Raw genomic sequence first — 70,000 nt, forward strand, 5'->3', positions numbered from 1 at the left:
CATTGTTCAATGATGGTGCTCTCTGGTGCATCACGGGATAGCTGCCTGGATTTTCCCAGCATGCACTGGAACACCCCCACTCCACTATTGTCATCACATGTCCAGGGCTCACCCCGACCCCAGCAACTTGGAGGGAGCTGTTGGCTCTGGAAAGGCCAAGATTTGCCTTGGATGCTGGCTCCAATTGCCCCCACCCTGCTCCCCTTCACCGACAGCTGATGGCAGGATTGCTAGGAAAGGCCTGCAGATCCCCTGGGCTGAGGGACACGCAGAGGCTGAAACTGGCTCCGATCCCTCCCTCCTCGGCTCTGCGGCGCCACCTGGCACTGAGGACGCCGTGCCCGGGCCCCAAGGGCGTCCTCGTGTTGATGTTGTGCTCCCTACCCACGGGGGGGGGGAGAGGGAGGGAGATGAGCAATGGCCCTGGGGAGCCGCCTGGCGTCGCTTCCAAGAACAGAGGCCCATGCGGCAGAGGGGCGGGAGCCAGCGCCATTTCTCATCCTGTTTCTGCTCTGCTGCTCCAGCGAAAGCTGTATTAAATGTCCTCATTACCAGCATATTGAGTGCTGCCACGCATTCAAGGGCTCCTTCATCAGGGCGCCCGCGACACTGGAAAGGGGAGCTGGCAGGACAGAGGGCCGGAGCTGACAAATAAGATCGGCACGGGGGTGGCAGACCATGAACATCAGCCAGGGAGTGACAGAAGATCTACAGGACAAGGCACAGGACCCAGTCGGGCTGGGAGGAAAATCACCGATTAGATAGATAGATAGATAGATAGATAGATAGATAGATAGATAGAAAAGGCTCATAGGAGGGGCTCTGCTCTGGGTAGAAGCTGAGGGCACCATCCCCTTGTAACAGGCACCATGGGCTGGACGGGCATCCGGCCGATCAAATGTCCTGCCTGGGGACTCTGCAGCCAGCACCAAGACCTACACTGGGGTGGTTTAAAAGTACAAGACCTGGGGGACTCCCAAGTCGACATCTAGCATGAACGCCTTGGGTGCCTATGATCCACGCTACAGGGCCCCCACATTGGGGCAAATCCCCCCAGCCATGGGGTGGGGAGCAGGACCCCCACAGGCTCCTTCTTCCACACCTACCAGGTAGCATATCTATGCCCCCATGCATTGCCCCTGAGCCCAGCATGGCCCAGAGAAAGGAGGGGGCACCCCCCTGTGTAGCCATTGTGGGGAAGGGCAGCTGCTGAGCCAATGGGTGCAGTGTGTTGGGGGGGGTGGGGGATGTCCCCTGCTTTTTCATTGGCTGTATGCAAATCAACACACCCAGGGAGCAGCCACCCCTGGGAAATAATACTCAGTGGGAGCCCTCCCACCGCAGCCCTGCCTCGCTAAGCCAACGGAAAACCCACCCCCACAGCAGCAGGTCAGGAACCACCACAGCGCTGGCCTCTTGTCAGTTGAGCTAAAGGAGCCACTCCGCTCACTGGCAGCAGCAGCTATGGGAGGCTCTTATCCTCATGACAAACTCCCCCTCTGTGGTAGTGTTTGACACCGGGGACAGACAGCCTGGCCCTGTAGGTGGGGAGAGAGGAGATCGTGGCTGGAGCAGAGCTCTGTGCAGGAGCCAGGACTCCTGGGTCCTATTCTGGATGTGGGAAGGGACGGGTGTTTAGTGGTGAGAGTAGGAGGGGATAGAAGTTAGGACCCCCTGGGTTCTATCCCCAACTGGGTTAAGGGAGGGGGGTCTAGTTGTTATAGCAGTGGGGCCTTGGCCCTCCCTTGCTCTAAACACTAGACAGACTCCTCTCCCAGAGCCAGGGCTGGAACCCAGGAGTCCTAGCTCCCAGCCCTAGGCAGAGCTCTGGGATGGGCTCTGCTGTAGCCCATCCATGCCCAGGAGGCGGTGCGGCGGGGGAGCTTTCTGGACAGCTGTGGGGGTGGGGAGATGCCCACGTGGGGCCCTGGGAGTTTCGAACACTTTTAGGCGAAATCTGTCTCGGCTCTTGGCTGTGCAACCACGCCCCTGCTGGGGGAGGGGTGATTAGCATATGCTAATCCTCAATTGCCATATGCTAATGACATTGGGGCTGTATGGGGAAGGTGTTGGGGAGCAGTTACCAAAGGAGGACGGACCTGGCAGTGTGTTGGGGGAAACCCCCACCCGATGCCCCGTGTGCTGAGTTGGATGGGCACCGCCCTCCAGCCCTGACTCCCGGAGCAGCTGGGAGGACTGATGGCAGGAGAGGGATAAATGTCCTTGGGTAGGAATTTCCTGCCCAGGCCCCAGGGCACTGGGAGAGGCCCATAGATCCTTCTGGGGGAAGCAGGCAGCCGGCTGCACCCACCTTCACAATCCCCAGGGGAGACAACACCTCACCCCCATCCCCAGGGCAATCCTTCTCCCTGGGGCCATCCCCACCCACGGGATCCTCCTGCCCGGGGCACTGAGAGCAGGGCACCGATTCTGAACCCTCTGAGGCTGGGGGTGTTGGCTCCAGGCCCTCTCTGGACACACCCGGCCCTGGCAGGCTCTCTTCCCCCCGATGCTGGCTCCGCGGCTGCCCCAACAGTCCCTGCTTTCCCCTTCTCCCCCTCCATGAGCTCCCAGCTGCCTCTAAGTCCTGGCCAAAGAGGACAGGGGAAGGGCAGAGCAGCTCCCCACCCCTGAGCCCCACCCAAAGAGGAGAGGGGGGCTCTGACCCCACCCCTGAGCCTTCCCTCCCTCTAAGGGGCAGAAGGGGGGGTCTGTCCCCAGCCTCCTTCCCTATCAACGAGGGGCCAGGCTGGCACCAATTCCCAATAAACTTGCTCCCCATGTGTTCCCAGCAGCACCGGCCCCTGTTCACTGCCTCTTACTGGGACCCGCCTGGGACTGGCACTCCTGGGGGTGAGCATCCTGTGTACAGCTGGGGCTGCCACATGGTGCCCTGCGGGCGGCGCTGCCAGGTCAGTTGGAATGGGAGACGGGTACCCGCAGGACAAAGTGGGAGGGCCAGTCACTCCTGATCAGAGATGGGAATAGAACCCAGGAGTTCAGGGTCCCAGCCGCCCCCCCATTCTAACCACTAGGCCCCATTCTCCTCCCAGGAATAGGAATAGAACCCAGGAATCCAGGCTTCCAGACCCCCATTCCCCTCCCACAGCCAGGAATGGAACCCAGGAGTCCTGGCTCCCAGTGTCCCCCACCCCCACTCTAACCACTAGGCCCCATTCCCCTAGGAGTCCTGGCTCCCAGCCCTAGCCGTTAGCAGCTACTGTACAGGTGTCTTTCCCATCTGGCTGGCAGCAGGACCAACCTCGCCCCCGCAGCCCAGTCCTGGCTCGGTGCCAGCGGGCGCTCCAGAGGGGGAGGATGGCAGGCTTGGCAGGAGTACACGACCCCTCTGGCTGACCCCTTGCAGGGCTGGAGCCAGGCTGTGATGCCTCCTCCTCTCTGGGCTCTGGCTCCCACAGCGTGAAAAGCAATCCAGATAATGAGCAGCTGAGAACCGGAGCAGGCGGGCCTGGGGAAAGGGGTTATACCCCTAGGACAGCCTCCTCTTGCAGTGGGCACTGAGACCCAGCCGACCCTCGACCCCCATACTGGGCCCACACGCCCCCCAGCTCCTAGTGCAGGGGGACCCGAGCTGTGCAGGGGGGGATCCACTGGCCACACACCGTCCCCATCCCCCCCACACACAGGGCTCCTGGACCCTCTGTCCAACCAAGGGGCTGCCCTGTGCCCTGCTGTGGGTCAGGGGTGGACCCTCCTCCCCCATGTGCTTGGGCCTTTTGCAGGGCGATGTTTGGGGGGGGGGGAGGGACTCCCTGCTCTCCCCCTGCGGAGATACACCCCATCCATGTCAGTGGGAAAGAGGGGAACCAGGGGGCCAGAGGCTAAGGGAGGAGCTGATCCCCAAAAGGCCCCTCCCAGCACATGGCACAGCCCCGCCAGGGGCAGCAGGGAGCAATCTGGGGCTATCAGGAGCAGGGCCCACAGCCTGGATGGAAGAGATGGGCATGATCCTGGTAACAGCAGAGGGTCCCCGAGGCTGAGCCAGGAGGGAGGAGGCCTCGTGTTGGAAGATCAGAACAGGACACTGGGGTTCCCATCTGCCCTGGGGCCTCCTTGATCTGGTTTAGGTTGGGATGTGGGAGAAATCAGGTTGGGCCCTAACACCCCCCCCTCTTAACTTCCCTGTTGTCTAGCAAAGTGCCCTGGAGCACCAGGGAAAGCCCTCTGAATAAGGTGCATGTGTGCGTGCGCATGTGTGTGCATGCATGTGCTCCACTGCCCTCTACTGGACATAATAAGAACTACCCATGTGTGTGTCATAGACCCTGTACTGCTCCCAGCCATCAGGAATTCTCCTGTCGCTCAGTTGTCAGGTCTATAGAAGCAGGTGGATCAAGGGTCTGTCCCCACTGCAGCAGTGAAGTGCTGTGGGTGCAGGGCAGTTCTGTCCAGGGAGTCCCCCACTAGTCATGGGTCCTTGTTTTCCTTCAGCAGGAGCCTGCGCTGGGAGGGGCATGGTCCCCCAACAGGGTTAAGGGGGGACTCCTCAGCAAGCTCTCCCCATTTCAGCTCCATGGGCGCAGTGGACACATGGCCTCTCCCTAGACCTCAAAGAATACGCTGAGTCCTGGCCAGGCTGGCACACAGCATTAAGTCTGGCTGGCTCCCTGGGAATGTCCCCTTCCCAGAACTAGTTCTGCCTGTGCCATTTCTATCAGTCATTTCCTGAACCCACAATGGCTGAAGTCAAAGCTTCATGGGGGGAGAGGGGAGGAGATTTCTGGCATCTGCTGCCTTTGGGCATTTCCAGGTGTGAAAGGGGCCTCCAGGGGTACTCCTAGATATGCTTCTATTTAGGGTGAAATGTAGCCAACAACTATGCCCCACATTCATCCACCCCCTGTAATCCCACAGGGTTATCAAACCAATCACTCAACCACCCTATTTGCCACTAAGATGCAGTCATCATCTCCAGGGGGAGGTGGGGTGGCTGGTTTCACAGGAATGACTTCCCCTGACACTGAGATGCAGCCACCTCTGGGGAGGAACACAGCAGCTGTTCAGGAAAGCATGGGACCCACTTTGGAGAAGCGCTCTGTCCTGCAGAGGGAATTTAGGGAAGCAGATGGGAATCACCCATGCTGGAATTTGCCCAGGAAACTGGGATTAGCACCCTGACTCTTAGGAAATATACCAGGGGCTCCTTAATTACCCTACGGGGTCAGGGTCACATCTGTGAGGCAGCGCAGTGACTTCAGCATCCTACGTGGAGGGAATAGTGCCACCTACTGACCCACTGATAGCAGCTCAGGTTTGTCCTTTCTGCCAGTGGTCCCACTCCGCTGGAGCAAAGTTAGCCAGGCTGGCTGGCTGCACAGCAGCCCCTATATGCCCGGCTATTTGGGGTTATTATTCATCTGCTTTGGGCCATCTCTGAACCAAGAAAATGGGTGTGGGGATCCCAGGGCTGGGGGAGCTGGTGGCTGTGGGTTGGGACTGAGACGCACGAGCAGAGATGGGGGAGGGAACGTGCCCAACCCCTGGCTGCCTGAAGAGCCCCAGGCATCAAACAGCCACACCCCTTTTATTGGTTTGATGGAATGAGTGGGGTTCCCCCCTTCCCCCAAACTCTTTATGGGGAATGTGATGAGTGCCTGGGACAGGGCATCCCAGCCTCCCCCAGCACAGACCCCCCCCCCCCCATCTCTATACCTAGCACAGATGCCCCACGCCCACCCCGGCACAGTTACAACAGCGGCTCTGAGGACTTTCCAACTGAGTGCCCCCGCCCGCCATCAGTCAATCAGCCATGCAGAACCCTGCCCATGCAGCCATTTATCCCAGAAGGGGATCTGCATTCTCGAACCTGGGTTCATGCAACCCAAGACTCCTCTGAGCAGCTGGACTCTGCTGTTTATAACAGAGGTTTCCAGCACAAGCAATGGGCCTCAGACCCATCAAACAACTCCCCCACCCCTCCTGCCACCAAAATGCCCCCCAAACACTGCCGCATGGGCAGCCAGACACGTGCAACTATCTACACAACTGTGCAACCTCCCCCCTTTGTGCAACCCAATGCACAGGCGTGCATGCACACATGCAGCTAGCCATGCAACTAGACAAACTATGCATAGGCGCAGAAGGATTCAATTTTTATCAGTAAATGTCAGTAAGCGTCGATTCCACTGCACGCAAACTGACGAAAAAATATGTCTATCAATAATAATCGAAATTCACAGCTAGGCAAAGACAGATGGTGCTTGAGAAGGTATCTGAGTTCGCTTTAAAGATAATTAGTTGGTACGTTTTGACGTGTGAGGGTGACAATTTGTGTTTTAGTGGTTATAGTGCTTGAACTTTTTGAATCTGTGTTTACTATCATTGACTAATTATTGTCTGACTCCTCCCCCTTATTTTCTGACCCCCCCATAAGTTCCCACAACTGTGAAAATGTAAATCAATAAAAATTAGGGGAGAAAATGCTTAAAAATAAACATCAATATCCTTTGTCGAAATTATAAAAATGTAAAAATTGAATTCTGTCCAGTCAAACTAAACCCTGCGCCCCTTGTGCAACCGAATGCACATCCCACTACACATGCAACTATATACACATACAGGGTACACACATCCACACGTGTGCGCAACCAGACACAAACACACCACCACAAACTCACCCACTGCATGTGTAGCTATATACACACACACATACACACGTTCCACATATACATACACGCAACCCTGCACGTGCACTTCCATAAACACTCCCGTGTGCGCACACCCCATCTGCAATCACACACCCGCACGCCCTGGCCCTTTCCCCAGGAGGTGCGGGGCTCGTCAGTCATGAGGTGTCTCTCCTTTGCAACACCGCTCAGCTGGGCCTGGCTCCTACCTGTCCCCTACCCCCAAGCTCGGGGGGGGATTGATCCCCGGGGGAAGCACTACCCTCTCCCCACACACATTTAGGCAGAAGGATGTCAAGGAGTAAGACATGGTGGGGGGGCTGTGGCCCCAGTAGCCCTCTTCTCCTTCACCCCCAAACTCCCCTGGCCTGTTATCCTCCCACCCCTCACCGCCTGGCTGGGGCCAGAACGCTCTGCTCTGTTAGCCGCTGGGTGTAATCCCCAGGCCTGGCTCTCTGCCCCCTCCACTAGGGGCAGGCCCAGGCCTCCTGGATCAGGGGGCAGAAAGGGGCCCACGTTCGAGGATCGGGACCCATCTCTGCCAAAAGCCACCTTGGGAGCTGCCCAGGTCACCTGCGCTCTGCCGGCTGGACCCTGCCTGCCCCATCACCCACCCCACCCTGCCCCAGGGACGTCGGGGCACGTAGCCCTCGCCCTTCTCCCCCGCTTCAGAACCAGGCAGCCGCCTCCTGTGGGAGGGAATGGGGCAACACTTGCCCCCCATCCCTGGGGTCAGCAGATGGGGCTGGAGCAGTTTGTGGGCCCATGGGGGTGGGGGCAGGTGGGCCCCTACTCCCCAGGCCCAGGCGCTCCGGCTGCAGGAGGGCCGTGGCTTGGCGTGGGCTGGGGAAGGTTGTGTAGTGCAGCAGCACGGCCTAGTGGGGACGAGGCCCAAGTGCAGGAGGTTCCTCCCCCCCGCACTCCCTGATCAGCCTCGGCTCTCCAGGCCAAGGGGCTGGAGGATTCGGAGACGCTGGGCCAGGCATACTCCTTCGCTCTCCACGGCCAGAAAGGCATCACCCCCGCAGACACCGCCGCATCCCGGACGGGAGCGTGGCCTGCCCCGGCGGAGCGCCGCAAAGGGGGGAGGCCTCAGAAGAGGAGCTGGGCCCATCTCAGTGGTGTCACCCCCTGGGCCCGGCCGGTCTTAGCATTGCACCCCCTGGGCCGGGATGGGAAATCGGCCTGTCTGTGGAGCGCAAAGCGCCAGTGAGCCGAGTCCCAGAGCCCCCCAGCCCCGGGAGTGTGGGGGGGTGACATGACCTAGCCCCCTGTCACTGATGGGGAAAGGCAGGCACCGAGAGATCACACAGGAAGTCCAGCGGCTCTGATTGTTAGAGTCCACCCCGCTCCCAGAGCTGGGGACAGAACCCAGGAGTCCTGGCTCCCAGCTCTCCCCCTGCTCTGACCCACTCCCCTCCCAGAGCTGGGAATGAAATCCCGGAGTCCTGATTCCCAGCCCCGCTGCACTAACCACTCGATCCCACTGCCTCCCAGAGCTGGAAATGGAACCCAGGAGTCCTGGCTCACAGCCCCCACTGTGCTAACCACTGGCCCATGGCTCCTCTCCCCTGCAGTTTGACGGTTACAAAGGAGCACCGTCGAGCTGTCAGTCCCCCCCTTGTAACTAGTGTCTGCAGGCCTCGCTAGTCAAAGCATAGCTGGGAAGTAAAATAAATAAGGCATCAGTGAGCAAAGGCAGAGTAACGGATGTGGCAGGAGATGGATGGAGCCGGGGATAAATCAGCCAGGATGTCTTGGTGGCATCAGCCACCAATTGAGCAGATGCTCACGGGGTGTGCGAGCCCCATGGCGACTGTCCCCCCTGGTCCCAGGGGTTGGGCTCCATCCAGCAGAGGCAGGATCTGGGCACAAGCAGAGTCCAGGCATGGGCAGACTGGGCTTCCTCTGGGAGCGTAGCCCGTCTGCCCAGCTCATCAGGGCTTCTGAGCAGTCACCCGAGTAGCTGGTGGCTGGGGCTGCTCGGCTACCACTCAGCCCGCACCCCCCCGGGGCTAACCCTGGGTGCCAGGGCCGTGCCTGTGTCATGACGTGGCATCACAAGGGCACAACAGCTCTCTCTGATATCACGACTCAGGATCCCCGCATCGTAACCATCCTCCCTCCTATCCCGGCTCGGGAACACCCCCCCCCCCCCCGCGCCAAAACCACGACTCATCGCTTTAGATCATGACACCCTCTTCGTATCATGACTCAGCATCCTGGGCTCATGGTGCCCCTGCCCCAGAACCTCAACCCGTCCCCCTAGATCATGACACCCCTTCATAGCACAGCTCAGCACCCTGAATCAGGATGCCCCCCCATCATGAGGCAGCGCCCTAAAGAGCGCAACACAGCCTTCCAGCACCACCATGTTCCTTCTTGACTCCACACCACAGCGGCGGTGGCCATGTGCCCCACATCCCTGCATAACATCCCCCCCCCCATGCCAGGCCAGGGCCTCTGCCCATGAGGAGCCCGAGACCCATTAGGGGATCAGGACAAGGGGGAGGCGGCTACAGATAGGGCTGGGTGCCTGCTCATGGGGCTGGTGCAAGCCATCTCCCAGGGGTAGGGGGGACCCTCATGGCCTCCTTGGAGTCCCCATTGATGGAGCCAGCCCTGTTTGAAAGAGCATTAGCGCCCCCTTTGTCAGGTAGGGAAGTTCCCTCACCATCTTCCCGGCCCCTATGAAGTTAAGCGTCTCTTGTGCCTTTGGCCCTCATCCTGCCCCCCAGTGGGGAGAGGGTCACAGAAGGGGAGTGGGGTGGGATGGAAGGGAGACCCAGCGGGTGCTTCCCTGCCCTGGAGAGGGGCCTGCAGGGGAGAGCTGCCCCACATGGAAACTGTGATCCCACCCCACCGGAGCAGCCCAGCTCCCCTTTGGTCCATTTGCCCCGGTGGTTGCGAGATCTCCCCATAGGGGCTTTCCCAAGGAGGGATTCCAGGCCTGCAGGCAGCGCTAATCCCCCGCTGGGGCCGCAGGGTGAGTGATGAAGTGCCCGGGAGATGAAGCGCAGCTGGGGGTTGCTGAGTGACGCCAACATGACAAGCCGCCGGCCCCCGGAGATGCAGCCCCGTCCGGCAGGGCTGCGCGCCAGGGCCCCCCCGCCCATTGCGGTCAGGGGCTGAGCTTTCTCCTGACATGTGGTTTCCTGACTGAACGGGACAGGGGAATAACCACCGAGCTCAACCCAAGGGCATTGTCCCCAGGCTGGGGCAAGTCCCTTACCCATGGCCTGGTCTGCCCCCCCTCCCCCCCCCCTCAAATTGAGCTCCAAAGCCCTCGTCCCATCTGCTCTACATCTGATGCCCAACCCCCTGTATAATGGATGCAGAGCCAGTCTGGGTGTCCAGGGCCATTCTTGAGGGGATCCCCCCTTCCCAAAGTCTCTCCCCTTTCCCATTCCACAGTCCCCATCAATATCACCTTCTCCTTGCTAATCCCCTCTGGTTTTCCTCTCCTTCTGACCCCAACCCCACCCCACATCCTCTCTGTCTGCAGTCAGCAGTGCAGGGTCTATGACATCCAGTTGAGCAAGTCCATTTCCAACCAGTATGGGGCAACAGTACACACAGGCCTAGAAATCTGAGGCCACATCCATCTTGGGTTGGTTTCAACAGTTACACTAGGGAGAGATTTGGCCCATTTACAAACTAGCCACAGACAAACCTCTCATACCTTATCCGCAGTGACGCTTTGGCTGCTTCATGCCATGCTTCTTCGATAATATTTCAGTTTCTGATCCTGGCCCCAGTCATGCAGCTGGGCATTGTTATAGCATGCTGTTCAAAGGTGCTTGTGTTCTTTCCCAGCAATGGCAGCATTTCAGTTTTACTGATAAGCTCTTAAGGATGCAGCAAAACAAAGCGCTCTGCTCAGTAGGAAAGGAGGGATTTTCAAGTTCTTAGCACCTGCACTTGGGGCTGTATTTTCCAAATAGCTCAGCCTGCCAGGTGCACATTGAAAATCTGGTGTTGATTTTGGGTGCTGGGTGCTTGAAAAATCTGTCCCTGAGGTGTTTTGGCACTGAGTGTTTCCAGCATTGGGACATAATTTTTGTCAGGACGTCAGGAATATTTTTTTCCACTGATTCCTGTGTTAATAAAAACCTGTTAAAAAAAGAAAAGATCAAGGTGAGACAATACCTTTAAAAACACATTTTGGAACTGAACAATCCACGGGTAATTGGGGGAAAAGTGTTGCAAAATTTGATCTAATGATGAAGTATGAGCTGTATTCTTTCAGCACACACGAGTCTAGTTACTCAGATGAACGAGAGCCGGTCAGAAAATACCATTGCTTTTTGGTGGGGTTTTTTTGTTGCCATTTTTGCATTTTTGTCCTAATTTCTTACTAAAAAAATCTGTTTCTAAGCCAAAAAAAACAAAAAACAGAACTGAAAAATACTTGGGTTTTGATTAAAAATGGTCAGGTTTTGGACAAAATGTTTGTTTTTCAAAATATGAATTTTTTTTTAACCTCAACATTTTTGGTTTCTGTTGTTTCACCAGCAAAGTGTATGGGAAATGAATTTTTTCCACACAAATGGTCGTTTTTGGTGGAAAGCCATTTGTCATCAAAATAATGGTTTTTGACAGAATAATTGTAAGCCACTGTAGTAAGCAACTCGCTAGATCATGCCTCTTTTTATCTGTTATTTATCCAACCTCCAGCACCTCCAGGTGGATGATCTGAGCACCTTAGAATCATTGATGGACAGATTCTCCCAACCCTTCTGTGATGTAGGGCACAATTATTATCCTCCTATTACACAGGGGAAACTGAGGCACAAAGCAACTTAGGTTATGTCTACACTGCAAAGAGAAACCTGCACCACCAAGTCTCAGAGCCTAGATTAACTGACTTGAGCTAAAAACATCAGTGGAGACATTTGGGCTCCAAGACCCTTGCTTGGTTTCCACAGCTCACGTGTCTACACTGCTATTTTTGGCCCTGCAGCCCAAGCCCCATGTCAGTTGACCTGGGCTTTGAGATTTGTCCCCATGGGTTTTTCTCAGCAGTGCCCTCAATAACGTACCCCAGTTACAAAAGAGGACTGTGGTAGAACAGGGAATAGACCTGGGGTTTCCTGGCTAGCACACTGGACCATCCAACGACACAGATGTGTGTGAGCATATACATGCTTAGGGATAATAATTAATAATTGATCATCATTGTCCATCAGTCATTAATAAGTGATCATTAATCACTGATAATGAAAAACGTGTCGTTCATTTGGGGTATTCCCTGAGGATTTGGGGGGCGGGAGGGTTGGTGTTTTTTAGAAACGGCTCCATTTGCAAAGTTCAGATCCCAACCGTTGCCAACTATTATGAGCCTCACGATCTCCCTCTTTGCACCCCAGCTCCTGGACTCCTGTGACTACGCGAATCTCTTTGCTGTCATTTTTTCATGAAGTTTCCAGCACCTCTGGTGGTGGAGGAAAACTTGGAGTGCTCAGAATTGAGCAGGCCAGTGGAAAGACGCCAGCGCTGCAGCTTTGTTTAAAAATCTCATGATTTTTAAGACAAGGTGGCCTCGTTTCTGAACACTTGGCATTGGCGATGGATTCGGCGCCGCGCTCTGGAGGGCTGGAATTCAGGGATCTGTCCTGGCCCATTTCAGTCGAGGGCGAATTTGCCTCTGAACCTTGCAAAAATCGAGGGGGGCAGGGCGGGAGAGCGGAATCTTTTTGGAATCGTCTTTTCCGTCCCAGTCGTGTCACTCATTGTGTTGAGGTTTTATTTAACGGCCTTAAAGGAAACAAACCCCGCTGCAGACTCCCCTCTTGGCAAGCTCCTCCACACGCCTGCTGGGCCTTTCGCTTTGCCAGCTCATTAACTCGCAGGCTCGCCCTGCCATCCCACCGAACAGCCACAGCTTGCAACGATCAGCCCAACCCGGCCCCGACATCTTCCCTCCTCGCCCTGCCTCCCAGACGACTGGAGTGTTAAACAGATGGTCGCTTCGTCTCGCCGGCCCTCCCCGGCCTCCACGCCTGCGCCTGTATCTGACTCGTTTCAGGATGGAAGTCTTATAAGGCAGTCCCTGACGGTTGATCCCTTCCCGTCTTTTACTGCCTTTACTCCTGTGGTGCAAAAAACCCATAAACTGAGCAAGGATGTTGTAAAACACCAAAGCTCAGCTGGGGCAGGGGGGAGGGCAGATTCTCCCAGGCAGGTGTCAGGGTTGTTAATTAGGACCCAGGAGCTGCCAGATCCAGCATAAATTTCTGCAGCAGGTGGGGCTGTATCCCCCTCTCGCAGATCTCCCCAGCCAAAGAATGGGCACTCCCTGTGGCCCAAAAGAAGCCACTGCTAATGTGCTGGGGGGCAGGAGGGGGCAGATGCTTTTAAATCAACCTCTTAGGTTTGGGGGCTGCCGGGCTGGAATTTTCAAAGGAAACTTCCAGCCTCCCTCTGCGGCGATCAGCACAGGGAGAGTTGCCTCTGGCTACACGCTAGCTTCCCTCTCCAGGAAGAAGGGCTGAAATCCCCCAGGCTCCATCCTGCGTTTATGCATTGAGATTAGAAATCTGTGCCCTGTCTAGCCCCGGGAGACTGGGGGGTCTACTGACTGGGGAGCCACAGGGTCATTTGAAAAGCCGGGCTCTGGCCCTGCCCTGTTATGTGTTTTTGGGGAAAATCTCCGCACTTTTGTCTGTACAGACCCTGAGTTCTTTGGGGCAGAGACTGTCTCTCACTCTGCATGTGCGCAGCACCTAGCAAAATGAGGCCGTGATCTTGAGGCCTCTTGGCCGCATTTCCATTGGAAGAAGGAGCTGAGGTGCCCAGCCCATCTTGCTGCTTCCCAAAGTGAATGGAGGGTGGAGGGGAATGATGGCCCCAAACACAGAGCAAGAGACAGTCTCTGCCCCAAACAGCTCGCAGTCTAAATAGTCAAAAGGTGGGAGGGGAAACTGAGGCATAGAGAGGGGAAATTATTTGCCCAAGGTCACCCAGAAGGCCAGAGGCAGAACCAGGGATAGAACCCAGGTGTCCTGAATCCTTAAAGTATTTTATCCCAATTTATGATGCTCTCACCTTCCAGATATATGTCTGATCCTTATAATCCTCCTAAACTCTTAGCCCCTATGATATCATGTGGCCATGTGGTCCCCAGGTTATGTGTTGTGTTTTCCATGTGCTGCTGTTCAGTTTCGTTGACGGTCCCCTTGCTCCTGCAGCATGAAAGAGGATGAACAAAGTTCCCAATCCCTTTTCTCTAAACCAGTCAATTCACATCCCTCTTATCACATCCTCTCTTGTTCACTACAGGAAGATCAATCTGTTCAGCTGACCAAAAGAAGCTCATGAAGTGACTTGATCGTGGTACGTGAGCACCTTCCTGGGGAGAAAACTCCTGGTAATAACGAGCTCTTTAGCCTAGCAGACAAGGGCAGAACAAGAACCAATAGCAATCTTGGGCAGATCTTCAAAAAACGATTAGGGGGCTGGAGCACAAGACTTATGAGGAGAGGCTGAGGGAACTGGACTTGTTTAGTCTGCGGAAGAGAAGCATGAGGAGGGATTTGATGGCAGCCTTCAACTACCTGAAGGGGGGGGTCCAGGGAGGATGGAGCTAGGCTGTTCGCAGTGGTGGCAGAACTAGCAGCAGTGGTCTCAAGTTGCAGTGGGGAAGGTCTAGGTTGGATATTAGGAAAAAACTTTTTCCCTAGGCGGGTGGTGAAGCACAGGAATGGGTTCCTTAGGGAGGTGGTGGAATCTCCATCCTTAGAGGTTTTTAAGCCCAGCTTGACAAAGCCCTGGCTGGGATGGTTTAGTTGGGGTTGGTCCTGCTTTGAGCCGGGGGTGGGACTAGATGACCTCCCTAGGTCCCTGCCAACCCTCATCTTCTGTGATTCTATGGTGTGAACGATCACCTCTACACTGATCTCAGGGAACCCTGAACTATTCCATCTCCATGGGCTCCTTCTGTTTGCCAGCCTCTGACCCCACCCCCTTTTGCTAGATTCTTTATAAGGGGGTGACCAGAACTGGCTGCAGCACCCCGATGAGGGGACGCCCTCGATTTGCAGAATCTCATTGTGATGTTTTCATGAGTAGTTTCCTTTCGCTTCCGATCATTTTTGGTTTTGGGACTGCTGCCTCCCGCTGAGCTGTCCTCAGTGGTGCCCGGGCTGTACGACCTGAGTAGCTCTCATTCAATTAGAGCCCAACAAGGGGCCCAAAGAGTTCAAATGATTCCATCCCTTTGCATTGCTCAGCACTGAATTCCCTCTGCTCCTTCCCCCGCCGCGGGCAGGTCCCGCTGAAGTTGCCCAGGCGTCTCTGGACTTGACTAAGCCAAATCGTCTTGTGTCACCTGCACTTTTTGCCACCTCGCCGCTCAGCTGTCTTTCCAGATCGTTAATCAATATATCGACCAACAATCCTACTACAAAACTTTGGGGCATCCACTGTTAACCTTTGACCACAATGAAAATTAACTGTGTATTCCCGCTTTTTGTTTGCTTAGCCGTTCTCTGATCCGTGACAGTATTTTACCGCTTACCCCATGAGTGAAACACTCAGTGATACATAAAAGTCCATAGGCAAATCCCCTGCCGCCCCCGATAGTCGTCTGAGCCTCCATCAATAGAAATAACTCCCGTTTGCACCTTACGAAAGCTCTGTACCACTGGGAGTTGTACCAGGCAGATAGCTGTGTGCGAACCATCCGACTCAACCTAGCTGCACCGGTCACCGCTGACTTGTCTGGTTGCCTTTCTACATTCCACTGATCCAGGGTCATTCGGTCGGAAAGGCTCCCACTTGGCCAACCAGCCCTGGCAAACGCCACTTGTCTGACAGAAGCCAAATGTCTCTTCCATAGAGTCATACAGTTTAAGGCCAGAAGGGACCATTAGATGATCTAGTCTGACCTCCTGGGTGGCACAGGCCATTGCATTCCACCCTGTTACCCCTGTCCTGAACCCATTAACTCCTGTTTGGCTAAAGCAGCTTCCGGAAAGGCCTCCAGTCTGGATCTGAAGCCATCAAAGAACGGCAAATCCACCACTGCCCTGGGGAGTTTGTTCCAGTAGTTAATCACCCTCCCTATTAAAAATCTGTGCCTTATCTGTCCTTAAGTCTCATGAGGCTGATCAAGGGTTTTAGTCCTAATAACAAAGGTTGTAGATATGCACATAGGGCTGCCCCAGTTTCACCAGGGAAATGAACCAAGTTACACAGGTGTAAGCCAGAGTAACACGATGCGGAATCTGGCCTGTGTGTTTTACCCCTTCGGCAAAGAACATTCTTCCACTGGTCAAACAAGCAGCAGAAGCAGGTATTACGAGACATTCCTGGCCAGCAGTTTATGAGAACAGGTGTCTTTGCTTTCCACTCCCCCTTTCATTCATCAGACCCAGCGAGAACAAGGCATGTGTGCCGGCAGCCTCATCCCCCAAAGCGATTCTCTCTCCTGGCAGGTTTCAGCACGGCCAGCTTGAACCGTTCATGTCAGTGATGATCCATTATAAATGGTGCCACTCTTTCTGGCCCAGCTCACCGTGCACTGAGCACTCCCCGAATCACCACAACGGAGCATTTTCAGCCGTGGGGTGTTGTTGGCAAGCGGCGCTTTGTTTCTTTGCGTTGTGACATCGTGTTGTTCCCGGTCCTGGATTGGATGAGTGAAACAAGGAGAATAATGAAAACCGAGTCACAAGGAGTGTGCTTTCCGGTCGGAGTTATGAGATGAGGAGCAACTGCATAAAATGTTTGGGGTTACTCACCCGCACGCATGCACATGCACAAACAGAGAATCGTAGGGCTGGAAGGGACCTTGAAAGGTCATCTAGTCCAGTCCTCTGCACTCAAGGCAGGACCAAGCATTATCTAGACTGTCTGTAAAGGAGTCCGTGCTTCCCCCTTGCTGCTCTGGGCTTCTTCTCCCACAAACCACACACACATGCAGCTTTGTGCTCCCTCTAAAGCTCTTTATTTACAGGCTTGTCCTCCAACCACCAACTATTTACAGGTATAATCTCTGGCCTGGGGCCACTCAGTCTCAGCCACCAGATCAGGGCAGCTCACCTCCACCTTCCGGCTACTGCTCCTACCACCTCCCTTCAGTGAGCCTCTGGTCAGCCCCCTGAGCTCCTTCCTGCTAGCTTCCCTAGGGCCTGTCTAACGAGCCACACAGCTTCTCCACATTAGCCCAGTCCCTGCAGGCTCACTCAGCTGGCTCCATTCCCCATTTAATTAGGGCTCCAGTGGCAGGAGGCTGGCTTAACCCTCAGTGCTCCTCCAGCACCTTGTCACACCATCCCTGACATGTGTCTGTCCAACCTGCTTTTAAAGATCTCCAATGACGAAGATTCCACAACCTCCCTCGGCAATTTATTCAGTGCTTACCTACCCTGACAGTTAGGAAGTTTTTCCTAATGTCCAACCTAAACAGCCCTTGCTACAATTTAAGCCCATTTCCTCCTGTCCTGTCCTCAGAAGTTAAGGAGAAAATGTTTCCCTCCTCCTTGTAACAACCTTTTATGTACTTAAAAATTGTTATTGTGTCCCCCCTTCAATCTTCTCTTCTCCAGACAAAACAAACCCAGTTTTTTCAATCTTTCCTCCTAGGCCATGGTTTCTAGACCTTTACTCATTTTTGGTGATCTTCTCTGGATTTTCTCCAGTTTGTCCACATCTTTCCTGAAATGTGGTGCCCAGAACTGGACACAATGCTCCAGCTGGTGTCTGATCAGCACAGAATACAGCGGAAGAATGACTTCTCGTGTCTTGCTTACAACACGCCTCCTAATACAACCCAGAATGATGTCAGCTTTTTTTGCAACAGTCTTACACTGTTGACTCATATTTAGCTTGTGATCCATTATGACCCCAGGTCCCTTTTGTGCTCCTTCCTAGGCAGTCACTTCCCTTTTTGTAGGTGTGCAATTGATTGTTCCTTCCGAAGTCGAGTACTTTGCATTTCTCCTTATTGAATTTCATCCTATTTACTGCAGACCGTTTCTCCAGATCATTCTGAATATGAATCCTATCCTCCAAAGCACTTGCACGCCCCTCCCAGCTTGGTATGGTCCCCAGACGTTATACGTGTTCTCTCTCTGACAGTAACTAACTCATCGATGAACATCTTGAGCAGAACCGGACCCAGAACTGCTTCCTGCGGGAACATGCGTGAACACACACCCATGCACGTTCCCCTGTGCACATACAGCCACAAACCCCTGCACGCACAGGGATATGCAAACACACGTGTGCACACAGGGGCACATAATGCACAAACATGGGCACATGTGCACACACCCATACATACATGCACGTACACAAGCCTGCCCCACACACACACGCTAACATCACAGCAAGTATCAAGCAAGGTGGGACTCCCCCCACCCTCCAAACTTGCAAATTCCACCTTTCTCCCTTCTCCACCAGTTTGTTTCCTAGGCTGCTCATGCAAGGGGTTTGCTGCCCCCTGCTGGACGCTGGGACAGAGAGCTGCCGAGGCGGCTCTGATGCGTGGGACCCTGACAGTGAGGTGCAAAGCGAAGGCCGGTGCCACGGGAATTCATCCTGACAAAGGGACCTGTGGACGCAGGGCCGTATTATCCAATAGGCACAGTGCCTAGGGCCTACGAAACTTTCAGGGCCTCCAAAAAAAAAATTTATATATAATTTTTTTTTTTTATTTAAAAAACTATTTATTAATAGCTTAAAATCAAATTAGTTGTTTCGGTCGGGGGGCCTACGAAGGCAAGTGTGCCTAGGGCCTACGAAGATCTTAAAATGGCCCTGTGTGAATGGAGCTCCTGTGCAAGCCAGATCCAGGAGGCTGTGGCAACCTAAGGGCTGGGGCACCCAGCCCTGCCATGGGGGGAAGGGGTGGGTAGGATGGGGCAGAGGGGCAGTTTCCCATCCCCCTAACACCTTTGGGAGCACGGTGGGGTGGAGCAGTGGGGATCCTGCCTGCTGGCCTCTAGCTTGAGGGTGGGGCCATATAACTGCCCTCTCCCGACCCCAACCACACACGTTTCAAGGGGTGAGCCCCATTTTCAGCCCATCACCAATGCAGGCCACACCCCAAGGCATCAGTGCCCCTACCAGCCCTGCCCAACTACAGACCCTAACAGCAGGGCTTCTGGGTGCACGTCACAGGCTTTCCCTGAGTCACCCTACTTCCCCGGCCGAGCCCTTCTCTTCTCGTTAGCTCAGGGATTTATTCCCCTCCCCTCCATGCCTCCCTGCCAGCCTATAAACAGGCATTTAGTGTCTCCATTATTGTTTATGGGCCTGTAAAATTTCACTGGTTCCTATTAGAGTGACCCTGGCCCCGGCTGAGGCAGGGAGCCAGGGGAGGGAGAGGGTTGGATGGAGGAGGGAGGAGATGGGCAGAGGCTGGCTCTCAATGACCCAGGGCCAGGGCCGCACAGACTTCAGGGGGCAGATCCTGGCCAGCACAGGCCCCAGGGCAGGGCAGAGAGAGGAGGGCCAAGCTGGAGGTGAGGTGGTAGGGGTGTCAGAGCTGGGCTCCTGCAGAGCCCAGGCCAGCACGGGCCAAAGATGGCTAGAGGGGAGGAAAGCTCCCTGCCCCTCTCCCCTCCAGCAGCAGAGAGGAGGACCCTGTCCCTGGCCTCAGAGGGCTAGCTCCTGGAGCAGGACATGGGCTCTCATTGCATCATGCCCTTTGCACTTAGACCTAGCTCACCTCTGTGTCTGATGCACCGCCCTGCCAGCCGCCCCACCTGGCCCTCAGAGCAGCTGGGGCAGGATTGTGCCTCATTGGAGCTCGTTCAGCTCCAGACAGAGCTATCAAGCTTCTGGTGCCCCCATGAGACAGTCCCCAAGTCTCCCTGGAACTGGAAAAGGAACCTGCCTGGCTACGTCACATCTGTAAAATGACTCCAGATGTTTGGGAGGCTCTAAGGGAGATCTCCAGATGTTAAGGCATCCTTGAGCAAGATCTCCAGATTTTGGGGATGGTCTGAGCATGGTCTCCAGATGTTTGTAAGAGTCTATAGGAGGTCTCCAGATGTTCGGGAGGCTCTAAGCAAGGTCTCCAGATGTTTGGGATGATCGGAGTAAGATCTCCAGATGTTCAGGAAGGTCTGCGTGAGATCTCCAGATGTTTTGGTGGCTCTGCGCAAGGTCTCCAGATTTCAGGGAGGTCTGAGCAAGGTCTCCAGATGTTTGGCGTTTTCAAAAATCAATCTTCCATTTTGAAAAACAAAATCTCAAGAATTTTCCACACACAAAAATCAGGTAGCAAAAAAGGCCATTTTTTCATCTGGAAGAGTTTTTAGGACCACAAGTGTCGACCAGCTCTCGATTTCATTCAGTTCACTGATGACAGAAAGAAGCCAGGTTGGTTCCATCCATGGGGCCACCCCACAGACTCCAGCGGGTTTTCTCAGGGGTGAATGTGTCCCATCAGCCTTACCCACTGACAAGGAAAGATCAAGACTGTAGTGCAACAAGAGGTCAACTGCATGACTGCTTAGTCCTACCGGGACTTAAGGAGACCCCACGTGGAGATGCTGGCCAGTGGCAGGCTGGCAGCTGGAGAGAAAGAGAGACAATGCCATTGTTTGTCTTCATCCAGCAGTCTCCAGAATTAATCCTTTTTCTATCTATCCCAGCCCACACCTGCCTCTGCTCTGGGAGGGGCTGCAAGGACCAGGGGTCGCCACCCCCTGTAAACACCCCCTCCCCCATACACACATACACACAATATCTGAAAACAACGGCCTGCTGCCAAATGTTGTCAAAGGATTGGGGGACCCAGCCCCCACAAACCTCTCTGCACCCCTGATTATTTCCTTGCTGCTTCAGTCTCCCAGCAAATTCTTCCCGGAGGCAGCCTCTCTCCTCAGTGATCTCAGCCCCAGCAATCCAAACAGCACACTCATGTGGCAAGATCTGAGATCCTTTGTTCTGTGTTTGTACAGCACCTAGCACAGTGAAACTCAGGCTTCTATATGCTACCATAATACACCTAACAAATAATGTACAGCACCCAGCACACTGGGCTCCTGGTCCATGACTGGAGCTCCTAGGCACTACCACAATACAGATAAGAAGAAGAAGGATGAGATCTAGGGTCAGCTCCGCCTTGAGCCCTGGAGAGTTACGAGGGTAAATTAATTGGTGTCTAGCAAGTGGAAATGACTCAAAATTCTTCACCTTAAACAGAATTCTTCAAAATAAAACATTTTGCAAAATTGTTTCTTTTTTTAAAACATCTGTCAAGGGTTTTAGGTAAAATTGGAATTACAAAAATGTCAGTTCTTTGTGGTTTTTGTTCCTTTCTTTTCCCTTTTTCTATTTTCCCGCCATTTTTCTCGTTCTTTTGCCGCCTTCCTTTCTCCTTGTTTTCCTTCCCCCCCCCGGCCTTTTCCTTTCAAAAAATGTCCCCAATCCTATTTTCTCTTCCTGCCATTTTTGAAAATCAAAAATTGGCCGGCAGTGACAATTTGGTCCATTTCACCCCCTGTGACATGAAAACAATGTCACCGTTTTTCACAAAACTGGAATGTCCTTTTTTAACCCAACTCTCTGTAAAGTGGGATCCTCCAGTAGCAAATGCTTAGGCTCTGTCTGCTCTGCAATGTAAGGCCACAATTCAGACTCAGGCTCCATTTCCATCTACACCCAAATTGTGCTAACCCAGGGTCCCAGGACACCACAGGAGTATAAGGTCTGAGCCTGACTCAAGCCAGGACCCAGTATTCAAGCTCTATTTCTCTGCAGTATAGACACAGCCCAACTGGACTTGTGTTCTGAGAGTCCACCAGTATCCCACAATCCCATGGGCCAACTTTCTTTGTTCTCTGGACAATCAAGTTTGATGGACTGTCAAGTTTTCCCACACTCCAACGGGAACAATTGGCTAGAATGGCCACATTTTGGGAGGATATGAGGAAGTCTGGGATATGGGTGGTTGGGCTCAGATCGCCATAATGCAGCATAGATGCTGCAGCCCCAGGTTGGGACCAAGCCTGGTGGGTAGGGGGAAGTGGTAGATGTGGTACATCTTGACTTTAGTAAGGCTGTTGATACTGTCTCACATGACCTTCTCATAAACAAACTAGGGAAATACAACCTAGATGGAGCTACTGGTTGGAAAACCATTCACAGAGAGTAGTTACCAGTGGTTCACAGTCAAGCTGGAAGGGTATATCGAGTGGGGTCCCGCAGGGATTAGTTCTGGGTCCGGCTCTATTCAATATCTTCATCAATGATTTAGATAAAGGCATAGAGAGTACACTCATAAAGGGTGTGGACCATACCAAGCTGGGAAGGGCGTGCAAGTGCTTTGGAGGATACGATTCATATTCAGAAAGCTCTGGAGAAACAGTCTGCAGTAAATAGGATGAAATTCAATAAGGAGAAATGCAAAGTACTCGACTTCGGAAGGAACAATCAATTGCACACCTACAAAACGGGAAGTGACTGCCTAGGAAGGAGCACAAAAGGGATCTGGGGTCATAATGGATCACAAGTTAAATATGAGTCAGCAGTGTAAGACTGTTGCAAAAAAAGCTGACATCATTCTGGGCTGTATTAGCAGGTGTTGTAAGCAAGACACGAGAAGTCATTCTTCCGCTGTATTCCGTGCTGATCAGACACCAACTGGAGCATTGTGTCCAGTTCTGGGCGCCGCATTTCAGGAAAGATGTGGACAAACTGGAGAAAGTCCAGAGAAAATCACCAAAAATGAGTAAAGGTCTAGAAAACATGGCCTAGGAGGGAAGATTGAAAAAACTGGGTTTGTTTTGTCTGGAGAAGAGAAGATTGAAGGGAGGGGACAGGATAACAGTTTTTAAGTACATAAAAGGTTGTTACAAGAAGGAGGGAGAAAAATTGTTCTCGTTAACCTCTGAGGACAAGACAAGAGGAAATGGGCTTAAATTGCAGCAAGGGCGGTTTAGGTTGGACATTAGGAAAAACTTCCTAACCGTCAGGGTAGTTAAGCACTGAATAAATTGCCGAGGGAGGTTGTGGAATCTCCATCACTGGAGATCTTTAAGAGCAGGTTATACAAACACCTGTCAGGGATGGTCTAGATAATGCTTGGTCTGCCTTGAGTGCAGGGGACTGGACCCCGTCCTACGATTCTATGATTTCCTAACTGGGGTTACAAATGAAAGTTGGCCGCTCAAGCCCTGAGTTAACAAACACAGGGTCTGCTAACTTGAGTTCTACGAACCCTGCACTTACATGGCAGTATGGACGTACCCTTCGGTAGGGTGACCAGGTGTCCCGATTTTATTGGGACAGTCCTGATATTTGGTGCTTTGTCTCATAGCCTATTAGCCCCCACCCTCTGTCCCAATTTTTCACACTTGCTATCTGGTCACCATACCCTGAGTGTCTCTCTTCACTGCAGAGTTAACCTGGGTTCTTACCTGAGTGTTGCCTCTAAAACACATCCAGACACAACACTGTCTCACCTGAGTTTAGTGGTGCTTTAAACCCAGGCTAGCTGGCCCAGCTGGGGTTTGGGTTAGAACCCGGATGGCAATTTCATTCAGGCTGGAACCCACCCACTTTGCAGTGATGGCACAGGCTAAGCTACTGGAGTGATGACAGTCCTCCAGTGCCTTCCCACAATTCCCCACTGTGCCCCAAAGGACATACAAGTTCTCCCCCAACTCACTGGGAAAGAATCACAGAGTGTCTCAGCTTAGGGCAGCACAAAGAACTATGGGATATGTCCCCAGAAATCCTAGCACTACACAAACAGAGGAGCGCAGCACCAGTGATGATCCAGTAATTTGGCTAAGGCTTTGCAGTGTGGCTTCTCACACCCAGGCTAAGCTAACAGGGTACTCAGACCCAGGTGCCAATCACACAGGCGAATTCTGCAACACCCCCCGCCCCATAGAGACAGGCAAAGCAGTCTGGCAGGAATCACTGGGTGGTGCTGTTACACACACTCTTAGCCAATATTTTTCTCAGCATGCCAGCAGCATTCAGTCTGTATGAGATGCTGAGTTGTTGTTAGCTTTGTGATGTTATTTCTTTGTCGGGGAGCTGTTGCAAGCAGCAAGAGTGTTTTGGTCCCTGCCTTCATCTCTCCAGCTTGACTCAGTCCAGATGTTCCCTGGGAACTGGGCATGGATGTTTGGGCTGAGAGTTCTGATCAAGGGATTGTCCTGACTGCTGTTTGTGGCCACCTCTGTTCCAGGACTGATGAATAAATATAGTGTAAATAAGTATTTCTGCTAAGAAAAAAACAGAGTCACTGATTTCAATTCCACTGGGAAATTGACCTGCAAGGCCCTGGCAGCTTCTACCACTTGAGACAACATTTGATTTGTACATCTGTTAGGCTTCCCATCTCCACGGCAATTAACAAAGGATGCTCTAAATGTTATGGCACAGGATGGGCAGTCGGGGCACCTGAGATCTATTCCTGGTTCTGTCACGCTTGTCATATTGCTGCCTCTTTCTGTGCCTTAGTTTCCCCTTCTACCAAACAGGGATGATAATGCTGACACACATCACAGGAAGTGTGGAGAGTTGAGAAGTTTACCAAGCACAGTGAGACCCACCGATGGAAGCAACTAGGAGATGCTGGGAATATATAATAATAATCCCTAGCTCTTTAGATCTCAAAGCGCTTTACAAAGGAGGCCAGTATCATTAGCCTCAGTTTACAGATGGGGAAACTGAGGCAGAGGGCTGTTTATTAATGTGCCCAAGGTCACCCAGCAGGCCAACATCAGAGCCAGGCGGTTCGCCTGAATCCCCATCCTTTGCTCTGATCACTAGGCAGCATGACAACTGATAGCTGAGCCTACTTATGTTTTTAATGTCTTGCTAAAGGTGAACATTTTACATCGATAAATATCAGGGGGCGGGTGTGGGTTGGAAATAAGTGTTGCTATTATCCATAAAGAAATGTCAATATTATCCATTCTCCCATCGCTTCCCTGGTGTCAGTCCAGAGTAAAGTCGATGGAAACACTTTGGGGTGACACCGGAATGGGGCAAGAGAGATTCGAATCAGATATGGAACCTTTCCAAACCAGAAACAAAGCCAGACAAACACCTAGATCAACTCCCTTCCCCAAAACTTTTAGCTGGGTCAGAACTTGGATCAGTGCCGGTGCTGCCCCTTTAAGTGGTTGAACTAGAACCTTGGATCCAAACGCCAAATTCTTTGAGTATTCCAGTCGGGATCTTGGCAAAGCCGCCATTGTCTCTGGCTCCCACCCCGCTGCAAAATCAACCCTGACCAATCCATCCCCGCAAAGTCCAGAGATGACCCTGGATTTATCCTGGCCCGACCAGGCTCAAGATCCTGGCCCTGCTAACCTTGTGGCGTCAACTGCGATTGAATTTCCTGCACAGGGCATTGAGCCTTTTTGCAACACCCTGCTCTTTCTCCTGTCAAACCTGACAAACCCCTGCCCCTCCCCTTTCCCTGCCCCGAGTGGGCCATAAACCCATCACAGCCTGTCTCTTAATTGTCTGATGCCCCCAGCCGCCTGGAGGGGAGCAGAGAGGCCTTTGCAGAGTGAAAGCAGATAAACATCTCCCGGGGGCTGTGCTTTGTTGAAGTCCAGCTTCAAAACAACACCCCCACAACCCACCCATGAGGGGGATGGGAGGCCCAGGATGGGAGGGGAAGGCCCTGCCCCGACCTGGAGTGAGACAGAGTTGCAGGCCTGCAACGTTGCATTCCTCAAGCCAGGCCTCATGCTAAGGTATTTATGGCCGCCCCCCCACTGCTGGCTTTTTATTGCACTTGATTCTGAGCCTGTTGTCTCGCTGCTGCCTGCCCCATCTGTGGGAGAGCTGTCCTCGCAGAATTGTCTGCGCTCGGCCCCTTTGGAAACAGCCCCAGCGCTCGGCCCCTTTGAACCAGGCAATTAGCACATCTGCCTTCCCGGAGGGGCGTTCCTTCCCCTCCCGCGCCACTTTCAGTGCCTCCGGCTCCCGGAGAGCGGGCCCAAGGTCTGCCTCCAACAACCGCTGGACCGAGCCAGCCCGGAGCGAGGAAATGACACTGCATTTCAGGGCGAAATCAGATGCCACAAGGAACGCCCTGGGCTCCCGTGAATTGAACCCACTGGTGGGAAGCTGGAATCGCTCCACCAGGCCTGGCTCAGATTCTGGTTACCCTGGGGTAAATCCAGTGTATAATGGTGTCACTCTGAAGTCACTCCACCAGGCCAGGCTCTGAGCTTGGTGAGACTGGTGTAAACCGATAGTCACCCCACTTGGCCCGGCTCGGATCCCGGTGACACTGGTATAAATCTGAAGTGACTCTGCTCTTGGTGAGACTGGTGTAAACTCAGAGTCACTCCATTCACTCTAATGGAGTGACTCTGGATATACACCAATGTCTGGGAGAGCAGGAAATGGCCCTCTGGTCTCCCCACTTTTAAGGGTGAAAGGACCAGCCGGTCTGCTAGGCAGGTACCTTCTCCATAGCATCTAGAGGTGCACCTCAACCTGGACTTGAGGTAGCGCCCTCTAGTGTGCTGAGTGCAGAGTGGCAGCTCCTTGCATCTCACGTGCCCCACCAGGTAGCATTTACCCCATCCAAAAGGCCAGACAAGGGAGGATCAGGACAGAGGGATCTCTTGGTCTTGGGCTGACTCTCTGTCATCTCCCCAGGGATGCCCCGCCAGTTGTCTAAGCTCAGCGTGGCCAACACAGAGCTCTGGATCTTCCCCCCTCAAAGCCCGTCCTCTTCTCAGGCCCTGCAGTCACCCCAACTGCCCCACCCGTCACTCAGGTCTGTAACCTGGGCGTCACCTGGACCTCGGCCCTGTATCTAGATCTGTCCAGGAGAGCTGGCTTTCCTCGCCATCCACACAGAGCAATCTCTCCTCATCTAGTGTCTGGATCACGGCCCCCTCTTGCCCCACTCGCATCCCTTCAGATCACTCCTACGAAGTTCATTCTCCCAGCCCATCGCCCCTGGCTCCCCTTTCTCCAGCGCACCCAACACAAGCTGTTGGCCTTCGCTACCGAGGCTTTTCATGGCCGATCCCCACCTGACCTATCACCATGATCGAGATCTCAACTGCTGCCTCCCATCGGCCCACGATGCCAGCCTCCATCACCCACTTGTTAGATCTGCAAACAAACCCCCCATGCGGAGGAGTTCCCCATAGACATCCCCAAAGCCACCTCTGCAGTCATCTGGGAAATCCTCAATAAAATCTTCTGCTGAGGAAAAGCAGGGCATTGAACCTGGTGCTCTTATGTCGCAGGCACTGGCCCGCTGGCCATTCTGGAGCCACACTGTCTTTCTCTTGCTTTTCACATAAGATTTTGACAGTCTCAGGTTCATGCCACTTGGGAACCAAAACCATTTCCCAAATCTCCATGTTTTTCACCAAATGGAGAAGATTTTCCTTCCAACTCTTCTCTGCCATGATACCTTGACACTGGTTAGGAAACAGGGGACCACTGCCCATCCAGCTGACCAGTGTTGCTCCCCCATCTGTCAGTCTGTCCCCACCTATCTCCTGTCCTGTGCCCAGATTGTGAAGTCTTCATCTTGTTGCTCTGTGTCTGTACAGCACCTAGCGCAATGAGGTCCTGGGCTGCTCACTGCTACCACAATCTAATCAATAATCAGTCACAGCACTGATCTCTGAGCATGTATCACGTTCAACAGGGCTCATCTATTGCCCCATTGGCCCCACAGCCCTTTACAGACCGTGAGACAAACAAAATCCACCCTCAAATGCAGCCAGCTCTGGGGCAGAGGACAACAGCCAAGTCGACAACAAACGGCAGGGGAGGACGGTTTGGGGAAGTGCTGAGGGGTCTGCGAGGAGCAAGCAAGGTCTTAGATTTTAATATTGCCTAGGAAAGACCCTCAGGCAATAAAAATGTCAAAAGTGCTCAGTAGCCAAGTGGATTGATACACTAGCCATTTGCTTGTGCGAAACTGCCTCCTTAGGAAAGCGAAGGGCCATAGGAAATGAGTTTGGTTCTCAGTTCAAAAGCCCTTCTGGCCACATCACAAAACCAGAGAGTGACACAAGACTGCAACAGTCGGGGGTGGGCTGTGGGTCGGGATAGAAGGGCATTGGCAGAGCGTGGGGGGCAGGGCTGGGAGAGTGGGGGAGGGCTCAGCCCCCTTAGGTCCCCTCTCCCCACCCAGTGCAGCTCTCTCTCTCCCCATTGATATTGTGGGTTAATTTCCTTTGTGCCAAGTTGCTCCCCAGGACCTGTGGCTGGGTGGGAAGGGGGGAGCTGTTAGTGCCGGATTAACTGGACCTTTGATGCAGCCCGAAGGCAGGAGAGAGGCAGCTAGAAACCCACCCGCCCTGCCCGCCCCCCTTGAGCTCCATTGATTCCTCCGGGATCGGGATCATTTCTCGATGGCCAACGTGACAAGAATATTTCAAGCTGGTGGAAGGGGCCAGGTTCATGGTCCTGGCTCCCAAGAAGCCAAAGCCGCCCCCCTGGCACTCCAGAATTGGGGAGATGTGAGCCCAGCTGCCTCCCACCTGGTCTGGATGGGGAAGCAGAGCTTTGAAGCTGAGCAGGGTGGGCAGCGTGTCCTTATCCATCGCCCTCCTACCACCACCGCCACCTCTTCATAGGCCCTTGACACAGCAAAAGGCCTAATCTGGAGACACAGGGCGACTCCCTGACAGAACCACCACCAGCCGTCTGGACCCGGTCTCCACTTGACCCCTGATCTCCACCCGCCGGACTCGGTGGCCATCCCCAACCCTAGAGGATGCCGAGGCTTCGGAGGTCTGGGCCAGGACAGATTCTGAGCCATGCTGCATTGACCCCCAAGGGATCCTTGCTGGTGTCGAGAGGCTGAGAACCCAGCCCCAGTCTGGCCACAGGCCCTGCCAGCCCATGCTGGGTGCCTAAAGGGCAGGCTGGGGGAGCCATCTGTCTGTTCTCAGAAGCCATGTTTACACAGAAGGTTTTGCAGGGCTGGCGTCTGGGATTTGCCAAGGGGGACTGGAGAGCACACACTCTCCCATCCAACCGGCCATGGGGAGTAGGGGGGGGGGTCTGGGAGCCGCTCCCGTCTGCCTGTCTGAGTTGGGATCAGCTCCGGCAGCCATAAATCGGCAGGCGAGACAGTGGGAGGGGAGCGGGTGTCGCACAGGGGCCTGGGGGGCAGTTTTATGGCCATTCCATCTGTGTTAAAGGGCAAGACCCTTAATGAAAGGCCTCAGAGTCCATCTCCGGGCTCCCACCCCCCAGCACTTAGCAGGGCCGTTTGGCCCATGGATTTATGTTCCCACCTACCTGGTTCTCATCCCTTCTCCCCAGAGACATGGGGAGACCTTGATCCCATCTCTCTGGCTTGAGCTTTCGGGCCAGGCCAGTGTTTACATCACAGGGAGCCCCATGGCCCCTATGACTCTCTCTGGGGAAGGGGAGACCCGCAGGAGATGCCGTCACATGGGGCCTGGTTCTGATCTCACTGGAGCAGCTTTGGCACTGAAGTGGGTCCGGATGGGGTCAGATCCCCAGCTGGGGTAAATCGATGGCATGACACCAGCTGACACCAGGTGAGGATCTGGCCCCTGGACGCTCCTGGTTCGCACCGATGTGGGGCACGGCGGGCTCAGGGTCCTGAATGGTGGTTTGGACCCAAGTTGCTTCCCCAGCAGCGTCTCAGAGAGAGTCTGGCTGCGCCAGCTCCCGGGTGCTACCCCGGCAATCAGACTCCCTGCCGGCGGCTGCTCGCAACGTCTGGGGCAGCCCCACTGGGAGAACCATGCTTGTCCGGTCCAGGGGATGGAGACAGCCTGGCAGCAGCCCATGTGATTCCCGCACCCACTGTGGTGCTCTGTCCCCCTCTAGTGGTGGCTGGGCCTACTTACAGGTTGACCAGAGTCCTACAGCTGTGGCCTGCAGAGACGGGTCTATAGCTGCAGTGGGGTCTTGACTTGGCTCCAGCGCTCTTGGGTTTGATTCCCGCAGCTCGCCCAGCATTGTCTGCCCTGCCCTCCCCTTTAACTTGGAGTGTCCCGTTGACTGCAGGGAAGTTTACCAGGGCAGGAATCCAGCAGGGGCAGGCGGCTGGCTGCACAAGGAGGGCTGCCGTCTTGCTGCAGAGGGTTTAAAAACCCTTGGCGTTTCCGTGGCACATTCCACCCGCAGCCGGAACCCAGAAAATAACCGATTTCTCCATTCACTGGCAGTTTTGAAAAATCCCTGGAGAGGATCGGGAAAAAAAACCCTGAAATTTCAGGCATTTTTAACCTTTTTTTTTAATAAAAGCCAAAAAAAACCATTAAAAAATGAAGGGCTAGATTCACAAAAGCCAAGGAGGCGACGGTGCTGATGCCGATGCTCCCCAGTGCCCTCAGAAGAGCTTTGGGAAACCCAGTTCTAATCCCCATTCCATAGCAGGGCTTTGAACACGGATCTCGCCCCGCGCAGCCTGTAGCCAAAGCCCAACCGGTTTAGTGCCTTGCTCGCTGTAACAGCAGCTAGAGCTGCCTGCTGCTCAGGGCCGGTTAAAGGTGTTCTCCGTCAGCCTTTGGGGAGAAGGCGCCGCTGGAATGTCTAGCTTTGAAGCCGGCTGGTAAGCGGGATGGTAGGACGTGTATGGCCCAGCTGGGACTAGAACCCAGGAGTCCTGAGAGTGATCCACGGGGATCCTCTTGGGGTTCTGCCCTTCCTCAAGGGGGAGGAAAATCCCCTTCACCCCCATGGGAGCTGCAGAGTGTTGCAGGCTCTGTGTGATCCAAGACAGGGCTCCTAGGCGGGACCCGAATGGTGACAGGCACAGTGGCCCATTCCCCCACCTGGCTCGCAGGACCAGTCCCCACAGCGGCATCTTTGGTGGGATCTTCGTCTCCCCGCGGATGGTTTTCAGAGGCACAAAGGCTCCTCCCTCTGCCCCCGAATACAGAGACCCAAAGTCCCGCAGCTGCACCCTGAACCCCCCCCCCCCCTGCACTCCAGGAAGGCAGGATGCTGGGGTTTCCCTGGGCAGATTGCTCCCACCTTCCCACCCTAAAGAGTGCTCGCCACTGGCCCTGCCCCCATGCCTCCAGGGCCTTCCCGCGCCTCCCCCAGCCCAGCTGCGCACCCTGATGAAACCTGCACCCGACCAAACCGTGCCCACGCAGGAGCTGGCGGCACTGTGTGGGGAGGGGCTGCAGCCGAGCAGAACTGGGGGTTGCATACACCAGCCACCCCTGGCCCCGTCTGTGCTCTCACTCCTAACCGCCTTGCTCGGCACTAGACACATGCCAGACCCGCAGCTAGTGACCGGGGCAGCCGACAGTGCATGGCCCCTGACAGACGCTGCAAGGCCGAGCAGACAGGCCCGGCCCACCCAACAGAGCCTGCAGTTCTCTCCTCCCAGCATCCTCTGCTTCAGGATGCCCCAGCATGCATTGCTCCATTCCCCTATGCCATGTCTCCTGAGGGTCCTGTCTGTCTGCACTATGGGGTAGCTGCTCGCATTTTCCCAGCATGCTCTGGGGAGCAGGTCAGTTTCCCTGCCCCCACCCAGCTCCCAGCATGGCAGGACATCCCAGCATGCCTTGCTCCATGGGGGAGCTATCCACTCTATGGGGTAGCTGCCTGGATTTTTCCATCATGCACTGGGGCAGGCGGCATGGCTAGGACGGGTGCCCTGACATGGAGATGGAAGCGGCGGCAGGGACTCAGCTCAGAGTCACTCAACAGACGGGAGCGCCACGAGCAAGAAGCCGTCGCTGCCCGATACCAGCGTCCCAGCAAGGAGCTCCTGACTGATGGGGTCATGGTGGGGGGGCCTGGTGTCCACTGGGGGATGGACAAAAGGTGCCTGCTGGGAAATAAGCAGAGGGTCACTTTGGAGGCTGGGGGTGCAGGGATGGAGGGAGGTTGGCGTCACCCAGTACTGGGGTCCCCTCCTGCAGGTTCTCATGAATGACCAGGGTGCTGGGGACATTGCCTGTAACCAGATCTATTACTCAACGTCGCTGTGCTGGCCAGAGCAGGGAGCCAGGACTCCTGGGTTCTATCCCCAGCTCTGGGATGGGCTAGAGACCCGTGGACAGAGCTGGGAGCCAGGACACCTGGGTTCCCTTTGCAACCCATTCCCTGCCTAACGTGGGGCGAGTCCTTTCCTGTGGAGAAGGAGGAGAGATAATTGCCCTCCCCAGGGGCCAGGAGCCTTGGCTGATGCTTGGGGAGCTCAAATGTGGCTGAGGGAAACATCCCAGTCAGGCATCCAAGCAAGCGGCTTCTCTCAGTTCAGACCCTCAGCCCCTACCCCACTGGGTCAGTGGTGTTACCAGGGACCTTTGTCAAAGGAGCCGGGTCAGGTTCCCCTTTGCACCTGAATTGGCCAGGCATGGAGCACCCATAGGAGCAGGGAGCTCACAGGATCAGGCTCACGGGCTCCCTCCCTCTACCGCCGCCAGAAGGGCTGGGAAGCATGGGCTAGGGGCACTGGGCTGCCCTCGTGTGTTCTGGGCTCCAGTCCCTGCTCTGCCACTATGACTTTGCACAAGTCACCGCGTTCCCCTGGCTGGGGCTGATCTTCCATCCCTCACAGGCCCCTCGTGGAGGTGAACTATCTTCAAGGCTCAGGCACTGGGATCCTACAGGGAAGGGATGAGGTATCGACGCTAGACCGTCTGCCTCGCCACCCCAGATTCCCACTCCACACAGACACAAGAGCCTTCTCCTCAGCATCTGAGATGAAATCTATGCGAAAGACGTCCTCTGCATCTGCACCCACTGGATTAATGACCAAGGGCAACAAAGCAGGGCCCACGACTGGCTCTGTGCTGAACCCCACGGCTGCTTGGATCTCCCTGGTGCATTTAAAGAAATGGAGAATCCCTGTTTTAGCAGTACGGGAGCTATGATGCACAGAGGCACTGCTGTGATTCTCTCCGTGGTGCTCTGGGCCGGCTTCTTGACATCATTAGAGGCGAAAGGCACTGTCTAATAACAATAATAATAATATGCAAATGAATATTATTCTATTACTGATTAAGCAAGGTGTGGGTTTTCCAGCCAAGGTGTCCAATCTCAAGCAATGCACTGCCCCCTAGTGCTCAGATGCAGGCATGGCACAGCCCACCTCCTCCCCCAGTTCTGTCAGTCTCAGAGTTGGGGTGAGTGGAGGGTGTCTGCTGCGGAGGTGTGGGGGGGTAACAGGAAGGGCCCCTCCCTGCAGCCGGAGTGCAGAATGGGCAGCTCCACCTGGAGCCGGAGGGGGCGGTGGCAGCGGAGGTGGGAAATGAGCTCGATGCACCCAGGCCAAGGACCTAATCTGGAGGTATTTTACAGCTCATAAATTGAAAGCAGCTCCGGTTCCCGAAGGGGGGAGCGAGGGGCCGGGGGGGGGGGCGTGACAGGGGGCAGGGGACACACACAGGCCTTCGCCAACTCACCAAAGCATTTGCAGCTCATAAATTGCAGGGCGCTGACGCTGGCTCTTTGGCGAGTGGCGTGATGTGCAGGGGGGAACCCCCAGCCCTCCCTCCCCCCCCCCGGAGCCCCATCCCCCTCCCTCCTCTGCAGCTTGTCTGCCTCACTCTTTGCTTCTCTCTTCTTTTTAATCAAGTGGGGATCTGAGAAAACTGGAGGGATCCCATGTGGGAGGGGGCGCAGGGGGGCAGGGTTCAGCCTCCTAATGAGGGTTCTGTGTTTTGGAAAGTTTTGAAAAATAAAAATCAGCTTTCTTGGGGGGTTGCTTTGTTTTTGTCAAGCAACTGATGAGCGGAGAATTTGTCCCAACGTTGTTTGGGTTGCTTGAAAAGCTGCGGGGGGGAGGGCGGGGGCGCAAAACACGTCTCAAAGGAAAGACCTGCCAGTTGGCTCCACTCCGCGCCCAACGGGGCCCACCCAGGCACCCCAGCCCAGAGATGGCAACCTTGAGCCAGGGCATGCAAAGGGGGACACGAAACTGACCAGCAACAGAAGTGAAATTGACCCCCCCGCCCCAGCCCCAGTCCAGAACCAGATGTGCTGCCCACGGATCACACCATCCACATGAGCTTGGGAGCTCTTCGCTGTCCCATCAGTGGGTGCCGGGGGTGTGTGTGTGTGGATCAGGACCGGTTTGTTTTTAAACTGATGGTTTTTTAACTGATTGTGGAGGGGGGAGGGGGGGAGGGGGGTCCACAAGGAGTGGGGAGAGGCAACCCTGCCCTGTCTGTGCCTGACAGGGGGAACACCAAGAACAGGCAGAGCCGGTGTCCAAGGATTGGGCCCTCAGCCTCATTCGCTGCATCCAGCCCAGTAACTCCCACCCAAACCATACACGTGTCCCTGACCCTGAGCGGCAGCCGGAGGTCGGGGTGGGTCCAGGGAAGATCCATCCCCAGCCACAACCCAGCCCCTTGAATCCTCACTGGCCTTGCTCATAGCCTGGCTCCCGTGGGCCAACCGGGTTTGCCCCTGGGGCATGTCCAGCTGTGAGTTGCTGTCTGGGGCACCAGGGGATGGGGCGGGGGGGGGGGCTCTGAAGAAAGGGGGGACTTCCCCTTTAAAAGCAATTGAGTGGGAGGGGCTGGAGGATGAGACTGCAGGTGTGTTCCCCACCCACCGGCACTGCACGCACCCCCCCCTGGCTGGAGGGAGCTGAGCAAAACACCTGGCCGTGGCTCAGGGCTTCCAGCCTGCATCAGAGCATCTCTACTCCCAGCCAAGGGCCCTGGTTCCACAGTCATCCATCATCTTCCATCAGTCCGGGGCGGGGGGGAGGCTTTAACCCATGGCATGCCAAGGGCCTCAAGGCTGGGTTGGCTTTTTCTCATTCCTATTGTCCAACGGGGAAACTGAGGCACGAGGCTGCACCGTGAGTCTGGCAGAGACCCCCAAGATTCTGCACTCTCATCTCTAAACCAGACTGCCTCCAGCCCACCCCCTCCTACGGGAGACCCCTCTCCCTGATGGGCTCCCACTCCGTGACAGCTATGAGCCTTTGCCCACCCCCCTGGAGATTACCCTCCCAGCAGAGCCCCATAGCCCATCTCTGGCACCAGAGGAGACAGGCTCCTCCAATCACTCTCTCTTGAGCTGGGACCAGATTCACCCCAGCCAGCAGGGAAAGGACTTGGATCCCCTTCCAGGCCCCAGGCTGAAGCCAGCAGCCCCCTGTCCTGCCCCCTTCCCCAAGCCAGCCAGACACCACCCCCCTACCCCCCGCCATAGAGTCACTAGGAGGAGAGAGAGTTCAGGGCTCATCTCCACCAAGGAGGCGGCAGGCCCCTGGATCCCGGCGAGGCTCCTCTCTCTGGTTGGGGTTGAGGGGAGGCAGATGGAGGGGAAGCGGGTGGGGGAAGGGGTATCTCTCTCTCTCCAGCAAGCTTTGAAGAGCCACATGAAAGCCGCATCCTCACAGCGCTTTGAACTGCAGCCAAGGGCCCCACAGTGCTCAGATTCAAACGCTCCAGCTGCACCGATCGCCAGGCGGCATTTGCTCACGGCTCAAGCATGCCAGGGCCGCAGGCTCTGCAGGTCTGGGCGCAGCAGTCCCCCGCCCCTCTGCTCGGAGAGGGGGGCCCCTGGAGAGCCCCACAAACAAAGAGGACACCGACATGGGGTAAAGTCCAGCAGGAGCCCTCTGCATTTCCCTGCCAGCGGAGGGGTTCAAAGCACTTAGCAAAGGTGGGGGAGAATCCGTAGCCTGCTTTGGAGTGCTGGAATTGGAGGCCTGACTCCCAGCTCACCCCTTCCCCCCCCCACTCTAACCACTAGACCCCACTCCCCTCTCAGGCTGGGAACAGAACCCAGGACTCTGGCCTGGTTCCTAATTTTAGTCTGCCCTCTGTGTGAAGCTCCCTGTCAGTTCTGCGCCCAGGATTTATTGACATGGCCCGATGGCTGGGAGTTGCCCTGAAAAGCGGGAGAGCTGCCTTGGGGGGGCTTTCTGGGGGCTTTAATCCCCTCCCCCCATGGCCCTGCCCCCCTTGCCAGGAGGGGGACGTCTGCCACACAAACACCCACACACATGCTCACCATCCAATTCCAATTGCCTATTGCCCAGTTAATGGTTAGTGCCTGCATTGGACTGGAGATGACACGGGGGGGCCACTTTCTGAGAGACTAGAGAAAGAGCCACCCCTGCACCCCAGTGCTCTTGGTAAATGTCTGTTTCGAGTCCCTCCCGCACCCCAGTGCCCTCTGTGAATGTCTGTTTCGAGTCCCCCTCCCGCACCCCAGTGATGTGTGTGGATCGCCGTTTTGAGTGCCCCCCGGGTCCACTTTCCATAAATCCCCCTTGCTGCCCGGTGCCACTTCATTTTACCTGCTCATCCCACCTGCGTGCTCTGTATAGGTGCTTGTTTCATGTCCCCTTTCCACCTGACACCTCCTGTAGCTCTTTTCTCCACCCACTCCCCCCCGATCGGCATGTGTGAGCTGTTTCCCTGGCACTGGAGGCCTGGTCCCCAGGATGCCCATGGAGTTTCCACTGAGCATGGACAGAGGTGGGGCAGGCCCATCACACCCCACTGTCCAGCATCCCCTCTCCTGGGCTGGAGCGCCCTGGAGAAAGGAGCTCAGACTACTCAGCCTAGCAGCTGGGACTGCTGGTGAAGGGAGCCGGGAACTTACCAGAGGCCCAGCGAGCTCAGTTCACAGATGGGCCTCCAAACAGCCCATGGGAGGAGAACAGCTGTTGGACGGGAACTGACAGGGCTCAGACAGCTGGAGGGAATCCCAATGCCCCCAGAGCCAGCCCCGTTCCCTTTCACCAGGCAGGCGATGAGGCCCGGGGGGGATCCCTCCTTGCTAAGGGTAGCTGGGTGTCAATAGCTCTTCGGCACAGTGCATGCAGCCCCGGCCCATCACTGGCCTGGGGTGGGGGGGAGTCTCACTAAAGGGCGCTCCCCTCACCTGCAATGTAAATTAGCACGTGACATGCACACCCCTGCTGGACAGAGTGTCGGGGTTGCCCTGCACGAGTGTGGATCTGTCGCCTCCTAGCTCCGGGAGGCTCTGGGATAACATCAGCCCCGATGCTCACGTCCCAGGTTCTGAGAGCTGGGCTCTTGGCCCCAGGACTCCTGGGTTCTATCCCCGGTGTTACAGGACTGTGGTAGGAGCTGGATGCTCGGGCCATAAGGGACTGGCCAAGGGCGTTGGCCCGTGAGATCTAGACCTTGACGGCCTAACCTCAGCTGGTATCACCACCTGCCCCCAAAATTGGGGGGGAAGGGCTTGCCCCATGGACCTGAGCTCCTGAGTTAACGATAAGCCCCACATGGACCCCGCTCCACCTGGAGTTAGAAACGCTATAAACTGATCCTCAAGGTATTGAGGAGCGTAGGATAGAGAGCTGTGTAAGGATAGAGAGCTGTGCATGGGGGTGGACGGATGGATAAATAGCGAGGTGTTTGCAGGCTCCGATCTCCCCCCCCCACCACCACTCACCCCGTTTCCGGTTTCCAGCTTGTGTGAGTAACACAGACGCCAAAAAAAGGAAATGCAGCAAACGGCAGCCGGGCCTGTGGCGCTCCCAGCCGCCAGCCCTTGTGTCATATCTGCCTCCCTGCTGATTTATTGCACTGCTCCCCCCCCCTCCCCACCCCGCAGGGCCCAGGGATGAGGCTCTCTGGGGTTTTACGTTACATTACAACGCCAATAAAACACTGCCGGGGCGGAGGCCGGGGAGCAACAAAGCCGTGGGGCGCCCCCCCCCCCACCACCACCACCACCCCGTCCGCTGGATAGGGTGCTCGGAGCTGCGGAATGGCTTTGAAGACAGCTAGAGGCTAATGCAGAGCTCCAGCGTGGGACACCTGCCAGGGGGAGGGAGCCGCAGGGGACAGGGGAGCGCGTCTGCCGTCACTGCCCCAGCACCTCAGGCTCAGCGCTTCTCTGATCTCCTCCACAAGGCAAGGTTGGGCCTGGGTCAGCGCTCGGCGCTCATCTGATGGAAGCAGGGTGGGGTGCTCGCCCTTGGCCACCAGTGTTGGCCCCAGTACTTCAACGCAGCACTAGGGGGCGCTGTGCTGCTGGGAGTGGGGGGGGGGCTCAGCAGGGGGTGCTTTTCCCTCCCAGTCAGTGCTGACCCCAATGCCCAGCGCGGTGCTAGGGGGCGCGGTGCTGCAGCATGGAATACCTTGTAGAGGTCCGGCTTCCCACAGTGTTGCCAGGTGCTGAGCGCTTCTGAAAATCTCTCCCTACGGGCTGATGATGGGCCAGAATTTGGCGCCTCCTTTTCTGAAACCACAGCCTGAGCCTGGAGCTGGAGGGGGATCCCCATCCTCCCTGGCACTATAGGGCATGTGATACATGGGTGTGCAGTTCTGAGTCCATCCATCAGAGGGCAGGCTGCACACACAGGTGAACCATTTCCTTTTCAAAAGCACTTTGAAATCAATCCTCAGCTGAAAGGTGTGGGAGGGGAGCCAAGAACTGAGCATTGTTTCTGAAAGCTTCTGTTCCCATAGACCCCCCTGAAAAGCTCAGCCCAGAGGGACGAGCCCAGATCCGATCAGGGTCTGGATCCAATCCCACTGGGCATTAAGGTTGGCCCATTACACACAGCGGGGCCGGTTTTGAAGTCACTTCTGGATCCGGGTCTGTGGGCTTGGGTTCACGCTGGACTCTGGCTTAGATGCTGATCCCAACTTCTTGGGTCTGCAGAACAGGCTGGAAACCCCTGAGAAACCTGACATTTCATCGCTTCCAGGACCGGACAGGCCGAGGAACCATGGGGTGGGGGGATTCACCAGATCTTTTGGACCCAGCCTGGCCCAAGTGGGTCCCAATTCTCCTGAAGCCCAGCATTGGACACCAGCCCAGCCTCTCCCCCCCATCCTGAGCCAGCCTGCTCCAGTAATGACTGCCTCAAGGCGGGGAGGAGAGGGGAGGGGGCAGGATAGCTCCGGGCACCTAGATCACCAGTTCCAATCCTGCTCACATCGGCTGTGACCGAGAGTCGGTAATTCCTCCGGGCATGGTGAGTGTGTCAGGTCTCAGCCCGGGGTCCCAGCCTGACAACAAACACCAAAAGGACCCCTCACTGGCAGGCTCAGAGAGGGAGAACACAAATGGGCCACAGAGACTGAGCCTGCCCCACGCAGAGGTGCCCATAAAGGGTGGGCACTTATAGCACCTGCTCCAGAAGCGCCAGGCCCCAGGTCAGACAACCCCCCTCAAGGGAATAGGTGAGCATCATCTACCCATCCAGGGCCTTTATACTGCTCCTGGCTTCTGGGCACAGAGACGCCCTCCAGTGCCCCTCCCCCCCCCCCCCCCCAGGGGGAGGCTGCAGGAGACACGTGTGATATGCAGCCGCAGGGCTCTGGTTGGCACTGGAGCCCCAGCACTCCAGGCCCTGGCTCCGGTGCCAGCCTCCCGCAGCGAGCGATTACCACCCAGCTGAGCGACTCATTAGCAGCCAGCGAGCAATCAGTGCCCGATGGATGAGCCACTGCTCATTAGTGTCGAGAAATTAGCCAGGGCAATCGCCTGCTGGGTCATCTCAGTCTGTATCCCCCTTCCCCCACCCCCGCACCTCCTGATTCAATCCCCACCCTCCCCTGGGTCCCTGCCTTAGTGCATGGACAAGCCAGGCTTTTCTTTCTGAACCCCCAAGACAGACTGGGGTGAATGGGGCAGGCAAGGCCTGGACTGAGGCAGGATCAGGGGGCATCCATCAGTCCCCAGATAGCCGGGAAGCTCCCCCCCCTTCATGACATGAAAATCACCGATTAGATAGATAGATAGATAGATAACCTGGAAACCTTCTATCTATCTATCTATCTATCTATCCTAGATAGTGCTCAGTACTCAAGAGCACCCGTTGTCCTTGGTGGTGGAGGGATTCTCCACTGATCTCGGGGGGGCAGGTGCATAAATCCAGCCCCACATCTAAGCAGCACATCCTGATGCCCTATCTCACCACTGACCCCAACAGCACTGCTGGATCAGGACCCAGGTGTGTGAAAAGTGCCAACAGCCCAGCAAAACCCATCACAAAAACCTGCCTCATCAATTACTAACAGACCAGGTTGAAACTCACCCAGCAAAACCAAACCCACCAGTGCAGGGTGCTCCACCATGAAGCATCAGTCACCCCAAAGATTGCTACAGCTTAACACATCTGAGCCAAGCACTCAGAATTCCTGCATCCAATCCCCAAAATCATGAGATTGGTTAACAATCATGAGATGTTTATTTTTTAAAAAAAAGAAAAAATAATTAAATTGGGCTTCTTGTCCAGCTCCTCTCCCATCTGCTCCTCACCCCCGACAATCTCCCTCCCTTTTTCATTTGCCTTCTGGTTCCTGAGCCTTCGGGGGTCATGTTTCTAAGTTCACAAGAACTAGAAACTTTTTCTTTCAATGAAAGCTGATATTCTCCTCTGATCACCTGACTCCTGGAGCTGGGGCTTTTATTAAATCACAAAATATTAGGAGAGTCACAACAAAAATCACAAGAGTTGGCAAATGCCCATTTATTTACGCTTAGCCCAGACAATGGAAACAGATTGGTCATTTCATTTTTATTTCTTGTCAGTTTCCTTTTGAGTTTCCCTGTGGCCAGGCTGAGGCTCCAGCGAGGTCTGAGCTGAGAATGGGGTTGGGGCAGATCTCCACTCTATGCACAGATTTTGTCCCACTACAATTGTCAGTTAGGGCAGTGGCTTTTTTTAACAATATACCAGTACACCCCCCAGTCTGGACACAGTTATACTACTATAAAGGTGCCTCAGACCAGCATAGATTATTCCCCTTCCAATATGGCATGTGGCCTGGTTCTACTAGCTAAAGTCATACCAGTTTTTTTTGTTTGTTTGTTTGGGGTTTTTTTTGCTTTGCTTATTTGTTTTTTTTTTAAACGATGTATTTATTTAGGGTGTTTTAACAGATCTTTGCCATGTAACTATCAGAGACAAACCAATCCTCATTGCCACCGGGCGCTTTGGCTTAGAGACGCATCCCACAGTCAGACCATCAGCAGATCTCTGTCTTCACCCTATTACACAGCGAGCAGCCCCAGCCTGCGGTCCCCCATTTAGAAAAACACAGCGCCCCCGGTGCTGAGATCTTGGGGACTCTTCTAGTGAAAATCCAGCCACAGCCCCCCCTCACCCTGGCATCTGGGTGCCCTAAAGGCCAATGAAACAAACACACACAGTCGGGGGACGGGGACCTCAGTGACTGATTTTAGGTTTTTTTTTTAAAATCTCGGGGGTTTTCCCCTCAAACAAAACGTGCGGCCTAACCTGGCCTCTGTCCCCAGGTACTGCCTATCTGGGGGGCGGGACGGACGGACCGTGGGGTAGGGGGGGATTATATCTGGCCCTGCCATGCCTGACGTCCAGGGTTTCCATCATGACAATTGCAGGCCCAGGTAATAACCCGCCGGCGAGGTGCGCAGGGGCCGCCTTGCGCTTTGGTAGCACAAGGGAGACCCCTTGTGGCCGAGCTGGGAATCGCACGCCGCATCCTTGCAATAAAGGCCAGGGGAGAAGAGATGGGCGCTTGGTGGATGAAAGAGGGTCGTTCGCTGGCTGCGGGGAGGGGCTGGGCTGGGGGGAGGGCGATGGGAGGAAGGGGGTGATGGAATTGGGGGAGAGATGATGAAACTGGGGGGGTGATGGAACCAGGGGGTTGAGCTGGGGGAGCTGAAGTCATTTTTGTGGCAGGGCAAAATGGCAGGAGAGATGCAGGACAATCAGCCCTTCCCTCCCAGCACCCACACTGTCCCCCAGCTGACTGGTCAGGGGCCAGCTCAGCACAGGGGTCCCAGGGGGTGGGAGGAGGGGCCAGGGCAGGGCCATGATACAAGCCAGTAAAGCACCAGGGCCCAGCGCTTAGACCGTCAGCGAGGGGCAGCTCGTCACGGTCTGGCTGTGCAACGGGGTGTCAGGGAGGGGACAGAGCTGGGAGATTTCAGGCACTCCTGGGCCCTATGGGGAGATTGTTCTCCCTGGGACGTAGCGAGGTCTTGGATGAACTGGCATCATGGAGGTTTAGAGACAGAGGGTTAGGGCAGGCAGTGGGATCTGGTGGTTAGAGCAGGGGTCAGGGAGGGATCAGGACTCCAGGGCTCTTTTCCCAGCTCTGGGATGGGAAGGGGGGCTAGTGTTTAGCATGGGGGCAGGAGGTTGGTGTTAGGACGCCTGGGTTCTATTCCCAGCTCTCTCACTTGCTGCATGACTTTGCAGGTCACTGCATGCAGGTCACTGCTGGCCAGATTTTTGTCAGTGCTCAGCTGCTTGTATTCACGTATGCTTGTTGGGGGGAGGGGCAGAGGACTCCCCTTTATTTTGGGGGGGGGGATTCTCGGTGTCGCCTGCTGACCCTTTCTGCCAATCCCACCTGCTCCCTTTCTCTGCCACATACCCTTCCGCCCCCCATCAAATGGGGCTGACCCTGTCCAGGAAGTGCTCCCTGGAGGAGAAGCCGTGTGCAGGCAGGTTCCTGGGAAGGGAAAAGGACCTTCCGCCCCTCTAGCCATCCCAAGGCCCCGCTCTGCATGGGGGATCTCCCTGGGGCAGTGGTCAGGGGCTGGGGGCATCTACAAGACCTTGGGGGGCCGTTATGCCTCAGGGGGGCAGAGCTGCCTACATGTTCCACAGGGAGGTAACAACCTCCCCCACCATCGATTCTCAGCATCGGCCCCCATTGCCATGGTGATGGGCATGAGCAGTCCCTGCTGTCCCAGAAGTTAGGTCGCCATGGCGATCCCAGGCCCCGATTCTCCATTGCCTGGCAACATGCATCAATTGACACCCACTTTGCACTGGGGTAGAGCATGCACATGGTGGGGCGGGGGGAGGGGAGAGCTGAAATGTGAGCCCCATATCGTCCCTCCCAGATGTCATCTCTACCACCTCCTCCCCCCACCTACTCCCTAAAATGGGGGCGCAAGAGCCTCCTCCCTCAAAGTCATAGAATCATAGAATATTAGAGTTGGAAGGGACCTCAGGAGGTCATCTAGTCCAACCCCCTGCTCAAAGCAGGACTAACCTCAGCTATATCATCCCAGCCAGGACTTTGTCAAGCCTCAGCTTAAAAACCTCTAAGGATGGAGATTCCACCACCTCCCTAGGTAACCCATTCCAGTGCTTCACCACCCTCCTAGGGAAAAACTTTTTCCTAATGTCCAACCTAGACCTCCCCCACTGCAACTTGAGACCGTTGCTCCTTGTTCTGTCATCTGCCACCACCGAGAACAGCCTAGCCCCATCTTCCCTGGAACCCCCTTTCAGGTAGTTAAAGGCTGCTATCAAATCCCCCCTCACTCTTCTCTTCTGCAGACTAAACAAGCCCAGTTCCCTCAGCCTCTCCTCATAAGTCCTGTGCTCCAGCCCCCTGATCATTTTTGTTGCCCTCTGCTGGACTCTCTCCAACTTGTCCACATCCTTTTTGTAGTGGGGGCCCCAAAACTGGACACAATATTCTAAATGCGGCCTCACCAATGCCGAATAGAGGGGAATAATCACTTCCCGCAACCTGCTGGCAAAGCTCCTCCTAATGCAGCCCAATATGCTATTAGCCTTCTTGACAGCCAGGGCACACTGCTGACTCATCTCCAGCTTTTTATCCACTGTTACCCCCAGGTCCTTTTCTGCAGAGCTGCTGCCCAGCTCGTCGGTCCCCAGTCTATAGCTGTGCATGGGATTCTTCCTTCCTAAGTGGAGGACTCTGCACTTTTCTTTGTTGAACCTCATTAGATTTCTTTTGGCCCAATCCTCCAGTTTGTTTAGGTCCTTCTGTATCCTATCCCTACCTTCCAGGGTATCTACCACTCCCCCCAGCTCAGTGTCATCCACAAACTTGCTGAGGGTGCAATCTACCCCATCCTCCAGATCTTTAATGAAGATGTTGAACAAAACTGGCCCCAGGACCGACCCCTGGGGCACTCCGCTTGTGACCGGCTGCCAGCTAGATATGGAGCCATTGATCGCTACTCGTTGAGCCCTATGCTCTAGCCAGCTCTCTATCCATTTTATAGTCCATTCATACAACCCATACTTCTTTAACTTGCTGGTAAGAATACTGTGAAAGACAGTATCAAAAAGTCCCTGCCCCCTGCAGCAGCCTCTGCCCCCCCCCCCCACACACACACACACTGCCCCCCACCTCACTGGGCTCTTGGAATTAGCTGGGAGAGAAGCTGTGACCCCAAACCCACCCCTCGGCACCCCTGACCATGGCTAATGTGCCCTCCCCCCGTCCCAGTGCCCACTGCCTGAAGATCCCAAAGCACTTTACAAACATTAAGGGATTAAAACACCCAGCCAGGACCAGGAGGCGGTGGGGGGGGAGGGAGGAACTGAGGCACAGAGGGGGCAAGAGGCTCCACCACGGTCACAGCCAAGGGAGACTATGGAAGAGCCAGGATAGCCTGGCTCTCCTGCCACCTAGCCTCCTGCTGTGACCACTAGACCCCACTCTCCAGGCAGGGAGCAGCGGCTGCTGTAACCCAGCACCGTGTGAATGCCAGCAGTGGGGCTGGAGCAGCAGGACGTTCCTGTCCCAGCCAGGCAGAGGGATTCGGATGGGGGGGAGGGGTCCCACTGAGCCAGTGACAGGTGCCAGCCTCCTGCCCTTCCCAGCAGACCCTTCCCCCAGGCCTAGACCCCCCACAGGGCCAAGAGCCAACCCCAGCTGTGGCCCAGGAGTAATGTGACCCCCCCACACACCCACAGCTCAGGTTACCTGCTGGGGAGGAGAGTTTGTGGGGAGCAACCCAGCACCCCCAGCCCTGTGGAATTAGAAGCTGCAGCAGCTGCTGGAGCGACTGGCCCTTCCTGGTGGTCTGATGCTGGGTGTGTGTAAGGGGTGGGGGGCAGGGGGAGGAGGGGATGGTTGGTGCAGGGGACTGTGGGGGGGCTATATACAGGGGGCTCTGTGTGTGTATGGGAAGGGCTGTTTGGGGGGGGCACAGGTGTGTTGGGGGAAAGGCTGTTTGTGTAGTGGGGGCTCTGTGTATTAGAGGAGCTGGGGGTGTTGGGACCTCAAGGGAAATTCAAGCCTCCCCCAGGATCCTACAGGTGCTTTGGGTCTTCTCTCTGCCCTGGCTGCTCCCACAGGACCCAGCTCATTCTAGGTTCACACACTCCCAGCTGCACCCCGAGGGGATCCAGCCTTGCATTGTGGGATGGGGGGGCTGCCTCGGAGGTACAAAATCCTGGGAGAGCTGGGATGAGCCTGAGCCCTTCACACTGGCAGTGCGGACTGAGCCCCCAGCTGCCCCCCAGAGAGAGCCCTCGAAAGGGGAAAACCTGCATGGGGGGCACCACTGCACCACCTGCCAGAACTGTGCCCCGGTCTTCTGGGCTCTGGCAAGGAGTGTGCCCCCTACTGGGCCCATACCCCACTGCCTGCATCACAGCACAGCACATGCTAACCCCCCACCCCACTGCCTGCATCACAGCACAGCACCCCCAGCTAACCCCCCACCCTGTTCCCTGCAGCACAGCACAGCACCCCCTGCTAACCCCCCACCCCATTCCCTGCAGCACATAGGTTTTGCTCTATCTCCCATCCCAGCAATGACTCACACCGACCCTGCATAGCCCCTGAGATGCCCTTAGACATGGCCAGGCTACCAGCTGAGGGCACACCCATGCACACGCACAGAGGAAGTCGCTGGCTTTATTTGCTTCCCTTAATGAGGTTCTTCTTCCTCCTGGCAGCATGTGCCTGGAGGGGGGAGGAGGGGGAAATCTCTGCCAATCATAAATCTAGAGCCCCGCTGAACCGGGATCACTGCACCTGCTTCATATTAATTCCTGTGATTAGTGCTGCTCTTAATTACAAGACCAGCTTGTACCTCGTTAATTGCAGGCGGGGGAGGGGAGGGGAGGGGAGGGGAGGGGAGTAGCCTTTTCCCTGCCTTGTGGGATGGATTTCTGGGGGGATGCTCCGCCCCCATGTGGGTTCCCTGCACCCCCTTCTGATGCCAGGGCAGGTGGGAACGATGCATCTTTGTCCCTGTGCCTCCCCAGCTAACCCTCAGGGGGCGCTGCCAGGTGAATATTGGCGGGGGAGCAAAATGCAGCCGGGAATGAATGATCTGCACCAGGCAGGGAATAAAGAGGCTGAAGGATTATGTCGAGGTAGCAGGGGGCTATGGGTCAGGAGTGAGGATTATGTCGAGGTAGCAGGGGGCTACGGCTCAGGAGTGAGGAGCACTGCAGAGCTGGGGGGAGGCCAGGGCTGAGATAGCAGGGGGCTGCCGGTTCCATATGCCATGTGCAGCTCCAACGCCCAGGACCCCTGCCCTTCTCCGTTGGGGGGCAGAGTTGGAGCAGCCACAGCTCCCAGGGGGCTTGGACTGAAATCCACGGGAGGCCAGGTGGGGCCGGGATCCACAGGGGAATCCAACTATGTAGCAGTTGCTATCCATGAGTGTGACTCATTGGGGGGGGTGCTGGGCTAGGGCACCTGGGTTCATTTCCTGGCTCTGCTGCTGCCCTTGTCCACATCCTGCTCTGTGCCTCAGTTTCCCCTCCCACTCTGTGTCTGTTCAGGCTGTACCTCTCTAGGGTAGGGACTGTCTGTGCAGAGAACAGCATGATGGGGCACCTGGCTGGCTTTGGTTCTTCTCGGCACAGCTGGAATGGGGCGAGATGGGGGTCTGATTCGGTGTGGCCCAGTCCTCTCTTCACACCCCCCAAGCAGGGAGCGGAGACCCTCTGGGACTAGGAACATCTGGAAATCCCCACCTCACACCATCCCTCCCTCGGGTGTCCTATTGCTTGCTGCTGAAGGTGGATCCTCACAAACCCATCAGAGGCCCGAGGGCCTGTGTGGCCTTCCCTGCCCTGCGGACAGCAGCGTCCATTGCTGCGGGGTGAGGGTAGGGGATGGACAGGTTTAGCTGGGGGGACTGTGATCATGTGCAGAACTATGTGGAGGGGAGAGCCCAGGGCTGGGATAGCCGGGGGCTGCGGGTGGGGGTTGAGGCACTGTGGCGGAGCTGGGAATCTCCCACCAGCCTTTCGATCTCTTGCCAGTGCCATTGCTGCCTCACTCTCTACATTCACCCCCTCCCCTCCGCCCTCGTCCGCAGCCCCTGCCCAGCCAGCGCTCCGCTCCCCGATCCGGGAGCAAGGGAGCCCACACCCCAGCTGGAATGAATTGAGGGGAGGGGAGTTCCTGTGGTGACCCGGTTCTGCCACCAGGGGGCACTGTGACGACCCTGTCTGCCTACAGCCCCCTCCCCACACTGCTGGCAGGTGCCTTGGCACCAGATGACCCTCTCTGGGGACAAGGGGGACAGGCAGGGGCCTCGGGGGAGCCAGCCAGCTCCTGGATCCTCCCCCCATGACAAGCCCATCTTGGAAGCCTGATGCCCTCCAGCCCCAGACCCCACTGCCCTGTCCCCACCCCACACTCCCTCCCTCGGTGTAGCGCTGCACTGAAAGCATGGCATGGGCCAGGCATCAACCCGGGGAGCAGCCAGCCTGGCTGGGGGCAGAGCTGGGGATCGAATCCAAGAGTCCTGGATCCCAGCCTCCCCCCACCTTGCTCTAACCACTCGACAATGCTGCCCCCCCCCCCCCCCCAATCAGTTTTTGTGCAGGTCCCAGGAGACAGCAATTTGGAATTCCCCCTCGACAATGGGAATCTGTCCCACCTGCTCTGGGGAGGGGGCAGGGCACCACAGGGGGGCAGCAAGACCCAGGTGGATGGGTCTCACTCTCTCTCTGCCCTGCCCACCCTGTGCTGCAGGTCTGACCTCTGGGCAGGAGGAGCAGCCCTCACTGGTGGAACTCCCTGCTGTTGGATGTTATTCAAGGGAACAGCTTTGTCCCTTTGTTGATTCAACCAGCAAATTGTTGCCTGGTCTCGCCCCTCCATAAATCAACTTCACTTTTGCACCCCCACCCGAGATCAGGGACTCATCACTGCACAGTCCCAGAGTGAGGTACTGTCCAGGCCCCAAGAACTCCAGTCTGAATATCCAGAGTGTGGGAGGGGAAACTGAGGCACAGAGGGGTGAAGGGGCTTGCCCAAGGTCACCCAGCAGGTCAGTGGCAGAGTCCCAGCTCAGTGTCCCTACCTATTAGGCCAAGCTGTCTTTTGCTTCTGGGTCCTGCACTGTGCCCATCACCTTCGTATCAGGACATCTATGATCTCTGCCCCCACACAGGGCTTGGGGAGGGGGTCACAGGTAAGACTAGATTGCGGGGGGGGGGGGGGGGGCATTGCTTCAGACAGCGGGTGGATTATTAAAAGAGGGGAAAGAATCAGAACTTGGATTAGTACAGAGTGCCTCCTCCAGGCACAGACGGCAGGGCAGGACACGGCTCCCCCCCTTCCCCTCCGCCCCCCAAGTGCTTCGCTGCAGAGGGGCTGAAGCCGCTGTGCCTGGGCAGCCTGACGCCACATCTGTATGCAAGTCCCACTCTGCAGCCAGGCGGCCGGCCCAGCTCGCAGCGAGCCGGCGGGCAGCTTTGCCCTTGATGAAGCATCAATCTCCCCCCACAGCCCCCGGCTGTCCCTCTCATCCCTTCCATAGGTCACCGGCAGCCAGGCTGCGCTGGCGGCGCTGTGCGGGAAGCAGTTGAACCACAGCACAAATCATCCAGCACACGGGCTGGTAATTTACACTCGGCCTCGCAACTCAGGGACCAGGCTGCTCTGCTCAGCCACCAGCCCCGGCTGCTGTCAGAGCAGGGGGCACAGGCAGCACCCTGAGAAGAAAGCCCAGCCCTGCAACCCCCACCCCTGGGCTGCCGGGGAGCCTCCCTTGGGGCCAGCAGTGCTGGGCCTGTGACAAGCAGGGAGCGGCTCCGATTCCATCCAGCAGAGGGCGGTGGTGCTTGCACAAGCGCACCCCCACCTCTCCCCACAGCACGTCCCACCCACAGTGTTTCATATGCCCCCCAGCGCTCACCCCCCTACCTCCAGTGTCAAACCCGTGCCCCAAAGCTCTCACCCCCTCCCCACAGCTCCACAGTGTGTCACACCCACGCCACACAGCTCTTACCCCACACACCTCCACAGTGTGTTACACCCACGCCACACAACTCTCTCTCTCTCACACACAGCTCCATCGTTTGTGGCATCCTGAGGTTTCATTTCACTCTGCTCCTGGGGCCACCTGAGGGGTCGCATTGACTGTCCTTTGTGTGGGGAGGTCTCCTGTGACAGGGCAGGAGCTTTAACCAACAAAACGCTAATGAGGAAACTGATCCCTAGCTGCTCCTTGGCCTGGCCCCCTCCGCCAGGGGGTGACTCCTTGGCACAGAGGCAGCCAGCCCAGCTGGGCGCTGAGTGTCACTCACAGGGGACCAAACCCCAGGAAAGAAGCAGCAGCCCCAGCAACGCCTCCATCCACCCCAGGGATCGAACCAGCCACGCTACAGCCTGGGCGGGGAGCAGGCTGGTGTAGCTGCTCGGACTGGCCACGAGAGGGAGACATGCTCCCAAGCATTCAGCTGGTCTATTACAGGCACAGAGGGAGAAGGGGGAACGGGGACCACCCTGCAACACCATCCTCCCTAGAGGCCCCAGACAGGGGGGTGAGGGCGCTGGCCCCCAGCTCCTGCCAGCACCTGGAGGAGGAGCCCAGCTGCAGAATCCACTGCTCCACACAGCTGAGGGGTGAATCTGAATTCAGGAGGAGGCAGGATACCAGGCTGGATGGACCCTGCAGAGATCGGAGCGCCTCCTCACAGTGCCACGGCAACAGCAGAAGGCCGGATGCCGGGGCTGATGGGCCCACTGACTTTCCAGCCATGGTGGAACGCCTGGTTTCCCTAGCAACGGGCAGCACAAGGGCCCCATTGTGACATCCCCCGAGAGCCAGCAGTGGGGGGGAGGGAGAATCTCCTGGGGGAAGGCTGTGACCGGCCCCCCCCGTGCCCGTGGCCCTCGCTGCTGCAGGATCCCCCAGGCCTATGGCACCGAGTGGAGCGTACGGCACCGGGAGATGAAGGGCGAGTTTGTGCTCCAGCTCCTGCTGTACTGGCTCAGGGCCCTGAGGTGCGTGGGGTGTGCTCGGGGACCAGACACCCTGAGCCGGCTCTGGGACCTGACCCCTCTTTGTGTGTGACCCACAGGGCCTCCATCAGCATCCTGCTGAGCCTGGCGGAGCGTGCCCTCCACCAAGCACTTGGCTGCCGGCTCCTGCGTGTCCTCCACCCATGGCCCAGAGACAGTGACGGCGCCACCACCAGGTCGGGGGACTCCACAGAGAAAGGCCCCTGGCCTGGGGGCTGGAGCTAGGGTGTGGGACAGAGATGGTTAGCGTGTGTGGTAGATGGAAAGAGACGCCCCTTGTTAAAGGCCAAGGCAACCTGTGTTGACCCCTATGCCCCAGTGCAGCACTAGGGGGCGCTGCGCTGGAGGGAGCAGAGTGGGAGTTCGGGGGGGCGCTCTCCCCTCCCACTCAGGGCTGACCCCAGCATGGCACTAGGGGGCGCTGTGCTGCACGAAGTAGGGTGGGGGCTCAGGAGGGGGCAGTCTCCCCTCGCAGTCAGTGCTCACGCCAATGCCCCCCTGCCGCACTAGGGGGTGCTGTGCTGTGCGGAGCAGGGGGTGGGGGCGCAGGGGATTCCTGACCTGGAGTCACTAATCACACATGGCCCCCTTGCAGCCGGGGCACCATGGCCTCATGGCAGAGGGGCGCAGCGGGAACAGGGAACTGGAGCGGGATCCAGGAGCAGCCACCCAGGAGACACCTTGATGGGGATGACACCTGCACCCACGGGCCAGAATCCCAGCCCCCAGCAACTGGCTCTGTCCAAAGCCTCTTTGATGGGGCCGGTAGGCTGGACCTGGCTGGGCTGCGCAAGGTGGTCTATGAGACAGGTGGGTGTGGGGCTGGGGTGGTGGGAGGCGCCCTTGGATTTGACACCTCTTGCCCCAGCCCCTGGCACTGGGGCCAAGAGTCCTGAGTCCCCTGCAGGGCGGGGCCAGGAGCCGGCTCCATCGGCAGGGAAGTTATCCCCCCTTTGCCCGAAAGATCAGCTGAAGAACAGCTGGGTTCTGTTCCCGGCTCTGCCTCTAGCCTGCTGGGTGAACTTGGGCAAGTCATTGCCCATCCCTGTGCCTCAGGTTCCCCATCCCTACGCTGGGGATCATGAAACTCACCTCCTTGGTCAAACACTTTGGGATCTGCTGCTGTGAAGAGGGGGGAGGCACTTTTTTGCCATAGCAGTTGGCACAGCGGGTTAGCAGCTGCATGCCACAGACAGAGAGCGGAGCTGTATCTACGGACAGAACAGCTACATGCGGGTTAGAGATCTCAAACTAGGGAGCTCCCTACGTTTCCCATCAGCCCTCAGGGCAGGCTTCCAGCCCCCCCACTCTCATCACTAGACTCAATTCCCCTCCCAGAGCCAGGGAGGGAACCCAGGAGTCCTGGCTCCCAGCCTCAAGTACTCCAGACACCCCTCTCCTCCCAGAGCCAGAAAGGGAACCCAGGAGTCCTGGCTCCCTGCCCCTACATAGTCAGTGTTCTATGAGTGTGTAGCCAGGTCCCCGTGGTCCTGGCCAATCCATCATATACGCTGTGGGGGCGGCTGGGGGCCCAGGCACAGATGCCAGTGAGCGGAAGGTCACCTGGAAGTTCCTCTTCGGTGTGTACCCTGCGAACTCCACGGCTGAGGAGCGGCACCGGCTGGACCAGCAGCTGGCTGCTTGGTACCGGAGCATGAAGAACACCTGGAAGCAGCAGTTCCCCAGAGCCAGGCGCATGAAGGTGCAGTCAGACTGTAAGTGCCCTCTGTCCCCAGCTAAACCTCCAGCTCCTAGCACACAGGACATCATGGGCCGGAGGCAGATCTGAATGGGGGAGAGGTGGGATGAGGGTTCAATAGGAACCGAATCTGGGAGGCTGAGAACCATCTGCTTCCCCCACATTTTAGGGACCCTGATTACTCAGCAAAGATCTCTTTCCTACAACTGGAGCAGGTCAATTCTTCCTAACCACCAGCCCAGCCACTGATCAACATGGACACGGTTAATTTATAGCCCCACAGCTCCTCCCACCAACCAGCTCCTCCCACTAGGTGGAGCAACAGAGCTCCGCCCCCTTAAAGGGCCATGAGCCACACCAAGGGCATAAGGCTCACGGTGGCTAACGCTACCCCCCACTCTCCTTCCTGCAGTGGAGCTGTCCCTGGCCATTGAGAAATACGAGGAGCAGCAGGAGACGGAGGCGGCCAAGATGCCCATGGAGGTAAGACGCCTGCGCCAGCTATGGCTGGATAGGCTGGCGGGCTTGCTGCCTGGCGCAGAACAAGACAGGAGTCCTGGGCTGGCACGGAGCAGCCGCAGCGATGGCCAGGGGGAAGCCAGCGTTAAGGAGCTGGTGCCAAGGTGCAGCCACGCAAGGGCAGACGTCCGCCCCATTGGCACTCCAAGCAGAGAATGCCAGGACGGGGTAGCCCATGGGGGCTGCACTCCCCGCTCAATGGGCAGGGGAGGGAGAGGGGCCACTCCTCGATCTGGGAGTAGAACCCAGGAGTCCTGGTCCCCAGCATCCCCCGCCATGCCCTAATTCCCAGAGTACCCTGCTGTGCAATGCTGCTGGGCTGAGTACTAATGCAGCCCTCCCGCTCCCCCCACCCACCCCTCCAGCACGGCCTGTGGCTCCAGAGCATCAATGAGCCCCAGTTCCGGGCATCTCTGAGGGACATTGATGCTGACGTGCCCTGCACCGACCGGCACCACAGCTTCTTCCAGTGAGTGCACCCCACCGGGCACAGCCGCCCACGGCCACGCAGCCCCTGCCCAGTGCCACCCCCAGTGCCACGCACCCACCGGGCACAGCCCCCAGTGCCCCGCAGCCCCCACCCACTGCCACCCACAGTGCCACGCACCCACCGGGCACAGCCGCCCATGGCCACACAGGCCCCTCCCAGTGCCTTGCACCTGCCAGGCACAGCCCCCAGTGCCACGCAGACCCCTCCCATGGCTACCCACAATGCCACGCACCCGCTGGGCACAGCCCCCCAGTGCCATGCAGGCCCCCTCATAAGGCTACCCCAGCGCTACATGCCAACCAGCACAGCCACCCCTCCCCTGGTGCCACGTACCCCAGGAACATCCACCCCAATGCCATGCAGGCACCCCCATGAGACCCCCCCAATTCCACACGCCCGCTGGGATCACGCCCCATCTGTGGCTCTCTGCAGGTGCCAGGGGCTGGTGAAGCTGCTCTACCTGCGGGAGATTCTGATCACGTTTGCTGCCTTCCACCAGGGTGAGTACCCTGCCCCCACAGGCACCTTCCAGTGCTCCCTGCCCCTGGCACTCCCCCCCCACTGCTCCCTGCCTCCTGGCACCCTCCCACTGTCCCCTCCCCCAACCTTCTCACTGCCCCCTGACCTTCAGATCCCCTAGTGCTAGCCCCTGACCCCCCACTTCCATCTGACCCCCGATTCCTCTTGACCTCCCCTATCCCCCCTTACTGCCCCTTGACACCTCCTCCGAATCCCTTTTTGCCCCCATCTGGCTCCTCATTGCCTCCTGCTCCTATTCTCCCTCTCCCATTGCCCCCACCATCCCCTGGCGCCCCCCTCCCTCCCTCTCTCCCCAGACATCGGTTACCGCCAGGGCATGACCGACTTCGCCAGCCGCTTCCTAGAGACGCTGGACTCGGAGTCAGATGCCTTCTGGTGCTTCGTAAACTGCATGCGGCGCTGGGCCTCCGGCCTGACGGCCCAGGGCGTGGCCTGCAAGATCCGTGAGCAGCGGGGCCCGGAGGGGAGGGGGACACCCAGTCCCGGGCAGGGCTGAGCACAGCGGGTCAGCCAAGGGGGGGTGGGGGCTGTATCATCCTGAGCTGAGCTTGTGACAAGCAGGGACCTGCCTGGTCCACGGCTGGTGGGAGACCTCGAGAGCTGAAGGAAGGGCTTGTATCAGGGCAGATAATAGGACCTAGTGGTTGGAGCAGAGGGGTCTGGGAGTCAGGACTCCTGGGTTCCATTCCAGGCTCTGCCACTGGGTTGCCGGTTGACTTGGGGCAAATAAGCTCATCTGTAGAAGGAGGGAGCAATTCCCACCCGCAGCCCTTGGTAGGTTGGTTTGAGATCCTTGGACAGAAGGATGGGTAAAGGCAAAGAATTATTATTCAGTAGGGGGCGCTCACCCCAATGCCCCAGGGCAGCACTAGGGGGCACTGCGTTGCAGGGAGCAGGGTGAGGTTCTGTAGGGGGCACTCTCCCATGCACTTAGCACTCACCTCAATGCCCCAGTGCGGCGCTAGGGGGCGCTGTGCTGCAAGGTGAAGGGTGCGGGCTCCGTAAGGGGTGCTCTCCCTTGGTAGGCAGTGCTGACCCCAGTGTGTGGCAGGGGCGCCCCCTTTTGGCTGGGATGTATAACTCCACTCCCAGTCACTTGTAGCCTTTGAAAATGTCCTGGCTCTCTTTAGCCGCCCCGGGGGTAATCCCGATGCCCGGGGGCAAACTCCCCCAGCAGCTGCCACTCAGTGCAACATCCTCACCCAGCCCGAAGCTGCTGCGTGTGTTAAACAGCAGCTGTGCCCCAACCCCAGAGGCACTGTGCTGGTGGGACAGCCCTCCTGCACCTGCCAGCTCCAAGGGGCAGGGGACAGGGGCTGAGTCCTGGTGTGTGTCCGGCGCAGAGGCTGCCGAGGAGCTGTTGCGGCACGTGGACCCCGAGCTGTACCATCACATCGCCAGGACCTGCGAGGAGAGGTTGCTCTTCTGCCTCAGGTGAGGAGCCCCCCAATCCAGGCTCCCCCAGCTCCAACTGTAGGGCCTGGACTGGTTGCTCCAACAGCAGCGGGAGCCAGGGACGGGGGCTGCAGGGCCCTGCTGACGGGGGAGAAGGGACGGGGATCTAGAGGGAAAGGAGCTGTTTTTATCCCCCTGGGGCCTGTGCATGGCACCTCACGCCCTCCTCACCCTTCCCCCAGGTGGCTACTGCTGCGGTTCCAGAGGGAGCTGGGGCATGAGGATGCTCTGCGGGTGATGGAGATCAGTGCCCTGGAAGCAGGCCCCACTGACCTGGCAGCCGGGATGTTGCCAACTTGCAGGGAAGGTGAGGGGCAGCTGCCACCCCTGCCCCCTCCACACACCCCGCCGTGTGTCAGCCCTGGAGCCCCCCTCCACACCTAGAGTTCTGCTGGTCCCACCCAATCCCAGACCGCAGGCCCCTGCTGTCCCAGCCCTGGGCTCCCTCAGTCCTGGCCTGCAGCCCCTGCACCCCCAGCCCTGCATTATCCCCCCAGCCCAGCTCTGCTGGTGCCCCTCAGTCCCACCCGCAGCCCCCTGCTAGCCCAGTCCTGGGCTCCTCTCTCCCTGCAGCTCTGCCGGTGCCTCCATGCCCGTCTCCGTGCTCTCTTTAGGCTCTGCTGACTCTGTTCTCGCTTGCCCCATCCCTGCAGGGGAGGACGGACCAGCCCCACGCCGGGTGGGGGTCCCCTTCGAGGTGCTGCTGTGTGTCGCCCTCCTAATCCAGCATCGCCAGCAGCTGCTCCAGTACCAGCACGTCCACGACTTCTTCCTCTTCGCCCACAGGTTGGGGCCTTTCCCTAGGGGTGGGGAGAGCTGGGGCTCCTTCCCCCCCATGGGGCTCGTAGGCTGGGGGAGTTTGACAGCTGTTTGAGCTGACAAAGCAGCTTTGTCACGGGGTGTGGAGGCCCATCCACCTGGGACCAGAGCTCCAGGCCCAGCTCTTTCCCTCCAGGGGTGCCGGGCGCCCCGGGGGCGTGAAACTCTGCAGCCGCTCCAGCCAATCCGCTTCAGGCCCCTGCCAGTGAGCACGTGGGGGGACAACAGTTGGCATTGTGAGAACTGCCTCCCCCCCCCCCAGTCTGGGGCCGAACTGTGACCATGCAACCCTGGCCTCCAGTCCAACAGACCCGGCCTGGAGGGTTGCTGGTGGAAATGGCTCAGCTGAGGTGGCGGTTCAGGGGTGGGTGGGAGTCAGGACACCTGGGTTCTATTCCCAGCTCCTCTCCTGGATGACCTACCTTTCTCTGTGCCTCAGTTTCCCGCCCACCCTGTTCTATTCAGACGGGAAGCTCTTTGGGGCAGGGACAGCCCCTCGGGTCCCGGCTGCCCCTCGGGTCCCGTAAGGGGGCTGCTCCATGGTGCCATTTAGCTCCTCCAACATGGGCTGAGCACTGGCTGGGGACCCACTGAGTCCCCAAGGGTTTCCAGCGGTGCCTCAGCACACAGGGTGGGGCAGGGCCGGGCACTGCAAGAGGGACCCAGGAGGGGGCGCTGTCTCTGAGCACGTGTCTCCCACCACAGGCTGCAGGGGAAGGTGGCGCTGGACGCACTGCGCAGGGCGGAAGGGCCCCTCTAGGGCCAAGTGGCTGGAGGATGCCGGCCACAGGAGCTGTCGCAATGAAGCTGGGTGTATCGAGCTCTCTGGCCAGGTCTCTCTGTGGGCGAACGTGGCCCCTGCGCCAGGACCCCACGGGAGCGAGGGTCTGCGGCACCTGCACTCATCCAGCTGGATGTCCCTTGAGAATCAGCCACCACGGGGTGGGGCCTGGGTGGAGAGGCCAGGGGCTCGGCTGGGCCAGGTCTTGGGGCTGGGAAAAAGGGCCCAGAGTGGGGGACCAGCCACAGAGCAGGGAGGGCAGCAGGGGAGCCTGCCTCAGAGGCGCACACATAGACACACCTACACACACCCAGAGACACACACCTACACACACCCAGAGACACATGCACACACCCACTAACACATGCACACACACTTACATGCACCCAGAGACACGTGCACACCCACGCACCGAGACAGGCACGCACACACATTTACATTCAGAAACACACGTGCACACAGCCACGCTCACCCAGAGACACACGCATGCCCACGCCCAGAGACACATGCACATGGGCACCCAGACGACACACACGCGTGCACCCAGAAACACACACGCACGTACACCCAGAGATGTGCACACGCACCTACAGATACCCACACAGAGATGCACACATGTGTGCACAGTGCATGGACACACACAAAGCATGTGCACACAATCTCCCTCAAACACATACCCCACACCCAGACCCTCCAAACACACCCACAAGGTCTCCTTCACACACACACAGAGACTCACACACAATGCCACACACCCTCCAACCCCCTCCCACACCCCCAGTCTCTCCCCCTCCCAGACCCTCGCTCCCCCCATCCCATATCCCTCTCCCCTGAGCCCATTCCTGCCCCCGCGAGGGCCCTGAGCTGGGAGCGCTGTCTCTTTAACAGCAGAGGAGCCCGGAAGATGAACAGCTTCTCCAGTGGCTCCATTCATCTCATTTTAATTTTATGAGCAATATTTTGCATGGAGCGGCCTTTAGCCGAGAATGGCAGCATAATGTGGGCATCAATCACGCGCTGGCGGGATTGCTCTTTCAGCAAGGATGAGCCGTGGGTTGATGAGCTGCCTGTCCCCCAGATCGCGCCGGGCTCAGCCGCCCCTCCCGCCCGGATTCACCCTCAGCCCCTGGAAGCAGCTAAACTGAGAGGATCCAGGGGTCTCCCTGCCCCACTGGAATCTCTGCATCACTGCAAAACCCCAGCTGGGCTGGGAATGAGCTGGGGGTTCGGGGGGGGAGGGGGAGCAGCATGGAAATGCCCCCACGTCTTGGCATTGGGTTGTGAACCAGGTTAGTGCAGGAACAGATGGAGCTGTGTGTGCATGCACGTGTGTGCACATGTGTAGAAGGCATATGTGAGAGTCTCATTGTCAGGCAGTGTGTCTGTGTTGTTGTGTGTGTGTCCTGGGGGGGTGATGGAGGGAGAGGCTGGGCGCAGGCATAGGTGCATTCACAAGAGATCAAGTGTGTGAATGTGAGCAGACGGGTGTGTCGCTGTTTCTAAGTGTGGCAGGGAGGACCTGGGGGGCTGTGTGTGTTAGATGGGGGGATAAGAAATAAACCCCTTTGGATGTTAGCGCCAGACCCTACAGATTTCGCTTGGAGAAACCCAAAACAAAGCCACCTGCCGATTCGGACCTGATCCAAGCCTGCTGCCCTAATCCTGCATTTGCGAGTACAGAGAAGCAGCTTAGCACCAGCTAGACCTGGAGAGGGAAGGACCCCCCAGAACCTCCCAAGCCTGGGCGTCCCTAGGGACCGGACCCTGCTGGATTGCACCGGCAGCCAGGAGAAATCCTAGCCTTTCCATAGCAACTTGTAGGCCCGTCTGCCAGGCTTTGGGGCCTGAACTGGGGTAGGCCTGGGCTGGCCCAGGGCACCCAACCTGCACCCCTTCCCCCACCACTGCCCTGTCTGTGCCAGGCTGTTTCTTTTAACCTCCTAGTCACTGGGTTTCACCATGAAAAATCAAAACCCCGGGGAGGGTTTGAACTGGCTAAAGCACCTGGGCTGCTGATCCTGGTGGGCCAGACGCGCTGCAGCAGACACCGGCAGGGGAGAGCACAGTGCCCCATGGGGAAGCCGCACTTCTGCAGCAGGGCTTGCTCTTCCTTCAGATGGGGAGGGGCTATGCTGGGGGAGCCCCAAACGCTTCTTTGCAGAGCTGGGGGGGGGGCTAATCCCAGCTCTTGACCTAATGGTGCTTTCAGCCTCCCCAAATCCAGCCCGTGCGGTTCCCCCAGATCCAGCAGCTTTCTTAGCTTCCTGCGCTGAGCTGTTGGGCTGGGCTGGGCAGGGCGCAATTATCACTCGAGGCAGGATTAACCCTGGGGGCTCGCTGCCAGCAGGAATTACTGAGAGCAAAAGCGTAGTAGGGTTAGAAAACAAGGATTCGGGACAGATAGTGAGTGTGTCTTATCTCATTGCTGTTCCCCCCCCTCCGCCCCACACAACTAAAGCAGGCTCTTCTCCTCCAGCAGGGGGCGGCATGGGGACACACACACACGTACACACACACACAGAGCAGGGCTCTTCTCCTCCAGCAGGGGGCGGCATGGGGACACACACACAGAGCAGGGTCGAGTTAACAAAGGGACGCCCCGGCTGCCCCGTTCTTCCAACCTCCGACCATCCCGGCTTGGTGTGAACAGAGCCGCAGCCCCAGGACGGCTCCCGACGCCGTTTCGCTGCACAGGGGCAGCGCCCGCCCCAGGCACGACCCCGCAGCCAGGACCCGAGCTGTCGCCGGGGTCAGGGTGTCCGGCTCAGCCCCCTTCTGTAGCCCCCCCCCGCGCTCCTTGGCGATGGGCCCCGCGCGGGCTGGAGCGGGCCTCTCTGCCACGCAGGCAGCGCCGGGCTGCTGGCTCTGGGGTGGGATGTGCGGGGCCGGAGGACGCTGCGGGATCCGGGCGCTGCAGACACCGAGCGTGACTCGCAGATAAACCCCAGCCAAGGAGCTGGGAGCCGAGCCTCGTCCGCAGCCGGGGGGAGGGGTCCCTGAGCTCACTCGCCAAAGGGTGACGTCATGCGCATGCACGCTCACACACGTGCACGCACACAGGCTTGCACACACCGATCTGATCCGTGCCCCCCCCCCCCCGGTCTGCAGCGTTGCGCTGACACAGCGGCTCCCCACCCCGCCCCCTGCACCCCCCGGCCGGCCTCTGCCCGGTTCGCTCAGTCCCTGGCCCCGCCGAGGGCAGCGTCGCAGCTCCGGGGTTCGTGGGAGGTCCCGGCGCTGGGGCGGCTCCGTCCTGCGCCTGTCCGCACGGAGCAGCCGGGCTCGCTGGGGCTGAGGGGCTGCGGCAGGCCGGAGTGGGGCCGAAATTAGCCTCCAGCGACCCCACGGCAACGAGCCCGCGGCCAGGGCCCCCAGCAATGCCGCAGGGACCGTGCGGCGATTGTCCCGCGGAGTGACACTGGCAACCACCTCAGCGACACCATGGCAACCACCTCCTGCAACAGCAGGGCGACTGCCCCAGCAACGCCATGGCAATCGCCCCGGCAATACTGCAGTGTCCCCATCACCATGGTGATCGCCCCTGGCAACACTGCAGTGACCCCATCACCATGGTGATCGCCCCTGGCAACACTGCAGTGTCCCCATCACCATGGTGATTGCCCCTGGCAACACTGCAGTGTCCCCATCACCATGGTGATCGCCCCAGTGTGATAACACTGCAGCATAACCCTTCTGAACAGCTTCACCGGAGGCTAAGGCTCTGCAGGGTTCCTGCCACCTGTTTTATTCTAGCCACAAAGAGAGGGAGATTCTCCCCAGGAAACCAAGTGCTTGGGTCGATCAGACCCCAACTCCTCAAGCCAGACAACCCGATTTCACTAGGGGGAGGGGGTCATGCACAAAATCCCAACACAGCCCCCACCCCAGCAGTGGAACCCCCTCTCCCCCCAGATACTGAGCGCCAAGAGCAGGGCGATAACTAGCCCCGTGGCTGCCCAAGCCCCTGGCGATGTGTCTTTATTGGGGCAGCTTCCGTTAGCGCTAACGAAGCTGCTACAAACAGTCAGGCAGGGCCTGGGATGTTCTTTGAAAATCTTGGCCAGGGAAAGTAGCTCTTAGCAGCTCCCTGAAGCCCCACAGAGGGAGCCCAGCCCAGCGCTCTGGGGAAGGAGGCTTTGGCCACCAACCCTAGCAAAGTCCCATGATGTGTTACTGTAACCTTGAAGGGTCCCAGCCGAGCTCAGGGCCTCCAGCACTGCCCAGATCCAGGCCGAGAGACAGGCCCTGCCCCTAGAGAGCTGACAGTCTGAGCAGACACAGGGTCGGGGGAAACTGAGGCACAGAGAGGGGGAAGGAACTCACCCAACATCACCCAGGGAGCCTGTGGCAGCGCAGAGCCATGGATCGTGGCCTCAACCACATGATCAGTCTTAGAACTCAATTTCTAGAGCCCCCTCCCCTCTCAGAGCTGCGGAGAGAACCCAGGAGTCCTGGCTCTCAGGCCCCTTGCTCTGACCACTAGCCCCCACTCCGTTCCCAGAGCAAGGAACGGAACCCAGAAGTCCTGGCTCCTAGATCCCATTCCCCTCCCATAGCCAGGAATAGAACCAGGTGTCTTAATCACCCCCTCCCAGAGTCACAGTCTAACCACTAGACCACACAGCCACTCCTTAGCAGCAGTCGTGTGATGGTTGGATGACGGCTGTCAGTGGGGGAGGGGAGGGGTCGTGATGCCAGGGATAATTGAATCATTTGGAGGTGGTGCCCCTACTTCACCCCTGCGGGATGAAGTAAGCCCAGCACAGGGAGGAGGATGAGGGGTGATTATCCATTGATGGGCTTGGGTACCAGCAAGCAGCTAGATTTCCCCCAGATCCAGGCCCAGCCCTGCCCCCCCAACAAATCTAGCTGCCCCCAATCCAGGGCCCCTACAGATCCAGGGCTTGGCTCTTCAGATGCCCATAATGGTGGCACTGAAGAGACTACAGCAGCTGCTGAGACCATCAACAGCACCTCAGTCATTTGCAGCCTGCGTAGCCCATTGCTTCCCCCCTCCCTATTCTGAAGGTGGGGGAGGGAGACACCATCACAGGCAGCTTCCCCCCCCCCCACACACTCCCACCCCACTGTCCCCCAGCCACAGCTGGGAAAGATGGACGCCCCCGTTTGGAAATGGAGGCCGTTCTCAGGGCCGGGCCCTTGGGCAGCAGAATTAGAACCTCTCCGCCAGCGATGAACCGGGCCGGCACCACCCATTTGTGTGCGGCTTGGGAGCCACGGTGCCGAGGAAGCTAGAGAGTTGGGTTAGCGGGGAACTGAAGAAGCAGGGAGCACGTGGCATTAACTCCTCCCCAGGCATCCTCCAGAGCGGCTGTGCCAGGTGGGGAGACACGGCCAGACCGGAACAGCCCGTTCAACATGCTGCCCTCACCCAGTGCTAGGGAACCCGACCGGGTCGTGGATGGAAAGGCCTGGGATGGGAGCTCTAGGGCCGGGGGGATGGATCGAGGCGCTGCAGAATTGGCCCTACAGTTCCCATCTTGGTACCGCAGTGGCTGGCTGGAGCGGGGGGCAGGAGGAGGGGCACTATATTTGTAGGGTTTTGCCAGAAATCCTCCCATCATTGCAGCCAGCCTAGAAAAAGCTCCACTTTGTTCCCCGGTCGGAACCCCTGCAGGAGGGCCAGGAAGAGAACCCAGGCGTCCTGACCCCGCCTCCAGCGCCTGAGCCACTACAGAGCATGGCCCAGCTGCTTGTCCACACCCTCAAACAGGTGCTTCAGACCTGACTCCCCCCCCCTTCCCCGCCCTCTATACCATCTCTTTGTTCCAGCTCTTCCAGGCAGTTCCAGGTAATGGGCAGTCCCAAAGAATGGCACCTTCCCTGGGAAATATCCTGATCACGTCCCACCCCAGACTCTGCCACAATGGGTCTGAGCACAAGCCTCCCTTCCCCGCCTTTGCTGGTGCTGCTCAGTGCTTCACTCACCACCCCTGCTTTGCAATCCCAGCTCATTCCCCACAGGCTGAAACGGCCACCACCTTGCTGGAGCAGGCTGGGGCCACCACGGCTGGAGGTGGAGATTCACGGAGTGAAATATGGAGAGCTCAGCCAAGTGACCATTGGATTGGGGACGTGGAATGAAGCTACCCAACAGGCTGTAGCAAGGGGGTAGGGGATGGATGGAGCAGGGAGGGCTGGACTAAAGGGAAAGTCACTTAGAAGAGCAGGGGATGGGGAGATCTGGAATTATTCATTCTTTGTGTTGCAATAGAAGCCTCCGCTACAGACAAGGATCCACAGTGGAAGGCTCTGTACAAACCCAGAACCAAAAGACAGGCCCTGCCCCAAAGAGCTTCCAACCCGCGTTTGGGAGCTGGCCATAAGAAGAGGGTATCACACTGCCGGAGAAAGGATTAACTCTACCCGCTCCAGCCCGGCCAGCACAACAAACAGGGGACACAAAGCAAATTTAAGCCTAGCCCAAGGCGCAAGCCCCAGTGCCCGGCCCCCCGCGGTGATAGCACAACGTGGGGCCCCGTGGTGGATGGAATCATGGTATTGACCCCAAAGAGGAAGACGAACCCAAGATGCCATGCAGACCACTGGGCATTTTGCTGTTGTGGCGGATTTTCCATGGGAGGTGCCCAGATACTAGGGTGATGGGCAGCAAACTAAAACGCTGAAATAACTAGCCAGAGGGGTGTGCGCGGACATTTAGCTAGAGACGTCCTTTCAGTGGGAATCCCTTTGCGAATCAGGGCCCTGGTTTCTCCAGCCCACCTCCACGAAGGGGTCAGGTGTTGCAGAACTGAGTGTCGCGGTTCCTGGAAAATCACCAGAATGACACTGTGCCCCACAAAGCTGGGCCCCAGCGCCCCATAGCATCCCATAGCGATCTGTCCCAAGCACCCCTTAGCGATCCGCCCCTAGAGTCCCATAACAATCCACCCCAGCACCCCATAGCGCTCCACTCAGTGTCTCCTAGTGATCCACCTCTCGCGCCCCTTGGCAATCCAAGCGCCCCTTAGCGATCCACCCCAAGCGCCCCTTAGTGGGCTGCCCATTGCGCTCCTTAGTGATCGTCCCATAGGGCCCATTGGCTATCCACCCGTAGTGCCCCATGGCAATCCACGGAGCGGAAGTCACTGCCTGGAGTCAGCGGGCCGGCGTGGTGTCATTAACGTAAAACAAGCTATTAATGGTTGGCGCTCCCAGAACATTAAACCGGGGAAGGATGCCGAGTTCTTGGCTCTGACATTTAATACCTCTTAGCCAGTTAAATACCAGCTGCTTATTAAAAACTCGCGCTGATGTTTAGTGCCTGTGGTGATGGATGGCTCGCCAGATGCAACCAGGTGGTGCCTGGTTTTGGGAAGGCACTCGTGTTTCCATCCCCCATTAAGCCATCAGTCTCAGATGCTCACCACCTTTCTTGGGGCAACACCCCACCTCATTAGGCCTGGGCTGGGACATTCAGGTCAGGGGAATGCTTTTGGGGAGCCAGCCAGGAGGTGCCCCTGGTTCAGAGAGATCTGGGGGAATCCTGGGGGTTGGGTGTGGGGTGGTTAGGGGGTCTGGTCGGGGATGGGTAGGAGTTTGCCATAGGTTTTGGGGGCTAGTCCCAGATCCTCAAAAGGAATTTAGACACCTAACGTTCATATGAATCAATGGATCTGGGTCTGGGTGCTGGGAGGGGTTGATACAGGGCTGGGGCCTCAATGTTGGGGTTCCCGTCCAGCCTGACGGGCATCTCAGGCCCTTCCTGGGCTCTCACACCCGCTTCCACTCAAGCCACCAGCTTTTCCTCCCAGACCCCCATTTCCCAGAATACTTGGTGCTGTCGCCCAGGATCCTTCGCACCCATGTTACAGCCACACAAATCTTGTTGGGGGGTTGTTACAAAATGGAAAGTTGGGATGAGCTGCTTAACCGGGGTTAGCCCTAGAGGTCAACTAGAGCTTGCTGGTTATAGAGGCCCCTATTGCCTTTGGAAACCTAAGACTGTAACTCACCCCTGCCTCACTTTACCTGCTTTAACCTTGTCAATAACCCACGTTTCCTTTTCCTATTTAATAATCATCCTGTTGTTGGTTACAGGACTGTCATTGGTGTGAGCCCTAAAGTTCAATCGATGTGGGGTAAGGGGCTGGTCCTTTGATCCTGCTGTGATCCTTGATGTAAGGGGCCATCGATCACAGAGATACGCTCCCCTGGGAGTCAAGACAGCCCGGAGAACCCCAGGGGACTGTGTGACTCCGGGCGAAGGCTGGTAAAGCACCTGAGGAGTTTGTACCTCGTGCAGCTGGTTGGTGAAATCCAAGTAGAGAACTCACAGCCACGTTGGGGTTTCGCAGTTGGCCCGGAGGTTGGCGCTCACGTCCTGGCGTCACCATGGGGAGAGTTACAAGGGTGACGAGGCCAGTAGGTCAGAGGGGAAGGGTAGCTTCTCTAAGGCCTCATCTGCCCCATTGCAGTCTGCAGACCAGTCCGTATCCAACTCCACGGCTGGTGAGCGTGGCTGCTAACAGCAGGTGGCCCCTGGCAGAGACAAATCCCCAGGGAATCCCAGCTACCTCCATTGAGCCCGGGACACCTGGGTTCTAGTCCCAGCTTGGGGAGGGGAGTGGGGCCTCATAAGTTAGATCAAGAGGGGCCGGAAGTCAGGACTTCTGGGCTCTGTACTCAGCCCTTGGAGGGAGTAATATCTAGTTGTGAGGTCAGTAGGGCTGTGAATCAGGATTCCTGGTCTTTTATCTCTGCCACTGACTCTCTGGGGGACCTTAGGTCAATCCCTTCCCCTCTCACTGCCTCAGTTTCCCCTTGGTAGAATGGGGGTGTTGCTATTTCCCTGGCGCACAGCAGGGGTTCATGGAGACTCATGAATCAGCTTGTAACATGATCTCATTCTGGTGCTTTGAGACCCTTCGCTGAAAGGTGCCCAAGCAGAGGATGGGGGAGGGGTGTTGATTTGAGTGTCCCCTTAGCCCTGCCCAAACTCAGCTGAACATGCATCTCTAAGCACCCAGGACCGCTAGGGACCCCACAGCCCGGCTCGGCTCTGTGGGTGGATCAGGACTACAACCTCCTGGAGGTTGTTCCCAGACACAGCAGCCTGGTGAGATGAGCTTGCTGGGTCTCAGATCTCTTTGATCATTATTATTCCCATGTGTGTTACAGCAGCCCTGAGAGCTGGGCCCCATCATGCCAGGTGCTGCACAGACCCGGAGTTACAGTCCCTGCCCAAAGAGCTCAGCCTGAACATTCACAGGGTGGGAGGGGAAACTGAGGCAGCAGGCCCTGGCAGAGCCAGGAATAGAGCTCAGATGTCCTGAGTGCCAGTCCAGTGCTCTACCCACTAGAACACGCTGCCACACAAACCTCTCCCCCGATGGCACTGCCTGTGTCCCCATCAGCAGAGATCGAGGAGTGCCTGGGCCATGGAGTCTGAGCCCCTCACTTAGGGGGGAGGAGGATCTGGCGGGGGAGCGGGAGCCTGCAATGACGGGGTTGTCCCTGTGTGGGGTCCCTCAGGCCATCAGGCTCCTGGAACAGCAAGCAAGAGACATTGGTTTGTGAGCTAAAAACCAAAAGGCTCAGCTGTGTGTGCGCAACACAATGTGCGCATGGCCATGTGTGTGAGAGACACACACCCTCTGACATGCACACATCCATGTGCACATGCACAGACACACAGGTGTGGATGTGCAATATACACACACCTGAGCACACACATGTACACACACACACACACATGCACACTTACACAATGTGCACATGCACACACATGCACACCCCATCCACACTGCAGACAGGATTTCTTTTCTCTTTGTCCTTCCTTCTCTGCCTCTGAACCCTGCCCCCTCCCCGCTGCCTTGGTCTCTCCCACAGGAGGCAGCACCCCCTGATGGCCACCCGCCCCCTCCACGTCTAGAGCCAGGCAGATCACTCAGGGCATGTCACAGGCGTGATGGATGCACCCGCTCTCTGGCCAGCGATTCGTCTGTGGCCAGATCCCACATCAGCTCCCCTCCCACACACACACACACGTCACCAAACACACATGGGCCTGCTGGGTGACCTTGGCCAACTTGTCCTCTCGCTGTGCCTCAGTTTCCCCTCCCACCCTGTGTCTATTCAGGCTGAGCTCTTTGGGCAGGGTCTGTCACTCTGGAGCTGCGCAGCAGCCGATTGAAAATCTGCTTCAAAGAGGAGCGGAAGCACGACACAACTGACTGGAAGGCCAGAGCCAGTGGCTGACAGCCTGAACCCGGGGCCATAGTGGCGGAGCTAAGCCAGCCTAACCCACCAGGACAGCCACCGCCGGCCTCGCCAGGTGGGGTTTCTCCTTTGCTGTAGGAAAGCCTCCCTGCGCGACAGTAGCTCTAGTGGGGACACATTCTCCCCACGTCTACACCAGCCAGCGTAGTTTGTCCCACACCCCTGACTCACGTAGCTGCGCCAACCTTTTCTGTGGGGTCCGAGCTTGCCAGGGCTTGAGACCGAGAGAGGCTCGATCAGTGTCTCAGGGCCTTTGGGGGGAACCAATCCCGCGTCCTAACCAGCGCGTTCATTTAGCAGGTGACGGCGGAACCTGAGCCAATGGCTGGTAGTTACAGCCAGCCCTGGAATACGGCCCACCCGGCTCACAGGGAGGGCGATTAATGAGTGGAATAAATGCCCAAGGGAAGTGGAGATCCCAACCCTGGATGGCTTCAAGTCCAGACCGGAGGCCTTTCCGGAAGATGCTTTGCCAGACATAAGTTACTGGGCTCAGTATAGGGAAAGTGGGTGAAATCCTCTGGCCTGGGGGTCTGCAGGGGACTCCTGGGTTCTGGCCCTGCTGGGTGGGGCGGGTTTCTAGTGGTGAGAGCAGGGAGACCAGGAGCCAGGACTACTGGGTTCTATCCCTGGCTCTGGGAGGGGTGTGGAGTCTAGTGTGATACAGCCAGGGGGGAGCTGGGAGTCAGGACTCCTGGGTTCCAACCCTCTCTGGGGGAGGCAAGCCAGCCTATGACTGGAGCGGGTCTTCTTGCACCTTCCTCCAAAGCAGCTGGTTCCAGAGCAGGGGAGCGGCGTGGACAGAAGCCAGGTCTGACCCCGCCAGGCAAGTGCTACATCCTGGGGCCTGGACCCAGCCACCAGCTTTGGGAGATTGCTTCATGCATGCACAAGGCCTGGCCCCTGCACCCCATACCGAGGCTCTGTTCCTGTGGTGTTTGTTCACCAATAGGGCAGTCTCCTTCCAACCCCCTGTGAGCACTTCTCTGATGCCGCCGGCCAGGCGGATGGGGCTGGGGCTGTGGGTGCAGGCCGTGGACGAGGGTAGTAGGGGGCAGGGGGCGTGTGTTTGTGCGGCTGATGCTATGAAGCACAGGAGAGCTGGGCGAGCGCCACACCAGGAGCACGGGGTGAAATTGACTCAGTCTCGCTGCCCCTGGGAAGGGGGGGGGGAGAATCTCCCCCAATGTCCTTCTGATGGGAAATAGCCCAGATTCTCCCCACCCCCCGGACAGGTCTCTGTTCGGGGGCCGCGGGGAGTTGCCAGCAGCTGGGACGGGTCCAAGCGATGGATCTCGGAGGGGGAAAGGGCAGCGGTGGCGACTCGTCGATAATTAACGCATCACAGGTCGTGATTAGTAAAAGGGCAGCGGGCGGAGCTGGGCAGTGCCCGATGGGGCCGGCCCGTCACCCCCAGCCCCGGCCGTGGCGAGGGATGGATACAGAGCATCTCTCTGTGGCATTCCCCGCGGCCGGCAGACAGATGGGGGCCCTGGCCGAGCCGCGGCGGGGTTTACAACATGCCAGCGAGGGTCGTGTCTCATAAACCCGCCCGCTGCTACAGATGTCTTCATAATATTTTATGAGGCCTCACGCGGCTTCCCATAATTCAAGAGGGTGAGCGGGGGGGGGGGAGGGAAAGCGGCGGGGAGAGAGATGGAAGGAGCGTGAGAGGCAGAGGGAGCGGATGGATAAAAGGGGGAGAGATGGGGGGGAAAAGGAGAAAGAGCTGGGAGAGAGGGTGCTGTGTTCTGGGCGTCCAGGGCTGGCATAGCAGGGGGCTGTGCCTGGCAATTGAGGGGCACCGGCAGAGCTGGGGGGCAGCAGCCCTGGGCTGGCATAGCAGGGGCTGGGGGTCGGGATTGAGGAGCACCAGCAGAGCTGGGGGGAAGCCGGGGCTGGGACAATGCGGGGGGCAGACCAATGGCAAACCAATGGCAGACCCCAGTCCCCAGCCCTCGCCCCCGCTGTTCCATCCGGCTCTGCCATGCACAGCGCTGCCAGCGCCCCTCAGCCCCGTCTGGGACTCCAGGGGCCCGGCCGCATCTTGGACCGGCCGCTTCCCACGCTGCGTCCGAGCAGCGCCTAGTTACGAACCGGCCCCTCTGCAGCGACGGGCCCGGGAGGCTCAAGTAACAGGCTCGCCCAGCCTCCAGCAGGGACCCGCGCCACCCCGTGGCCGTTCCGGGCACAGCACCGCCCGGCAATGCACGGCTATGAAAGGTCAGAGCAAATGGATCAATTATAAGACAATCAGTAAATATAATCGATACAGATCCATGCAGAGCATGACAAGCGTTGAACAATTGAAATGCCCTACAATTATAAATTGCACTAAAATATCATCTTCGGCAGCATGTGAGTAAATTATTCCTATTTATTGATATACGATGATTTATTACGGCTAAATATGTACATTGCAGGAGAGCCTGAAAGCTGCAGCCACTTGGGCACGGTCCTGCTAGGCCCTGTATGATTCCAGGGAGCCCTAATAACCACAGCCCTGTTCTCAGGAATATAAAATGCCAATAATAAAAGATGGGCTAAGAAACGGCCGAGTGAATCCCATCATGCATGAATATTAAGGACATTTTCTATTCTGATTCTGTGATAGTTCATATTTAATACATTTTCCCTGGGCATAGTGTGGTGTAATTGATTATTTTCATGGGGTTATTTTACTATGTAATAAAACCCCTCATCTAGTCAGAGCATTCGGGCTACAGGCCTTTTGATGGTTTCTGGCAGAGAAAGGGAACAGATGCCGGGTTCTTAGTTCAATGAAACTGTTTCAAAATTCATTCAATCGTCAATAAAACAACACTCAGCAATAACAACAGAGCAGGGCAACCCAGCCCCAGCCCCTCTCCTCAGCAGACCTCCACAGCTGCTCAGCAGTTTGGTCCCTTTCTTTTTTCACCGCCTCTGAAGTATTTTGAAGATGGGGAAACTGAGGCACAAAACAGGCAGGGACTTGTCCATAGTCACACAGCACAAGTCCCTGGAAGAGCTGAGGGTAGAACCCAGGTGTCCGGACTCCGAACGCCCCCACTTTGATCCACCAGATCAGTGGTTTTCAACTGTGGTTCATGGACCCCTGGGGGTCCACAGACTATTTCTAAGATTCCCAAAAGGGGTCCACACCTACATTCCAATTTTTTTAGGGGTACGAACAGGAGAAAAGGTTGAAAACCACTGCACTAGACCCCCCCCTCCCTTCCCAGGGCTGGGGCTAGAACCCAGAAGTCCTGCCTTGCCCCAGTGTTTGAACAAGGACCCTGGGTGCCCCTGGGGGGACACTGAACCCCCTGGGCACTGCCCGTGGCCAGCCCCCTCCATTCCCCTTCTCACTCCCAGGGCAGCACACTCGGCTTGGCACACGCTGGGCAGACAATGCCTGGCACCTTCCCAGCGCAGGGCCCAGATTGGCCACCAGGTGTCTCTGGAGGAAAGGCTCAGGGGAGCCGCCTGGCCTGCTGGGCTGCACAGGGTTCTGGGGATGGATCCTGTGTGCAGGGAAGGGGGGGTGGAGGTGAGGAGCCTCCTGCGGGAACCGAGCAAGTGGAGGCTGGAGCCGGAGGGGCGGGGTGAGGCGAGGACGAAGTCTCAGACAGCTAGGGCACAGCTACTGGATGACAGGGGCAAGAAGAGAACCCAGGAGTCCTGGGTCCCGGAACTGGGGATAGAACCCAGGAGTCCTGGCTCCCAGCCCCTGCAGTTAAAGGCAGTGCAGCCTCCCTCCCTCCAAGCAGCCCCCCCCCGACAAAACCCCAGATCTGAGCTTCCTTTGGCAGCCCTCCATGTTCTGCCAGCCACCCTCATGGCACCTTCCTCTCCCTGGCACCAGGCTCTGCCAGCAGGGCGGGGGAGCAGCACGAGGCTGTGTCAGAGCCCCTGGGCAAGTCCTCGCCAAAGCCACTGCAGCCACAGGTCACACGCCTGCAGCCA

General features: G+C 57.4%; 1 protein-coding gene and 1 long non-coding RNA gene across 3 annotated transcripts; one reads left to right on the forward strand and one right to left on the reverse strand.

Annotated features, from left to right (window-relative positions):
- Positions 1 to 1,358: 1,358 nt before the first annotated feature.
- Positions 1,359 to 10,533, reverse strand: LOC137144625 (uncharacterized). Its single transcript, XR_010917441.1, has 2 exons — positions 10,330 to 10,533; positions 1,359 to 1,538 (listed from the first exon to the last, which is right to left on the reverse strand). It is a non-coding gene; the product is annotated as an uncharacterized lncRNA (long non-coding RNA).
- A 42,530-nt stretch (positions 10,534 to 53,063) lies between these two features.
- Positions 53,064 to 55,850, forward strand: LOC137144636 (TBC1 domain family member 25-like). Of its 2 annotated transcripts, none has more exons than XM_067535057.1 (5): positions 53,064 to 53,198; positions 54,099 to 54,189; positions 54,393 to 54,517; positions 54,825 to 54,996; positions 55,735 to 55,850. In XM_067535057.1, exons 1-5 carry the CDS (start codon positions 53,072 to 53,074, stop codon positions 55,787 to 55,789), a joined length of 570 nt encoding a protein of 189 aa, XP_067391158.1. In that variant the 5' UTR covers positions 53,064 to 53,071; the 3' UTR covers positions 55,790 to 55,850. The 2 variants fall into 2 exon arrangements, with proteins under 2 accessions (XP_067391158.1, XP_067391159.1); XM_067535058.1 differs by having other exon boundaries at positions 54,864 to 54,996.
- Positions 55,851 to 70,000: the final 14,150 nt, after the last annotated feature.

The sequence above is a fragment of the Emydura macquarii genome, unplaced genomic scaffold, assembly GCF_026122565.2.
Source record: "Emydura macquarii macquarii isolate MOO-44397 ecotype Brisbane River unplaced genomic scaffold, CSIRO-AGI_Emac_v2 contig_3472, whole genome shotgun sequence".
Taxonomy (NCBI): domain Eukaryota; kingdom Metazoa; phylum Chordata; order Testudines; family Chelidae; genus Emydura; species Emydura macquarii.

Excerpts from the sequence above, each read along its gene's own strand:
- LOC137144636 (XM_067535057.1), top strand. The coding sequence starts at position 53,072 with ATGACCGACTTCGCCAGCCGCTTCCTAGAGACGCTGGACTCGGAGTCA. Across the intron at positions 53,199-54,098 it reads GGGCGTGGCCTGCAAGATCC|AGGCTGCCGAGGAGCTGTTG; the intron begins GTGAGCAGCGGG and ends TGTCCGGCGCAG. Across the intron at positions 54,518-54,824 it reads GTTGCCAACTTGCAGGGAAG|GCTCTGCTGACTCTGTTCTC; the intron begins GTGAGGGGCAGC and ends TGCTCTCTTTAG.